The following is a 72089-nucleotide window of genomic DNA, read 5'->3' as shown; positions in this document are numbered from 1 at the left end:
ACTTCACTTTCATATTTACAAATTTATTTTCTATACTATGAATAAATTATTAATTGAGAATATAATTATTTTTTATTTTTTTCATTATTCTTATAAGTCTAAGAAATTAGAATGCCAGGAACAAATATTTTTTTAAAAATTATTAAACTAAGAGAACAAGAAGTGATATTAAATATTGATGATGATGAAGACAATTTTAATGAATAGACAAGCTTGCAAAATGATAAACATGATGATAACATTGACTTGAGATGGAGTTGATTAGACAAGATGATGAATATGATAAAAAGAAATTATTATTGTGGGTGGTTTGTAATGTATTACCACTTTTTTTTTTTTTTTTTTGAGAAACAAACACACACACACATAAGGGAGAGAGAAAGAGAGTAATGAGTTTTAACACAAAGACACACCACTTTTGAGTTTAATTAATTTGAATATGTATGTCATAAACACATGCTAGTTTGATTTATTTAGTTAGCTTATTAAATATTATTACATATGTGATTAATAAATTAGTTATTAGTTGAATATATTCAAAATTTCTAATGAATATACCTTTATATATGTGTTTATATATACATATATAATTTTTTTTTATAAATTTTATAAAATATTTGTGTATCTTACAATATAAGATAATATACGTTACGATACACTATACGATTCACAATTTAACAACAAGTTTATTGCATAAAATAATTTCGGAATGATAATTGTGCTAAAATTACACTCATAAATTCAATAGCCCCAATTAAGGTTAAAAAAAATAATTGTGGTCAGTATTCTCATCATTTATATATGGGGATAACTTTTGCCTCACTCCTGTGTACTTGTGTTATTCGTGCTGCCCAAGAAAACTTTCATGCCTTGTCTTTAAAACCCTTTGCAAGAGCACCATACGTTTCTCTTTCTTTCTCATGCTCTAAAACCCGATTCTTAAACCCCACATTCTAGTCAACCATTTCTTCAGTTATGGCCACTTCTGTCCTTCTTCGGTCTCTAAGGCATCAGAAGCTTCGAACTTCTTCTTTAGCAGCTTGCAGATCCGTAAGTTGTATTCCTTTATTCTTTTTTCCCCCTTTTGTCTTTGTTACAGAATGGAAATCCTCTGTTTTTATTTTTTTTTATTGGCTGGGAAAACGAAGAAAACTAAAAAGTTCCTACCTTGAAATCTATTCGATGATAGATTGTAATCGGATTAGTCATTGTAGTTGATTTCTTGTTGTTGATGATTTTTTAATTTTGGAATCTGTTATTTATTTTCTTTTTTAGTTAACAGATGCATTCTTCATTGTTTCATTATTCAACTGAGTTATATTTTTTCTCAAATATGTGGAAGGTTTTACATATCCTAATGTTATTTTTATTAATCCATGTTTTGCGAAGTCTCATGCATGTGACTATTTTGATCATAAAAATCTTCTTGCGCCTTGTTACTCCCACAGTTCATAGGTGGCAGTGCCAAGACATCATTTGCTACCTCTCCTTTTGTTAACAAATGGGCATCCTTGGCAAGACCCTTTAGGTATATCTCTTCTTTCTGCAGTTTATTGCATGTTTCCAATGCAAGCCTCTTTGATGATTTTATTTTAAACCATACACAGTTCTAGGCCCATTGGCAGCGATGTTGTTGGAATTGACTTGGGTACCACCAATTCATGTGTTTCAGTTATGGAGGGAAAGGTTTGTTCATCCTCATTTTAACTTTTTTGAGTATGTAAAAAAAATTAATTTCCTTCCTTATTGTTAATTTTCCATGATAATTTTCTTTGGCTATTTCACTGATATTTTCTGCAGAATCCCAAAGTTATTGAGAATGCTGAAGGTGCTCGAACCACACCGTCAGTGGTTGCCTTTGACAAGAAAGGGGAGCTGATTGTGGGAACCCCAGCCAAACGTCAGGGTGTGACCAACCCATCTAACACATTTTCTGGTACCAAACGTCTCATAGGGAGACGATTTGATGACCCTCAAATACAAAAAGAAATGAAGATGGTGCCTTATAAGATTGTTAGAGGCCCTGCTGGAGATGCTTGGCTTGAAGCCAATGGAAAGCAGTACTCTCCAGAACAGATTGGGGCATTTGTTCTTACCAAGATGAAAGAAACTGCTGAGGCATACCTTGGTAAAACAGTTTCTAAAGCTGTGATCACTGTTCCAGCTTATTTTAATGATGCACAGAGGCAAGCAACAAAGGATGCTGGAAGAATTGCTGGTCTAGATGTCCAAAGAATCATTAATGAACCAACTGCTGCTGCACTGTCTTATGGGCTAAACAGCGAAGAAGGCCTTGTAGCTGTTTTTGATCTTGGAGGTGGAACTTTTGATGTTTCAATCCTGGAAATATCAAATGGTGTCTTTGAGGTATGCATCACTCAATTTTTGCTATGTTGTTTCTTCATCGTAAATGAGTCAGCTAATAGTCTTTTTAACAGGTCAAAGCTACAAATGGAGATACTTTTTTGGGAGGGGAGGACTTTGACAATGCACTTCTAGAATTCTTGGTGAATGAGTTTAAGAGAACTGATGAGATTGATCTTTCAAAGGACAAGATGGCACTGCAGAGGCTTCGGGAAGCAGCTGAAAAGGCTAAGATAGAACTCTCATCTACAAGTCAGACTGATATCAACCTTCCATTTATAACTGCCGATGCTTCTGGTGCTAAACATTTTAATATCACACTGACCAGATCAAAGTTTGAGACTTTGGTGGATCACTTGATTGAGAGGACCAAAAATCCATGCAACAACTGTGTAAAGGATGCTGGGATATCAGTCAAGGATGTGAATGAAGTTCTTCTTGTGGGAGGGATGACCCGTGTTCCCAAGGTACAAGAGATAGTTACACAAATCTTTGGGAAGCCCCCAAGCAAAGGAGTAAATCCTGATGAGGCAGTTGCTATGGGAGCTGCAATTCAAGGTGGTATCCTTCGTGGAGATGTTAAGGAGTTGCTTCTGTTGGATGTGACTCCTTTATCACTTGGCATTGAAACTCTTGGAGGCATCTTTACGAGGTTGATCAACAGGAACACAACCATCCCTACCAAGAAGTCACAGGTCAGTTTATCTACTAAAATGCAAATTCCAGAAAACTAGGATCAGGGTGAGAACTGAGAAGTAGTAGACTTAAATTAAAAAGTTAATACTATAACATAATTATTTGACCTGTCTGCTTGATGAGAAGACTATATCTATACTCATATATGTTGTAAAATCAGTAGATAGACAGTTGTATTTAGAATGCATAGATTAACCCAACCCTTGGCAGGGCATGCCAATGCCATTTGTAGGAGACTGGATTCTAACAAAAGGAGGTTATCTTATCAACGTTTTGCTTTTAATTCTTATTTTCTTTTAGTGTTTGTTTTTGCTAGTGTACTTGAACACTGTGTTGCACCTAGCTGTAAGAATATAAGGTTTAAATTTTGATTTTCATGCATTTGTGTCTCAGGTCTTCTCTACTGCTGCAGACAATCAAACTCAGGTAGGAATCAAAGTTCTCCAAGGTGAGCGTGAAATGGCAGCTGACAACAAGCTTTTGGGTGAGTTTGAGCTAGTTGGTCTTCCTCCTGCACCTAGAGGCATGCCACAAATTGAGGTGATGTTTGATATTGATGCAAATGGAATTGTTACGGTTTCTGCTAAGGATAAGTCAACAGGTAAAGAACAGCAGATTACAATCCGATCCTCTGGAGGGCTCTCTGAGGTTGAGATTGAAAAGATGGTCAAGGAGGCTGAGATGCATGCTCAAAGAGATCAGGATAGAAAAACTTTGATTGATATTAAAAATAGCGCTGACACAACCATATACAGCATCGAAAAATGCTTGGGTGAGTACAGGGACAAGATTCCTATTGAGGTTGCATCAGAAATAGAGGCTGCCGTTGTGGATCTGAGGAAAGCAATGTCCAATGAAAATATCGATGAGATCAAGGTGAAGGTTGATGCTGCAAATAAAGCTGTTACAAAGATTGGAGAGCACATGTCTAAAGGCTCAGGAAGATCGTCCTCGGGAGGATATCAGGGTGACGAGCAGCCCCCAGAAGAAGAATATGAAGAGGTCAACAAATAGAAGTTCGTAAATCAGATCACATGATATAAGATAATACAATTATTTTTTTCATGAGTTTCCAAAATCTTTTTTCAGTGGTTCTGTAGTTAATTTAGTGTGGACTTTACATGAGAATTTATTGAGAAGATTGTCATTTGTGAATGCAATCTTAAATTGGCCCCGCATTAAAATTGAATCCATTAGAATCAATTTTGAATTTATTTTTGCTGCATCTTGAAGTGGCTTCTGCTATTATTTTCACAAATACAATAGAAAGTACTCATGCTATCTTGGCGAAACTGGACTAATGGTAACATAGGTTCAGAAGATCTTATACTGTAGTGCCTAAATTTGGCTTGGGATCTGCTGTTACTTTGTTACTGGACCCTGCTTCTTATATTGTTGACAGAATGTTTCATTGGGTCTAATGCATTGGTTTGGTTGCAACAATTATGTTTTGGCGATAATGTTATTAGTGAAGGTTACTAGAATCTTTTTGTATCTCCTAATCTGCATGCTACATTGTTAGATTTAGTGGCCATTTGGCATCTGAAGTAGTGCTTTAAGCCATGGAGTTAAAGAGTGTTATATCAATTTAGTAGCCAAATTGATCAAAAATTTAAATGTTCAAGGTATAGACATGATAATTGAAACTTCGGAGACTAAACTGTACCAGGCCAAACCAAAGAAAATATTACAAAATGAGCATGGACATTTTGGCCGCTTCACAGTTTTATCAGTGTAGTAAATTATTTTTTGAGGTACAACTATTTCAAACAACTCCATTTTCAAAAAGCTGAAAAATAAGCTATACTAAACAAACCCTGATAGTGTTGGAAACCGTACATTTTTGAAAATTATGTGGAAATCAGGGCAATATATTATGCTGGAAATTTGTTATGTTGAACTTACACTGTTTGTGTGCATGTCTAGTTTGTCCTTTTAGTGCAGTCAATGTTCCAATGTTTTGCAAAAGTAAATTCTAGAGACACACCCAACTCTACACCTAAATTCGCAACATGTTTATGTATTGCCTTGTGAATTCTAATTGGTGTACCTAATTTTTTTTATCATCAAGTACCCACACTGGTCCTATGTAAGTACTAAAATTTAACACCTAAGCAAGTTGTGAAATTAATTGTGGATTTGGGTGTGGTTGTAGGCACCTTGATTAGAAAATGAGCATGGACATTTTGACTTATGCAATTCATGGGAAAATTTAATATAATTATTTTATAAAAATATAATGTAAAATTTGTAGGTTAAATACTACATGTGTTACTTAAAAGTATTTTCTATTTTTATAAGTTTTATGTAATAGAATATATAATGAACTTTGCATTCAACAACAATACATAGTTATATATATATATATATATTTATTTATTTATATATGAAAAACATAATTTAATAAAAAAGATTTAAATCACATAATTATACTATTGTTTATATAAATGGAAAAAATCAATTATTGTTTTTGTTTTGTTTTTAGAATTGTTATTTAAATTAATCATACTCACAACTTTTTTAATAAACCTAGAAATTGATCACTGTTCCAATTTGAGTAGAGGATAGACCTTAACAGAAAATTGAAGAGAAATGGCAGGAAGTGATTGAGTGTAGAAGTTTCTCGTATAAAATCATTGACTCTAGAGATATAGTAATATGGAGAAGACAAAATTGTTTCAAGCACCAACAAAAATGGAATTGTGATGTTGGGGTCTTGGGTTGAAACAAGCGATATTTTAGTAGGCAAATTAATGCCTCAGGTGGCAAAAGAATTGTCGTTTGTTTCGGCACGTGTCAACCTTCCGCTCATGATTCAACCACTTGAATCCCATTTCTAATATATATATTACTTTTAAACTATTTCTATCTATATATTACTTTTATACTGTTTCTATTTCACTTCACTTTTCAGATTTGAATTTTATATAAATAAATTAGAAAGAACTGAAGGATATAAAGAGCTAGAGAAAAGGAATTTTAATTTAAATAGCACTCTAATTGTTTTGTTTTGAATACTATTATTATTAAAAATAAAAATTCTAATTAAAAAAGAAAAGAAAAATCTAACCGACTCTCACATTTTAGCGCCAAGCCTAATTGTTTTGTTTCGAATACTATTATTATTAAAAATAAAATTTCTAATTGAAAAAAAAAGAAAAAGAAAAAGAAAAATCTAACCGACTCTCACATTTTAGCGCCAGGACAAAAGATTTAAATTTGAAAAATTGAGGACAACCTCAGAACCACTTCGGGGCATCTCAGGCAAGCTCCTCTCTCTGTCTCAGGTTCTCTCTCGGTCTTAGCTCAGTCTCAGGTTGTCTCTCACTTTCATGTTCTCTCTCTCTCTCTCTCTCTCTCTCTCTCTCAGATTCTCTCTTGAATTTTCTTTCTGACTTGTATTAATCATTTTGATAGCTTTGCAATTTTACGAATCACAGAAGAATTCGTCTCAGTCTCAGGTTCTCTCTCTCAGATTCTCTCTTGAATTTTCTTTCTGACTTGTATTAATCGTTTTTATAGCTTTGCAATTTTACCTATTACAGAAGAATTCGTCTCAGTCTCAGGTTCTCCCTCACTCTTCCTCTCAGATTCTCTCTTAAATTTTCTTTTTGACTTGTATTAATATTTTGATATCATTTCAATTTTACCTGAATAATTCTGTATAAATTGAGAACTCTTAAATATTCTTTTTGACTTGTATTAATCAGTTTGATAGCATTTCAATTGTGATAGAATAACTCTGTTTAAATTGAGAACTCTTAAATTTTGATTTCAGTTTTAACAAATAATAATTCTGTTTAAATTGATTACTCTTATAAATTGTCTTTTTGACTTGTATTGATCATTTTATTTTGATAGCATTTCAATTTCTACTAGATGTCTGCTACTGCTCGGTTGTCCGCTCGATTGGCGTGGAGGGCTCTTACTGGCATTTTCAAGCGTAAGAAAACCGGAGGAAATGGCTCAGTTGTTGGTGGAGGCCTCCCGAAAAGTACTCCTCCAATTAGCAACATTCCAAAATCCGGTCTCATTAGGTAATTTCTTTCTATTTCTATTTCTTCTTGCTGGTTTTTGTCATGAAGCTCCATTTCCTTTGGTTAGAGAGCTCGAGGAGAGAGAGGGGGAAGATTCTAATTCCAATTTGACAAGTATTTTAATTTAATTATTTTTGTTGTTGTTTCTATATAGGCCTGCTGCTGGTCTTTTCTTTCAAGCTGCTCGTTTTGCATTGTGGTTCTCCAAATATAAGGGTTACTTTCAGGGTGGAGCCCAGATTTTAGCTCTTGGACTTTCTACCTACTGCTTTTCCAAAATTTCCAAAAGGCTGGGAAGTCTGGAGCAGAAAGTTGAACAGATTGATCGTAACGTGGTCATTGTTAATGAGGGAATCAACATTATCATTGCTGATTTGGCAGAGATAAAGGGAAGGATGGATGCTGTCATTGCGACCAGGGCAACCATTGCAGCAAATCCATGGCTGTTAATGGTCGTCAGGTACAAAGGCTTGGTCATTTCTTGGCTGTATGCAATAAGCAACTAGTGTCATGCATAAATTCCAAATATAGCTTATTTTCATGAATAGTTTCACCTTAATGGGATTGCCTAGGAAATTAACCCCACTTAAACTTTGATTATTATTTTTTTTTTTTTGTGTAATTCCCCCTAAAGAAATTTAGGAATAAGGTTAGGGCTTTATCTTGGAAAGCTTCTGTTTGTTGGGTTTGAGTATAATAGGGTTAAGCATATTGCTCATACTGTAACCCATTAACCCCACTTAAACTTTGATTTAATATGCAATAGTTTTGTTGGGATTTAAATGAAGCATGACTATTGATTTATTTTTTCCTTCTTATCAGTCCTTTAAACATATTCTTTTGATGATACTTTCAGAAATCTTTGTATTTTATTATTCACATGTCAAACAAATTTATTTGGTGTCTCTCTTTTGGGATCCAGGACCTGATGGGCTTTTTGAGGTGAAGCACGAGCACCACTAAGGCATTGAGTCCATGGCTACCAAGTGTTGCACATTCTTTCCATCCTGTCAGATTCTATTGTACTACCTTTGGATGTTGATGATCAGAATTTCTTTTTCGCATTATGGATTCTGAACTAATACTTGCAAGTGGCAAATTCTTTTTTGCATTATGGATTCTGGACTAAGGCATTGAGTCCATAGCTACCAAGTTGTTTTGTGTTGTCTTTTTCCCATACTTTCAGCTAAATAAAATTGATGATAGTCTGGATGATTCACTTTCCAGCTGATTGATTTCAATGATAGCAATTATTATCATTTAGTGTGGAATGTGAGTGAATTGACAAGAGGACCACAGGACTGGCCAGGGGAGTTTGGTCTGGAACAGGACTAATGAAAATTCTGAAAGCAAGACAACTAGGAATGAAGCAAATAATTTTGGTATAAGGATTTGGGAGAATTGTGCATTAAGGAAAATCAAGTGGCTTGTCAATTGGAGGCTCTGAAACAAGAAATCAATAATACATTTGAAAAGACACAGGCTTTTTTTTTTTTTTTTTTTAACAGTTCATGATAGAAGTTTGACTAAAGCCAAACAACCGGCTGCTTTAGCTTTGAATGTGTACATATTCTGGACTCTTATCAGTAGATGCTTCTTTTTCCTATTGATGTTATGAAAAAAGATAAGAGTTCAGGATTCTTATTCATGAGACATGAGACATGAGAAATGAAAATTAAATTTTATTTTACAAACAAAAATGCCGTGGAAAAAGGAAGAAAACAAAATGGGGGAGAATTTATAAGGTGCCTGTATTAGCTAGGCTTAATGTTTAGGAATTGGGATCCAACATCCACAAAGTGCGGTGATATGAATTTATTCTCTGAAGAGAATCTGATATAAAGAATTTTTTCTCGGACTCTTCAGGCTCCCTGTACCATCTTGGACCTTGGAAGAGTGAGAAGTCGAAAACTTAGCTATGAAAAAAGCTTTGCAAAAACTTAATTAATATGATAACTCGTACTTACTAGTGTTTACAAGTCCAAGTTTGAATCACCTCCTCCACTTAAGATGTATATATTAATAATAATAATAATAATAATAAAGTTATTCGCTCTTAATAACACTACGGGTCCGTTTGGATAAGTGGTTTAAAAAAGTGCGTTTTCAGAAATAGCGTTTTTAAAATAAGCGTTTTGAAAACACAATTTTGAAAATCACAATAAAACGTTTGGCAAACTTTGTGAACAATATTAGTCTAAAATTGTTGTTTCAGTACAAATTACCAAAAAGACCTTAGCGTTTGGTTTGTATACTATTTAGTTTGTCTGCTAAATCATGATCCAAATTCCAATATATAAAAAAAAATATAATTAAGTACAACCAATTACATGATGTATTGTTGTATATTTTTATTAGGTATAATAATAGTTTGTTATGTTTATTTAACAAATAAAGATGAAAAAGAAAAGTCATAAAAGTGGCCAAAAGAAAAGAAAAGTCATAAAAGAGTTTATGACCCATACCATTACCTGACCACCTAGGGACTCTAAGTTTTGAGACTTCTAGTTTCAACCATACACGTGGTGGAGGTAGATGGGTAATTGATAAATGTTGCTTTTGTAAAATCAAAAAGTCACTCTCTGTGCTTCCTAAAAATGACGGAAGAACTGAAGAAATAAAGAAAGAAAAACTGGGAGAAAAAAGGTAGAAGAGTTAGAATGCTGGAGATTTAAAGGAGATGAGCTAAGAAAAGTGTGAAGACTGCTTATTTAGCAAGTGCCTACCCTGCATGCATCTGCCGAAAGCTAGTGTCTGCAACTATATGGTGGTGCAGATTAGGTAAGTTGCTAAAATTACATTAAGCTTGAAGTTTTTTTTGGGAGGGGGGGGGGGGGGGTCATGATCCCCACGGCCTAACGTGGCTCGCCATCGGACAAGCAGCAAGCTTGAGGGTGACCAGTGAGGTTATTTGCTAGCTGGTGTTTTTGTCATATAGCAAAAACTTAAGGGTGTTTTAGGTATTCAAACTTTAAAATGTATAATGTGATTTGCGTTTTCAATGAAATTTTTCAAAAAGCTATTCTATACCTCAGTTTCAAAACGTAATATTTGACGTTTTAAATAATGCAATTTCTAGTAAAATCGTTATACCAAACACACGTGAATTGACGATTTTAATAAAAACGTGCGTTTAGGATTCTAGCAAAGGTAAGATTCTTGTAGGCTATAATATTTGAAGCAGCTTCATAGTCAATTTTCAGGTTCATGACAGTGAGTGGAAAAAGAAAAGTAATTTCCCCACCAATGAACAGAAAACTATATAAAGAATGGAAAACAGATCTTTTAGTCAAAATTTGTCCTGAGTGCTCTATCCAGTACGTGGTCTTCCTAAATCTAACTCATAATCATAAAGGTGCATGTCATGTTCAGTCTAAGATGGGGGTTAGGTAGGACTTTTCAAACTCAATTTTAGGTTTGGAGGGGTTGTCAGTGTTCATTGATTGTGCCAATTGCAGTACGCCGCATGCTTCATTGGTCTTTTCATGTTGCAACTGAGTTCCACCATGATAGAGCAAGTGAAGATTTGAGCAAAAAGAAGAGCAGTGACTTGGCACAAATATGGACCAGGCTGAGGTTGACCCAATCTACTGAAGTCTGGCCTAACCCATAATAATAATAATAATAATAATAATAATAATAATTAAAAAAAAAAAAACCGCAGCCCCCAAACTTAATAGAATAAATAGTTGATGTTCAGCACCGCCCACTCCAAAAAATAACACTAACAGTAGGGTTGCATCGTGTTTCAGATTTTTCTTGTACGATCGATCTCTAAAATTACACAATGGAGGATTCTACGGAGGATTTTACTTTTACTGAGCAATTATTGGTGGATTGTTTCTGTATAGGTACGAATTTATGCTAATTGATTAGGGTTTTGTTTTGTTTTTGTTTTTGTTTTTTTTTTGTTATGTAGTAATTGGATTTTGCTTTTTCTTCATTCCCTAACCCAAACACTAATTCCGCTACTCTTTTTTTTTTTTTTTTTTTTTGTAGTTTATTCTCTGGTAATTTGGAATGTGTTTGCCCATTCAGGAGACATAGTGAGCTCGTGGCAAGTTCTGCTTTTGGTTTTACTTTTTAATTTAATTTAAATTAATTGTTGACTTTTACTGAGTTGATACTAATTTGATTGTGTTGCATCTTGGTCTATAGGTTTGAAAGACGAGCAAAAAAATCCGAGTATGTCTGTTTTTCGTTTTTACTATGCTTTCATATAATTCAAAGAAATCTCATCATGTGCTTGCATGTTCTAATTATTTATATACTCATAGTCCTATTTTGAGTTTACGTTGGAGTTTAGTTGGTGCATAATATAGACCTTTCAGTTGGATTTATAACTTACCAGTGGAGAGTAGTTATGGGTTTAGGGTTTGGAGAACTTGTGTATCCAGGGTTTAGGGTTGCTTAAAAAGGATTATGGGATTGTAAAAAAAAAAAAAAAAAGCAGAAAACATAGGTTTTTAATGTATTTAAGAGGTTGTATGAACTCTACTTAGAGAAGGAGAAAAAACTCTTTCTTGTACTGGTAGTATTTGGTTTCTTACTAGTATGGTACTAGTCCAAATAGTAAATAAGTCCTATTAATACAATAAAACCCTTGGAATTTGCATTTTTTTTTTTATGCCTATTGGGTTGTTAATATATTGTATGACTTTTATTATAAAGATTTTGCATTGACATGATGTTCCTTTTAGGCATCTTGGTATTTATTCAAAATCAATTTGATTAAATTTTGTTGTTTCAATTATTATTTTCATTCTAATGATTTTTTTTTTAACAGGTTAGCTAGAATCCATCACATAATTCGCAAGAAAGGATGGACAGCAAAATTTATGACTTTGGGAGAGTTGGCTGAGGATCTTAAGTAAGTCTTACAATTTTAACAAATTCGTATGCATAATAGTAACTTTAGAATTTGTTCACAAGAATCTTTAAACTTGATCCGATTAAACCAAACATAATATACTTGTTCGACTGTAGAATTTTTCCTTTTAAGGTAAAATCAAATGCCTTTTAATTTGGTCTATTGTTTCATGAAGTTTTTAGGATCTGTGAAGATGCAAACTTTTGGACTAGAATGTGATATCTGTGACAATTTTCTTTTTAATTTTTTGCAAGAAAAAAAAAATCTTAATGACTTCCCAATTTACTTATGGGCCTAGGTCTTATGGAGATACGTGGAGCGAACTGGCTGAATCTGAATGAAACTTCAATGTGAAGACAGATTGACATGAATTCAAAATATTCTTGCTTCACAGTTATTAAATATACTAGTTCCTCGCGTGATGTGCTACTCGTATGTTGAATCTTTAGTTGCATTTATGTTATGTTTCATGTATAATACTTATTATGGTTAATATTTTCGGAATGAACTTCAATTATATTAAATATTATAATTAATATTATGAATTAATTGCTTGATTTTTTTTGGTGGTAATTTAGTAGTTGGAGGTGGGGGGATTTGAATTTTGCATATCATTGTTGAAAACACTTGGGAGTGTAAATTGAGTTACAAGGCTTGTGAAAAATGCGTGATTAATTGCATTAAATTTAATTGTTGTCGAACAAGATAAAATTACTTATTCTTAATTGATCAATGCAATTGCAATCATGTGTTGAATTTATGCCAAAATATAGTTCTTGTCTCCAAAGTTTACATGAATTTTTCATTTTTTACATAAATTCTAAAAATTTAATGAATTTATTTGTTTTATATTTTTAATAATTTAAAGATGAAAACGAACTTCTGAAATTGATGTTGTTTATGGATGAAAAAATTGTATTTTTTTTTTAAAAGTTTAGAGATCTAGAACAAAATTCATGCAAATTTTAGGGTTGAAAACAATATTTTGGCATTAAATTTAACCGTGCTTTACACCTAAAGAATAGTATTTAAGTTTGGTCTATTATATTTGATATGTTTTTACGTACTTTGTGTCCTTAATGACAAGAATTTCCTACACACAACCCCTGCAGCAGTTGCTACAAACAGGGAAAAAAGAGACACATATGCAAGGGTCATGTGCAATGCACATGACCCTTTTTAAGAGTTACTTCTCTCTCATGTTCAGAAGGCAGTCATGGCACCCACACAAGCCACACTCTCTCTTTCTCCTTACTCCTCCTCCTCCTCCTTTGTTTTCCTCAAGAACTCCAGACTATCAAAGAGAATCAGCCTGTCATAAATATGATTCTCCAAAACAATGTGACCCCTCAAGGCCAAACAATTGAAAATCAAACTGTCATTACCTCACAATCAAATAATCTGCAAAACAAAAACACTACTTTCCCTACATTTCCCCACAAAATCCCTAAAAAAAGGGACTGCATTCCTTATGAATGAATCATTGCAACCCCTCAATACCAAACAATACTGCAAAATAAATCTTTTATCTTCACCTAAATTTCTATGAATCCAGTCAATAAGAAAAACAAGCTTTCAAAATCTAATTACCTCAAAACAAAACAACATAATGTAATTATCTTCATTCTCTCACAAACCAAACAAAACAAAATCCATAAAAAAGCACTGGTCTCTTCCCATTCCCTCAAAACCCAAACAAAACCAAGCAACAATACCATAATTAAAATTTTTCAAACACTACTCATGCAAAATAAAACTCTCTCAGAAACCATGTAACAACAAAAAATCAACCTGTCATAAATGTGATTCTCTTGCCGGTGTGGGGGTCCTGAGAAAAACAAAGGGGGAAGAGGAGGATGAGAGAGAAAGAGAGAGGTGGGTCTGGAGAGAAAGAGAGGGTGGCTTGTGTGGGAGAAATTACAAGGCCCTCGTGGTATATCACGTCACTTGTCCACTATTCCACTCAAAGACTCACACTTTTTAAAAATTGTTGAGTCAGAAAATTTTTTAAAACAAAAACTAATTATTGACTCAACAATTTTAAACAAGTAGGAGTCTTTTAGTAGAATGGTGGACAAGTGATGTGGTCCACCATAAGAATTGTATAATTTCTCCTTGTGTGGGTGCCGTCTGAACATGAGAGAGAGAAGTTAACTCTTAAAATGGGCCATGTGCATTGCACATGACCCTTGCATGTCTCTCTCTCTCTCTCTCCTTTTTAACACCTGTCTCTATTTGCAGTTAATTATTGCAGGCTTGTATGCAAAAAATCCCTGTCCTTGTTTTAATATGTTGTGAAAATACTCAACTTTGTTGCCATAGAAACTCAATTTGTGTAATATTTCAAATTTCTTATTTAAAAACTTAAAAAAATAATCATTGAAAATTATCTTATATAAATAATCATTGAAAACTAACCTGATGTCGGTGATGGTCGGAGATGGGTCTTCGCCCACAAAAGCCGACTGACGCGGGTTGGATGGCGGGTTTTATTCTTCAAAACCCGATATACCCGATCCAACCGAGGAAACCCATGAAAGAAGGCAGAAGTTATGTAGATCCGTTTAGATTCATTGATTTTTCGGTGAAGGTTTGGTAGTTTTTGGTTAGATCCGGTGAAGATGTAGGTTTTCTTCCTTAAATCCAGTGATGAGATGAAGATTGTGCTTCGATTTTGAGCTTGGATCCGGCGATTTTGAGCTTGGATCCGGCGAAGATTTGGTGCTTGTGCTTCAAAATTCACTTAGATCCGGCGATAGTGATGAATTTTGTCGCACAAATTTGAGCTTCATGTGATGTTTTTCTTCAATTTTTGCTTAGATCCATGATTTTTGCTCAAATCTGGGCTTGATGTGTTGATTTTGAGCTTTAATCCTGCGAAAATTTGGTGATTGTAACTCAGTACGAGGCCGACTGACCCAACCGTTGTCCACTGGTGTCCAATCTGACTTGACCCAAGGTCGTCTGTGGTCGGCGGCGGGTCGTTTAGCCGTCCACCCGATGTAAGCGGGTCGGTTGTAGGTTGGGCATAAACCCGACTTGGATCGACCCATGGACACCCCTACATGACTTAATAAAAAATATTTTGATAATATAATTAAATTTAAGATTAAAAAATAAATTGTACTTGTACACTTAAAAGAAATTTAATTTTGTCTCTCAAAATTTTTTTTTAATTTTAATTTCTTATTTTGATATTTAAATCATTTGTTTTAGTGTTGATTTCATTCAAATGGTTATAAGTTATATCAACCCTAAACCAGCATATGTATACATATGTAACATTCTAAATTAATAATAAATAAAAATATAATACTCTAACTTGAGTCTAAACACTACAAAAAACTGGGCCTATAGTGGCGTTAAGGGAGTCTTATAGTGGCGTTTCTAAGAGCCTATGGCAACGTTTTTAAAACGCCACTATAGGTCCTAGTCTTCCAAGGACCTATAGGCACTTTTTATTTTTATTATGGTTGGATTTTTTAAATAAGGTATAGAGGGAAAAAGACCTATAGTGGCTTTTATCAAACGCTACTATAGGTACTTTTTTTTTGGGCTCTTTTTTTTAATAAGGGCCAAAGAAAAAAGACCTATAGTGGCGTTTGTCAAACGCCATTATAGGCCCTTCTAAGAGAAGGACCTAACTTGAGAAGGACCTATAGAGTCGGACAGGACCATAGGGCGTGTAAAACATCCTTAAAGTGACTTGAGCATAAAGAGCAGATTGGATCGTTGATGATGCATCTCCGGACCAACTCTGAACTTGTGGGCAGTGCATTACAGGCTGCTCTCCATAAGAAGTTTTTTATTTTGTTTGGCAGATTAAGCTTCCAGATCCGATTCCAAGGTGGCTTGGGATGATTAGGTAGAGCTTGAGCTTGTGTGATTGTGGAGTGAGCTTTAGACTTGAGAAAATAGTAACCTGACTTGACTGAGTAAATGCCTGACTACACAAATGGCCAAAATAGAACATCCCTTGATTGTCCACGGCTTAGAATGATTTTCTGAACCAAGTCAGCTTCAAATGGAGTGAGAGCAGTGGATAATACCTCTAAATCCCAGGTGCGAGTCTGATGGTTTATAAGAGATCTTACTGAGGCATTTTGAAATTCTGATGGTAGAGGGTCGCGTACACCAGAAAGGGAAGCAGTAGGCAGCTAGTTGTCTCCATAAATTTTGATTGATTCTCCATCTCCCACCCCTCATTTCGCCCCCTTTTGAATAATACCCCTGGCTTTCAAGATGCTCTTCCGTGCATAAGACCCACCATGACCTTCTTTGGCTTCCATAATTGTGCAATTTGGAAAGAACCTTGATTTAAAAACTCTATAGAACAAAGAATTTTTATTATGCAGCAGCCTCTATACTTGCTTGCCTAGTAGAGCTTCATTGAAAAGCGATAATTCCTTAAAACCCATCCCGCCTTCCGCCTTTGGGTCACACATGTCACCCCATTTAACCCAATGAATTTTCCTTCAGCCTCCCCTTTGTCCCCACCAAAACTTACAGATTAGAACTTCAATTTCATGGCAAAGACTTAGAGGAAGCATAAAACAACTCACCGTGTATGTTGGGATTGCTTGCACCACAGCTTTTATGAGGATTTCTCTACCGGCTTATGACAACAACTTCTCTTCCCACCCTTGTAATTTCCTCCAAATCCTTTCCTTTATGTAATCGAAGCTTGCTTTTTTGTTCTTCCCAATAAGTGATGGTAGCCCCAGGTACCTATCATAGTGCACAATTTTGAGAACTCCAAATGCTTCCTTAATCTCTTTTTTTTCCTCCTCGGATGTTGACTTACTAAAGAATAAAGAGGTTTTGCTTCGGTGGATTTGCTGCCCCGAAACACTTTCATAAGTTGCTAAAATTTCCAACACCTTAAGGGAATCATGTCTGTTTGCCCTACAAAACAACAAACTATCATTTGCAAAAAGCAAATGGGTTAGTCTTGGGCTCCTCCTACAAAGGGAGATCCCCCTTATAGTTTCATTGGAACCTTTGGTAATAAGGCTATGTAGTCCTTCTATGCACAATAGGAACAAAAATGGAGATAGGGGATCGCCTTGACGAATCCCCCTAGAAGGACGAATTAGGCCTTTCGGTTCCCCATTCACTAGTATCGAGTACAATATTGATTTCACACAAACTATCATCAGGTTTATCCACCTCTCTTCAAACCCCAATTTTCTCATAATTTTTTCCAAGAAAGTCCATTCTACCCGATCATAGGCTTCACTCATATCTAATTTGACCGCCGTATAGCCAGTTTTGCCCCTTTTATGTTTTTTCATGCTATGGAGAGTTTCAAAGGCTACAAGAATATTATCATATATCAATCGGTTTTTTGTAAAGGCACTTTGATGTTCCGAAATGATATTAGACAATATTTTTTTCAATCTATCGGCTAACACCTTTGACAAAATTTTATAGAGGACATTACATAGGCTAATGGGACGAAAGTCATTAACAAACAAGGGTTTTCTATTTTTGGGATAACAGTGATGAAAGTATGGTTAAGGGGATGGGGGAAGGGTGGTTCTATTTAAGTAGGACAAAATTGTTTTTGTGACATCACAACCTACCAAATTCCAATAATTTTGATAGAATAGAGGGGGCATACCGCTGGGACCTGGCGCATCGCCGGGACCTGGCGCTTTTAATGGGGCCATCTGCTTCAAGGTTGTTTGGACTTCCCAATCCATGAATTCTTGAGACAACATTGCATTCATCTCATCAGTGATAAGTTTTGGAACCGAATTCAAGGCAGCCTCCTTCATGACCGGATTTGAAGATGTAAACAATCCCTGATAGTAATCTGTGAAGCTGTTTGCATTTGAGTCAGGTTGAGTAACCCACACCCCATTCAAGTTGAAAATGCCTAAAATTTTATTTCGCCTACATCGCTGAGTTGCCCTACTATGAAAGTACTTTGTATTTTTGTCCCCTCCAATCAACCAAAAATTTTTAGCCTGCTGCCTCCACATTTTATGCTCCTTATCCATCAAATCATGTACCTCCTTTGTTAACTCCCTAACCAGAAAATTATTGCCTGATTGCATAGCCACCTGTTTGGCCTTCTCTAGTTGTTTTTTCTTTTCTTTCAATTCTCGCCTAACACTCCCAAAGTGTTGCCGACTCCATTGAGTTAAATCCTTCCCACACTTCTCAATTTTTCTCATCACTTGAACCTCGGCACTGCAATTGAATTCATCTCTCCAAATAGCTTCCACCGTACGGCCACATCCCTTATCCGATAACCACATCTCCTCAAACCTAAATGGTCTAGACAAGGGTGGAAGGACTAGACCTTTTGGAACAATCCATACAGGAATATGATTAGAGGTAGAGCTATTTAAATGAAATACCTTTGTTGCTCCAAACTGCTGCACCTAGTCATTTGTACACAATGCCTTATCCAACCTTTCCCATATTGATTGACCATTAGCAAAATGTTTTCTCCATGTGAACTTCGAACCTGAGTAGCCTAGATCAATGAAACCACATTCATCCAATGCATCCCGGAAAAGCTGTATTTGATTATGACTTCTTCTATTGCCCCCCAATTTCTCATCGGCCCTTCTTAGTTCATTGAAGTCTCCCGCTCATAGCCAAGGGAGTTGGAATTTTCGATCCAAACTTCTAAGTTGTTCCCAAGATTCTAATCTCGTGTGGGTCTCTGGTTTGCCATAAAAGTTGGTAAATCGCCATTCATCCTCCTTATTTCTGTTGATAATTGCATCAATAAAATTCTTACTTGAACCCACCACTGATACACCAATTGATAATCTCCAAACAACACCAATCCACCACCCCTAGTCGGTCTAAGAGCGATGAAAATATTTTCAAACTGTATCTTCTGCAGCACTTGTTTTAGCCTTGCTTCATCTGCCCATGTTTCAGCTAAAAATACGATAAAAGAATCTTTTGCCCGCACCATCTCTGCAAGCTCGTTCTCTGTACATAGGTTTTCAAGCCCACGACAGTTCCACACTAAGCAACTCATTGTGATTGGCGGGGCTGCTATATAGCCTCCACCATTGAAATTGTAGCAACTCCATCATCTTTTGAAACCAATCTACGCTTCGAATGTAACTCCAGATGATTAACCCCCCTCCTCTTCCTGCATCTTAGCCCATTCTCTTCTTTGTTCACCTGTGTTTTCTATGTAGGTTTGCGAACTTGTTCCGTCCATGTTTTTTACTTTTTTTTTTACACTTAGGATTAGGTTTTCCCAAGCTTTGAGAATGATTAGAAGTTTCTGCCACGTCAGGAAAAAACTTTCCTTGGTTATCTGTTGATTTACGTGAACCCTTGCTACTGATTAGAGGAGCCAAATTAGGAACTTCAGAATTACTCATCCCATTAATTACCCTCACCACTTTATCCTTAATACTCGGGTCCTCATCATATCTAGCCAACTCTAGGAAGTAATTGAGTTCGAGATTAATTATGGTTCCTTATTTTTCTCCTCCCCATTACTACGTGTATCCGTCGGTACCTCTGCAACCATTGGGGAATTTGATTCAATCACAACTTCTGGAGGTAATGTAGCATTGATGGTCACCTCATTTGGAACGGGTAAATCTTTGGCATTAATATCTAAATTAATTCCTTCATCGGTTTCCATGCTTGCTTGAGCCATCTCCAGTTGTTTCTCCGCTGAACTGTTCGTCCTCATCTCCAATCTTTCCCTTGCCGCCTGGAATTCTTTTCTCGTGAATGGATGTCTCATCCCTTAGAAACCAGGTACCACTATGACATCTCTTCCACTAGACGTGTATGGTGCGGCCTTCAGATTAGAGTTGTACTATTGTTGATCCACTGTTAATGTGCCTTTGCTTTGCAGCCATAGCTTGCAATTCTTATCTGCGTGATTCAGACTCCCACACCAGAAACAGAGGTTTGGCAAACGCTCGTATCGGAATTGGACCCAATGTTTTAACCCATTATCTAGTGTAATAACCCTACCTCGGCATAAAGGCAGAGTAATATCAATCATCACTTGCACCCGAATGAAATGTCCACCTTCATCGGTTACCACATCTGTTGATTTATGCACTCCCCAATGATGTCACAGATGTTTTCTGCCACTTCCTTTGTCATGTACCGAATTGGGATATCATGGACCTGAACCCAAAATAACGTTTTTGAAAAAACCAGGTTGCAAACCGGATAATCTGTATTGTACCTCTGCAGCATCGCCAGATGTTTATCGAAACTCCAAGGCTGATTTTTGAGAATTCTATCTATATCATTGGGGTTATCAAATACAAACAGAACTCGGTGATCATTTTGGTTTCAGATAGTAAACTCGTTTGTAGATCTCCACAATTGTTTGAAAGTTCGCACCATGGCCTCCATATTTAGAAAACGTGGAGTAAGGAATTGAGTAGCTAGCAAAAATTCACCAGTACATTGTTCTTTTGATAGTGTGAATCCAACAGTTTCCTTTTCTAAAAGGGAAAAGTTGGTCCATTGATTTGCTAACTCCTCCATGGCAAATTTCAAGGTGAAACAAGAAAAAAAGTGTTTCCCAACAACCCCAAAAAAACAAAGAATCCACTAGCTCGGAAGGTACACTTGTTACCTCCTGAGAACAAACTCTCCTTCCAATGAAGGGACCAACACACTTCTACTGCCTTAGAGAAGAGAGAAAACCTCACTTTCTAAGCAACAAAGAGACTGAGCAACTTCTACCACGTTGGAGTTCTAAGAAAATGATAAGATAAAAAATGTCTTTTCTCAAGATGTCTCAATAAAATCTTTTCCAAAAAATGTCCATTTTCAAAATAATAAAATTAAGGTTGCAACTTCTTTATTTCAAACCTTTTTCTAAGAATAATTGTAGGGATTTATGTTCAAGACTCATTCCCTTGAGTCTTTGAACCCCCTTTAAGTAACATAGTTCCTACTATTTCATTTTTTTTTTTGCATGATAAAAAATGAGAAAATTGTGGATAACAACAAGGTGCTACTTGTCCAACTCTCTCTTTTTATTTTTACGTTGTAATTTTTTTTTTTTTTTTGTGTATAGTATTTACTATCCACATGCTAGCTATATAATAAATAAATATTCGCATGCTATTGTATAGTATGCTTGTATGCCTTTTCACATGATACCTATATATATACCTCATATGCCTTGATTGTATATACGTAAATATTTACACACACACACACACACACACACACACACACACACACACACACATATTTGTATGTATATTGTTTGCAAAAACCTTTTCAAAAAATCAAAACACCAAGTATTCTATTTTTTCATAAAAAGTTAATAATTGAAATAAATTAAAATGAGGTACTATTTTCTGATAGGTGTTGTGGGGTGCCTAACATCTTCCCCACACATAACCAAACTTTTAAGTCCAAGAACTTTGGTTCAAAGAATTTTGGTTTACCATAATTAACAAACCCATTAAAATTGGTATAGCTAATTAGGTAACTTAAAATAAATTAGACTCTAAGTGACCAATTACACCTAATACAAAACCAATGATTGGTGGCGACTCTTAAAATAAAAAAGAAAAGAAAAAGGTAGTCACATGCACACATCCCACCCTAGAAATATAAGCACACAAGTGTCACGTCGCCAAGGACCCAATGTGTGACAAAATCTAAGGTAAAAACCCTAGTACGTCCATAAAGTTCATAAAAGCTCTTTTGGGGGTGGAAATTTTAGGTACAATACCTCCTTTATGAGCCTGAGGTGCTACCAGTGTCCCTTACCCACTTGATAGCACACATGGGCTGGGCTCATGCAAAAGGTTTGAAAGAAACAGACTCATACCCTCCAAACCACACTTCCTCAATTTCCCTCAATATGTTACATGGGCTTGGGCTATGCTTAAAATAATAAAATATAATATAGTACGTGAAATGGGCTTGTAAAAAAATATGTCGTGAAAATGGATGTCAACAATGAGCTCATAAGAAGGGACGGAAGATAAATCTTTCAACTTGTCACTCATTATTAGAGCTTGTTAGAAGTCAAAAGTTCAAGCTTGGCTCAAGCTCGACAAGCCTAAAATAATTTTTGAGATTGAGCTTGTGGGAAAACCAAAAAGCTTAAGTTTGGCTTGGTGATAATTTTGATTGCGGTGTTACCTCGAAGGCCACCTTTGGAACCTATGTTTGGAAAGCTTGGGCCATTCCTAAGATCAAGAATTTTCTTTGGTTATGTGCCCATAAAATGTCCTTGTTCGGGAAATTTTAGCCAATAGGGGGATCGATATGTCTCCTTTATGCCCAAGATGTGGTATGGCTTCCGAGTCCATTGCTCACTTGTTGCGTGACCGCCATGAGTCAGTAGTTTTTTGGAATAATTTGGGAAGCCCTAATGCCTGTATGGCCTCCTTTAATATGCCTCTGATGATTGGCTCCACTTTAACTGCTCTAGTCTTGATTCTTCTCCCAAGCATCGACTTCTGTGGAAGATTTCGTTTCCTTTCAGCATATGGTCCTTATGGTTGCATAGGAACGAGGCTGTGTTTGTTGTGGGACCAGCCCACTTTAATGGCCAAGTGAGCCACGTGACTTGGAGTCCCAATTTGCCTAAGAGAAGTATTAGGCGGCTAGGATTATTAATTGATGCATATAAAAGACATATGCTTTGTGATGTGCGTGTGTGCCATATTGTAGAAAATAAGAAAAAGAACAGCAGCAAGTGTGAGGCAGTGAGGAAAGAAAAATTATGTGTGTGAGAGCAAAGAAGACAGGGAGACTTTCTTTAGCGGTGAGACATACACAAGAGAATATTAATTTGGAGTTTTTTCTCTAGGGATATATTTTGGATACTACGACCATGGGTAGTTGTTGGATTTAGAGTGTGACTGAAGATTTTCAGATCTAGGAATTTAGTGTAAATTCCCTACAATTGGTAGTAGGGTCTAAGGTTAAGGTTTGAATGGGAGCAATGGTAGAGAAAATACAAAAGGTGTCTGGAATAGAAAAATTCGATGGCACAGACTTTGGATTATGTAGGATGTAGATCGAGGACTACCTCTATGGGAAGGAGTTACATTTGCCACTTTTGGGGGAGAACCTGCAACTATGAAAGATGAAGAATGGGCTCTTCTTGAAAGATAGGTATTAGGAGTTATTCGACTAACTTTGTCATGATCCGTTTCACACAATGTTGTGAGGGAGAAGACCACAACAGATCTGAAGAAGGCTTTGTCTAATATGTATGAAAAGCCGTCAGCAAACAACAAGGTGCATGATGTCACAGAAGCCTGAAGAAATAATTTGACAAAAATATGTGTTTATTGATAATAGTATATGAAAAATGTTTACAGACTTAGAAGCTTATTTAAAGGCTCTGTAAAACTTGACAACGATGAATTATATTCTAAAATAATTCCTAATTAATACCTAACCATAACAGGAATCAAACTTGACCTAAAAACTTTAAAAGCACTATAAAACAAGGAAATAAATCACCTAAACCTAAAATTACGTTTATTACATAAAAATATTAAAATTAAATAATTACAAAAATTAAATTGTAGATTCTGTCCTACATCAGACCCTCCACTTGAAACAAACTCGTCCTCGAGTTCATCTTTGAAATCTGAAATCTTCTGTACCAAATAAACAAATACTTTGAATGCTTTAATAACTTGATCCGATTTTAAAACTTGAATTCTTCATAAAGTGTAGCATAAGATTTCTTCTCATCTACCTTCAATTTATTTGCAACGTCAATCAACACAGCACTGATAATAAAATTAAAATTTTCTACTCCAAGAAAATCAACATATTGTAGTCATCTTCAACAAATCAACAGAAACTTGAGGATTGTGGGTTGGGGACTTATCCTCATATTTAACCTCTATTGGATGTTCCATAATAGTCTCAACAATTACCATCTTTTGATTTCTGTCATTATTGAAGACACTGTATTTTGTACCCCTTATGACTTAAATCCCCGCTCCCCATGATGCCAAAATTCTTATACCCAAGGTTAGTTTAGGGCCCAATCAGATTACAAATTGATTTGAAAGGTGTTAAATGGAAAATATAACTTTTTAATAAGCAAAAAATCTATTTTTGGAAAGAAACTCCAAAGAAAACCCTCGACCTGCATACGCAAGTATGAACTTGCGTATGCTATCTTAAAGCATGCGTATGCAGGTACGAACCTACGCACGCAAGTAGGGTTTCAAAAACATAAAAGACAAGTTTTCTGCATTAATGTTAAGGTTTGGAACGAATCTCACATCATTTGAAAGTCATTCCAAACCCCCATTTTCACAATATAAATAGTCATACATGGTATATTTTCAAAACACACAAAAATGCACGGGAAATCACTAAAATTCACTAGAAATAGTGAATCAAATAAGGAGTTTTTCACAAAACATTCTCAAATAAATTTTATTTGATTAGGGCATTTTTTGGTCTTGATCTTTGAATTTTAAGATTACTAATCACACGTTTATTGATTTGTGAATAGATTTGACTGAGGGGAACTGTAAAAAATCAGGTCTAGGAGCTTTTTACTTTGAGGTATATATTTCAAACTTTTCTTTCTTTTTTGCCTTTAATTTGTGTTTTAATCTTATTTTTTTTGTGTTGTTTATATTATAACATGTTTGTTTAGCCTAGGTTTAGTCTTGCTTCTGCTTTAAAGCATGTTAGGGTGTTAGATTTATAGTTTTAAGTTTTGCCTTGTTTCTGTGTTTGCTATTTCTAGGTTAGGGTTCTTGAACAACCCTGCGTTGTGCATGCATACGCAGATCAAATCCTGTGCACGCATATATTTAGCCTGCGTATGCAGGCTTCTGTGTGCATATGTAGGCTGTTGTCTAGAAACCTTAATTTATGCTTTGCTTTGTTTGTTTCACATGTTATACTCCTGCTTTAATCCTTTATGTATCTGTATATAGCTTGAGTCTTTGTTTACATGTTATTTGTTTTTTTGCCTTCCACGTGTTTAAATTAGGGTTTGATTTTATTTCTTTGTTAAATGCCATGTCATTCATTCACATGTTCATGCATGATGTCATAGGTGTTGAGTTGTTGCAAGGTAAGTAAAGGTAAGTCATGCATTCACGATATACATGCATGGTATGGTTAAGGTTTGATGATACAATTGTGTTCTTAATGCTTTAGGTGATAACATGACTTGTCTTGTTTCTATCTTGATTTGATGTTCAGATGCTTCTGCCTTGGATGGAATATGATGACATGATGGTAGTGGCATGTAGGGTTTATGTTATGCCATGCTAGATGAATGCTAGGATAATGTGACATATATGTTAGATGAATGTTAGGATATGCCACGATTAGATGTATGCTAGGGTTTGTGACGTGATGATGTGTCATGATTAGATGAATGTTAGGTTGTTTGATATGCATGATTAGATGAATGTTAGGCTTTGGTTGGCATGTATGATAGATGTATGGTTAGGGATAATTGATGTCATGTTGTGTGTTTAGATGTATGCTAGTGTGTGTATGAGTACAGATGCAATGTTGAGTGTACCTTTAAAAGGGTTAAGACATAAGACACAATAAAGAGAAGCCAACCTTAGGGTTGGGTGGTTTTGGGTGCTTGACACTTTCCCAAGACCGGGCCTTAACTCCAAACGCATATCTTTGGTAGTAGGATCAAAAGGTCATTCCTAGAGAGGACGCTATATATATGGTTTCTAGACCATTGTAAAAACTAGGTGGCAACTCCCCATTGTGTCCACAATTATCCACAATTAGCTCACCTTCTTTTCTTTAACCTCTTCATCAAGTTTTTGGCAAGTGGTATCTTCAATCTTCAATTCAATAACTTGTTGCAAGTCTTGATCTTTTTTAACCTCTTTAAAATTTTCTTTAGAAATAGGCTGCTTCTTCTCAACCCTCAAATTCTTTACTTTACTTGACACATGAGCTTGACTATGATAATTTTGGTTTTGTGGTTGACCTTCCTTGTTTTGAACATATAGCCTTTCACATGAATATAAAGATTTATAATCAACACTTGTATAATCTAGTATATCATAATAGTCATTAGGAAAACATAAATCAATTAATACCCTTTTCATTCTTTGCTAAGAGCAGATTGGATGCTTACTTCGCTACTTTCTATCGATTTTAATATCTTCCCACCATTCCTCTGCTTCATCGTCCAATTTATTAGATGCAAGCAGTACTTTTTCTTCATCACAAATCTTCCAAAAATTAAAATACTCTTCCAAATCAAGAAGCCAGTCAATAAAATCCAACTTACACATATCTCTATCAAAGAATGGAATTTTCTTGTAGTTAGGAGTGCGTCGTCCAATATATTGATTATTGTTGTTATGAGATGATTTCCTAGCAAGAAAAGTAGCAATCATTTGCTTGATTTTGCCTATAATTTGCTAACTCTTTTTACAAAATTGTTGATTCTCATCACGGGCCTCTTTATGAAACTCAAGGAACTCACCCCTAGTGAGGACTGGGTTGTTGACGTCGTCATCATGGTCATTGTTGTGGTGGTTATCGTCTCGTCAGTTAGCCATCAAACTAGGGTATGCCAAGACACTAATACTAACTAATGTTGCAGAAGCCTTAAGAAAGCGCACATGATACTTTCTTGAATAGAAACTAAACTATTAGCTTCTGGTAGAAAACCTCAAATCCATGAGGGGTTTTCTTGAATCCACAAGGAAAAGAAAATTGGAATCCACCAGAAAAATAATTTGACAAAAAGTCTCTATTTATTGATATTAGTTTATGAAAAACGTTTACAGACTTAGAGACCTATTTAAGGGCTCCGTAAAACTTGACAGACAAGGAAATATATTCTAAAATAACTCATAATTAATACCTAACCATAACAGGAACCAAATTTGACCTAAAAACCCTTAAAAGCACCAAAAAACAAGGAAATAAATTACCTAAACCTAAAATAGTGTTTTTTTACATAAAAATATTAAAATTAAATTGTAGATTTTGTCCTACATCAGGGCATTTGATGAAGAAATCCTGAGTTGAGTGGATTCAATTCCGCACCAGTAGTTCCCTTGGATTACACTATAGATACTTTTGATGGGTGGGGTCATGCATCCAATGTTTACTCTCTCATTGTGTCTAAATGGTCTTACCTTGGTGAGATTCCTTGTTATTTCAAAAAATGATTCAAGAAAATGCCAATGAGTTGTAGTTCAAATGAAACTTGCTTTCCTTAAAAAAGTAAGACTGAGGTTGAGCTTGTACGTTCAAGACTCATTAGGTGAATATGTAACTTACTAAGTAAAAAAAAAAATGTTACACTAACCTCCATTCAGATTTAATTAAATGAAACCCCCCTTCTCCTTCCTCCCTTGAGGTTTATTATTCTTATTATGCAAACATTTTTTTTACAGGATAGACACAATCCATCGCATAATTGATATGAAGGGAAAAGCAGCAAAACGTATGACTGTGTTGGAGTTGGCTAAGGAACTTAGGTAAGTTTTACAATTTAAACAAATCCATTACACATGTATATATATTGAAAGACACCATGGTAACACTATGATTTGCTCACAAGAATCTCCAAACTGATCCGTTCAAACCAAACATAATGTACTGGTTGGGCTGTAGAATTGTTTTCTTCAAATAAAATGTAAAATTAAATACCAATTAGATGAGGTGGTTCATGAATTTTTATTCGATTTTTGAAGATGTATTACATTCAAGCTTTTGTTTATTTTATTTTTTCATAGTTGGCCTTCGTTGCACAATAAAGGCTAAAAAACACAATTGTGTAAAATGATATCTGTCATATTTTTGAACCAGAAAATGATATCTGTCATATATTTTTTTTTTCTTGTGTAAAATATTCGTAATGATTTCCCTATTTGTTTGTGTCCTAGGTATTATGAAGTTACAGAAGGTATATGGAGCGAATTGCTTTATTCCAGTTAAGTGGACCTAGGAAGGAAGACATTTTGATTTGAAATTGGAATAACCATGTTCCTCACTTGTCCCCTAATTATCAATTACTAGTTGATGCTTTGCATGACGCATGGTGTATTTTGAAATATTTTGTTAAACTTATTTTATGTTGTAGACATATCATTTCTCTTACTTTTTTTTAAGGTTAAACTTTAATAATATTAATTCTTTTTAGAAAGAGAGGATAATCAAGGGTATGAATTAATTGCATTAAATTTTATTTTCTTCAGAAAAATAACATTATTTATACTTCGTTGGTCAATGCAACCAAATGTTTAATTTAATTAAGCAACTTATTATTCTATATATATATAAAAAAAAAGAGCAACCTAATATATTGCACTTAAAGAACCGTACTTAAGTTCTGCTTATTGTCTTTGACATTCTTTGATTACGTGCAATTCAATTTGCTTTTATCTTTTGACTCACTTTGTTTTTAATTCTTGCTAGATAAACTCAATCTGTGCAAGAATGTCAATTTCAAATGGGTTATTTTTTTTAATATAAATCTTATACCTATAATCATTAAAAGTAATTTTGCATAAATAATTAGTGCATCCCTTATAAAGTATTTATATGTGAATTTAGCGGCATTATAGTATTTGTACTTTTTTTCAACTATATATATATATATATATATATATATATATATTTAAAAGTTGTCACTAATTAAGAAATGTCACGGGCTTGGGTGAAACTAACGTTTGATGTGGGCCGGAGCCGAAAGGCATTCAGATTAGGCCTAAATGGAGAGAATTGGCTTGGGACTTTTAATGAAGGGGGCTTATGTAGCTTTAGATAGTATCTCATCCAAATGGGTCTAAACCTGTCCAAACACAAACCCCCCTCAACCAATTAGGACCTAAAGACAGTATCTATGGACCGAAGATAGAAAGCCTATCCACATCATCATCTTATCTTACCCTTTTTTCTTTTAAGGCTCAAAATCCCCAGTAAATGTTATGCCTTATATGTCAAAATCTCACGGTGGTGAGGTGGCTAGACAGTATCGATACTTTAAAAAAATGCTTAAATAACTTCATAAACTAATAGAGTTGGACAAAATAATTAGATTAACTCAAGAGAGAATAGACTGAATGAACTGAAGTGAATTAAAATACTATGCTGATATGACTTAAAGTAGAGTAACAACATTAAATACTACACTTTCAACATTAAATACTCCTTCAGAAAGACCTCAATAATCTCGCATTGCACATGACCCTTGCATGTCTCTCTCTCTCTCCTTTTTAACACCTGTCTCTATTTGCAGTTAATTATTGCTGGCTTGTGTGCAAAAAATCCCTTTCCTTGTTTTAAAATGTTGTGAAAATACTCAACTTTGTTGCCATAGAAACTCAATTTGTGTAATATTTCAAAGTTCTTATTTAAAAACTTAAAAAAATAATCATTGAAAATTATCTTATATAAATAATCATTGAAAACTGACCTGTTGCCAGTGATGGTCGGAGATGGGTCTCCGCCCACAAAAGCCGACTGACGTGGGTTGGATGGCGGGTTTTATTCTTCAAAACCCGATATACTCGATCCGACCGAGGAAACCCATGAAAGAAGGCAGAATTTATGTAGATCCGTTTAGATTCATTGGATTTTTGGTGAAGGTTTGGTAGTTTTTGGTTAGATCCGGTGAAGATGTAGGTTTTCTTCCTTAAATCCAGTGGTGAGATGAAGATTGTGCTTCGATTTTGAGCTTTGATCCGGCGATTTTGAGCTTCGATCCAGCGAAGATTTGGTGCTTGTGCTTCAAAATTCACTTAGATCCGGCGATAGTGATGAATTTTGTCGCACAAATTTGAGCTTCATGTGATGTTTTTCTTCAATTTTTGCTTAGATCCGTGATTTTTTCTCAAATCTGGGCTTGATGTGTTGATTTTGAGCTTCAATCCTGCGAAAATTTGGTGATTGTAACTCAGTACGAGGCCGACTGACCCAACCGTTGTCCACTGGCGTCCAATCTGACTTGACTCGAGGTCATCTGTGGTCGGCGGCGGGTCGTTTAGCCGTCCACCCGACGTAAGCGGGTCGGTTGCGGGTTAGGCATAAACCCGACCTGGATCGACCCATGGACACCCCTACATGACTTAATAAAAAATATTTTGATAATATAATTAAATTTAAGATTAAAAACTAAATTGTACTTGTACACTTAAAAGAAATTTAATTTTGTCTCTCAAATTTTTTTTTTAATTTTAATTTCTTATTTTGATATTTAGATAATTTGTTTTAGTGTTGATTTCATTCAAATGGTTAGAAGTTATATCAACCCTAAACCAGCATATGTATACATATGTAACATTCTAAATTAATAATAAATAAAAATATAATACTCTAACTTGAGTCTAAACACTACAAAAAATTGGGCCTATAGTGGCGTTAAGGGAGTCCTATAGTGGCGTTTCCAAGGGCCTATGGCAACGTTTTTAAAACGCCACTATATGTCCTAGTCTTCCAAGGACCTATAGTGGCGTTTCACAAACGCCACTATAGGCACTTTTTATTTCAGTTTTTATTTTTTATTTTTATTATGGTTGGATTTTTTAAATAAGGGCTGGAGGGAAAAAGACCTATAGTGGCTTTTATCAAACGCCACTATAGGTACTTTTTTTTTTGGGGTCTTTTTTTTTAATAAGGGCCAAAGAAAAAAGACCTATAGTGGCTTTTATCAAACGCCACTATAGGTACTTTTTTTTTTGGGGTCTTTTTTTTTAATAAGGGCCAAATAAAAAAGACCTATAGTGGCGTTTGTCAAACGCCATTATAGGCCCTTGTAAGAGAAGGACCTAACTTTTTAAAGTTTATATGTATATGGGCCAGAGGTAAAAAGACTTATAGTGGTGTTTGAGAAACGCCACTATAGGCCCTTTTATAGTGGCGGTTGTCAAACGCCACTATAGGCACCTTTTTTTTTTTTCAATTTTATTTTTTATTTTTTTTGGGTTGGGGTTTTTAGGTGAGGGCCAGAGAAAATAGACCTATAGTGGCGTTTGACAAATGCCACTATAGGTTCTTAAAGATATTAAAACATATTTATATATATACCTAATCGCAAAACAAGCATATTTTAAGAATATGCTATGACATATTCCAAAAAAAAAAAAAACCAAATCTGAATTCAGTGATTCAGCAAATTGAATATGCCTAGAATATTCTATGGCATATTCCAGAATATTCGAATAATATATATATATATATATATATATATATTTAAATGTATATATTATTATATATTTATATTTAAATGAGAGATGCTACGTCCACAACATTTTTTCAATATTTTCACAACAAATCATAAGTGGTTAATTGTTATTGGTTCAAATTTGAACTTAACACTAGGATTACTTTTTTGCCCCAATAATAACAACTAATAACAATCTACTACTTAAGATTTGTTGTAAAAATGTTATGAAAATATCATTTCTCTATTTAAATATATATATATATATATATATATATATATATATATATATATATATATATATATATGAGAGGTGCTACGTTCACAACATTTTACAACATATTATAAGTGGTGAGAGATGCTACGTCCACAATATTTTTACAGTATTTTCACAACAAATCATAAGTGGTTAATTGTTATTGGTTCAAATTTGAACTTAACACTAAGATTACTTTTTTACCTCAATAATAGGGTGAGTTTATAGTGGCGCCACTATAGGTCTATAATTGCGGTACAATAATGGCGTTTACAAACGCCATTATAGCAAATGCCGCTTGTAAGTGCACAAGTGCACCTGGCCCCAAGAACAGTTACGGGCCCAGGCCTAATGAGCCTTAAACAATATGAATTTGTAGAGTGTGGGCTTGAAACCCAGGTTAGAAATATGTGGGGATTAAATGACAAACTAAGGATTGCGAATACTTGGAAACAATAAGGAATATTGTAAATTGGCCTCCTCGGACGTAAGCCGAGAGCTGTTCTTATATTATATCCCTTTCTTAGTCTTTTCTTTCTTTTTAGGTTACAAAAAGTCCTCCATTTTCTATTCCAGGTTTCTTCTTAAATACTCCTCTTTTGAACACTTTGTACACGTGTTGCCCCACCTCCCCCTTAGCCTAGATATTTCCCTTCTCAGTGCCTTTGAATAGTAACCAGAAGTTTCTCTTCTACTGTTCAGGTGTCACTTCCCCATAAATGCGGCCAGGGTGGTAGGTGCAGGGTCTTTAATGTGGAGGTAGCAGCCTTTATCTTTGACATTTCTTTAACATCGGTACTTCTGGGGCGTTCTAGGGTTCCCCCCTTTTAACCATTGGCCTTAACCATGTCATCCCCTAATCTTTACTATGAAATTCCGAGTTCTTCAATGTTCATCCGAGGATAAGGTCACCCTCGGCTGGATCCTCGAATCCTCGGCTTATGGGTCGACCCATAGTACTAACAATTTCTAAACCCAGGATCAGGTCGGCCTTCCTTAACACGGCCCAAAAGGCCCACGTTCCCATCAGGATCTTTTTGCCCCCCACAATAGCCCCTCAAAACTCTAATTTTCAACGTCCGAGGAGAAAAATAGGGTTTTGATCCGACGAGAACCTACTCCAATCATTTTGTGAGTAATGGCACGTGTGGAAATCGTTTCGCGTCCCAGAAGATGCCATTTGGCGGTTTTATTTTGAACAACGCGCGTATTTAATACTGCCAGTTACATTTTGTCCCTCACGTTCAACGGTGAGATGGGCATCCAACGGCCCTCATTACTCCACGAAATTTTAGGCGGGACAAATATAATTTCGAGGCCGCCTTTTCGCACGTCGTGACGCTTCGGGAACCTGCGCCTTCATTTAATTCCTCTGGGGGTAATCCCATCAAGACATCAGCCATCATTCCTTACTTGCAGAAAACCGTGGAAATTTGAGCTCCTTCAACCTTGTAAGTTCTTGCTCCTATTCTTAACCTTTTTCTCCCTGATATTTGTCCTCGGCTATCACTACAAACACTATCCCTTCTAGAGTTTAGTCTATCGTTCCTCTGTAATGGGAAAATTCAAGTGTCTAGTTGATACCGCCGCTGGGATGGAAGGCTTTAGAGCCAAATACCGTATTCCCAGCGACGTAGGGTTAGAATATTGCCCGGCAACAGCCGTGGCCGGTTCTAGGAAAGAGGGAGAGGTTATCATTCCTATGATAGCCTTTCTAGAGGGTGGGATGACCCTTCCAATGAAACCTGTAACTAGGGAGTACCTTCGCAACCACCGGTTGTGTCCCGATCAATGCCTCCTAAACGTTTTTAGAGTTCTAGGTAGTGTAGATGCTCTAAACGAGCAGATGGGTTTAAACCTCACATGGCACGATGTCGTGTTCCTATATGAGTCCCATAAACTTTCTAAAGTAGGTTATTACATTAAATCTCGGTCCAGCACCGTTAGGCTAATCTCCTGTCTGCCCAAATCAAACAAAGGCATGAAGGACGACTACTTGATCGTGTCTGGGAACTGGCACGACGGCTTCCACTGCCCAGTTGAGTGGGGGGATCCAGGTGCGACGCCGTAGGATTAATCTCCCCACAACACAACTTCTCCTAACACACACACAGAAATGCGTATTCGTACTTACTTAAATTTGTTAAACATCTATGTAAATCTGACCGAGTTTGTTTGTTTTGACGTCTTTTTTGCAGATAAGCAATACGTGCGTCCTCGTCTGAGTCACTGTAACATCGCAGATCTAAACCGGGTACTTCGCTCCGAGGTGTTCGTTAGTGAAGACCTACAACTCCGGGCTGCTCACCTTATTCTTGGGTACACCCCCCTTTCCAAAGACTTCCAGGAGATAGAGAACGCCATAATTGCGGGCGACCGAAGACGAAAGAGGATAAACGTAGCTCGGCCCCACTTTTTGGACGACCGTGACCTCCCGGACGCTCCTAACACCATTTTGTACAACCGGCCGATAGCAGCAGTCCTCCTCGCCGTGCACTCATAAGCAACTGTCGTTCCAGAAGAGCAGGTTTCTTCTTCACACACACTTGACGACGAGATAGACCAATTCCATCTCGAAGACACCGAGAGACCTCGCGGGAACCAGTTTGTGGTACTTTCCGACGAGGAGGAAGAAGCCACCGAGGCCTCTGGAATTGCAGGGTTTGTGGTTGCCCTTCCCGAAGACGAATTAGAAGAAGACATGGGAAGAATGGAGGGTCTCCTCACCAATAGGGCTGCTAAGGTTGCAGAGAAAAAGAAAACGGGGACGTCCCAAGTTCCCCCAACCTTACCTCCTCCTCCTCCTCCAGCTGAGCCAAAACTGCCAGCCGAGGATCTCAAGAAGAAGAGGAAGGGGGATAATGAGGGGACGATTAATAAAGACCCCAAGAAACCACGCCAACAACTCCCACCGGCCCAGCAGCAGAAGCTGGACAAGGGCAAGGGTAGAGCCCGTTCGGTTGAAATCGGGGAATTCAGGGACGAGGCTGAAGTGCGCCGAGCACCGACCACCTGGTCCCCCGATCTAAGGCTGGACGGCGCACCCATCTCCTGCCAGTCCAGTATAAGGGCGGTTCAACAAGGCCACGCCCACCACCTGGCCGAGGTCTTGGAACGCCCTCTTCTGCTGCCCAAGGACATGGAGACCTTGGAAAAGATGGGCCAGCCACAACTATTCCTCTCACTAAAAAGAGACTTAGCGTTGGTAAGTTTTTCTCCTTTTTTAGGGAGATTCCACTTTTAATAATATTTATAGGTAAGTTTGTTTCTTATTATTCCTAACTCCATCATACTTTACTACAGGCTATTCAGGAGGTCTTCGTAGCTGAGAAGTTTATTGAAGACACTCGGAAAATAGCCAGGACTGAGCTCGAAATCAGGATGGAAACTGAGAAGTCCTTGGGCACAGCCCTTGCTGCGAATGAGAAGTTGACCTCGGAGGTGGCTGATCTGAGGAGAGAGAAAAATGGGGTCGAGTCAAACTTGAAGACCATGAAGACCCAGATAGAAGGACAGCGCAAGCTCCTTCATGAAAGAGATGAAGAACTCTCCCAAGCTCAAAGGGAGTGCTCGGATCTGAAGAAGCAACTGGCTCTGATGAAGGAAGAAGCCAGCTCCTTCCAACTCTCTCTTCAAGCTGCCAAGCAGGCAAGTTTCGATGAAGGGGTAGCAGCCACAGAGGAGCAGCTGACAGAGGAGTTCGCGGCTTTATGCCGTGAATACTGTCAAAAAGTATGGGGGGAAGCTTTAAACGTAGCAGGAGTTCCCCAATCTTTGGATTTGAGGAAGTCCGAGAATGTTTGGCTTCCCCTAGAAATACAGGAGATTGAAGAGGCTCCTGCTGCTACTCCTATCCCCGAGACAACTCCTCCTGCTCTACCTCCGGTGGTCCCACAGCAAATTCCTGATCCTACAGAACCTTCTGGTTCCAATAAAGAAAAGGAAGGAGGAGTGGATGCAGAGAAGGACTTGAACCAGACAGTGGAACCCAACGTCCTTCCAACAAAGACAGCGGATAAAGGAAAGCAGGTTATGACTCCTTTTGAGCTGGAGTTGAGAAAGACCAAGGGCACTAGTACCTCTCAGCAAGATCCTCCTCCAACAGCTTAGGACTTAGCTTAGGGCTTCTCTTTTTCCATTTTTTGTTTTGTTTTTGTTTTTGAATTATATATTGTAATGCATACTCAACTGATTAATGAAGAACGATTTCGTTTACTTTTCACTTGGATTGTATCTGTTTTTACTTTATTCTTTTTGTACTTATTACAAAAGTTTCCCATTAAGTCATATCAAAAGTTTCTCAGAGTATAAAAATCTAACTCCAAGGATTGCACAATCATAACTTCCACATAATCATGCGTATATTATTAAAGATTTAATACAAGGTGACATGGTTAATTCATTTGAACAATGCCTCGATTAAGAAGAAGAGAGGGCCTCGTAAGAAGAAGAGAGGGCCTCATATAACGATTAAACCCTTGTAATGCGTAGCTCTGTTTCTAGTAAGATGTAAGATCCGAGGACCATTCCTTACACAATCAGAAGTTAACTTTACGATCCGAGTTAATAAACAGTAACGTATTAACATCCAGACACAATCAGAAGTTAACTTTAATCAAAGTCGTAGTCCGAAGATAAATATTAAGCAATCTTTCGTTTAATTCTTAAAAATTGTAACTGTAAATGTTAATTTTCCCAAAGTAGGAGGTCCGAGGACCCGGCATAACTAAGGTTCTGTTTAACAAATGATAAGACATCAATTTTCACAAGGTTTGTGGTCCGAGGACTGCACTTAACCAAGTTTCTGTTTGATTCTTTAGAACAATAACTTCAAATGTTAATTTTCCCAAAGTAGGAGGTCCGAGGACCCGGCATAACTAAGGTTCTGTTTAACAAATGACAAGACATCAATTTCCACAAGGTTTGTGGTCCGAGGACTGCACTTAACCAATTTTCTATTTGATTCTTAAAATTGTAACTTCAAATGTTAATTTTCCCAAAGTAGGAGGTCCGAAGACCCGACATAACTAAGGTTCTGTTTAACAAATGACAAGACATCAATTTCCACAAGGTTTGTGGTCCGAGGACTGCACTTAACCAAGTTTCTATTTGATTCTTTAGAACAATAACTTCAAATGTTAATTTTCCCAAAGTAGGAGGTCCGAGGACCCGGCATAACTAAGGTTCTGTTTAACAAATGACAAGACATCAATTTCCACAAGGTTTGTGGTCCGAGGACTGCACTTAACCAAGTTTCTATTTGATTCTTAAAATTGTAACTTCAAATGTTAATTTTCCCAAAGTAGGAGGTCCGAAGACCCGACATAACTAAGGTTCTGTTTAACAGATGACAAGACATCAATTTCCACAAGGTTTGTGGTCCGAGGACTGCACTTAACCAAGTTTCTGTTTGATTCTTTAGAACAATAACTTCAAATGTTAATTTTCCCAAAGTAGGAGGTCCGAGGACCCGACATAACTAAGGTTCTGTTTAACAAATGACAAGACATCAATTTCCACAAGGTTTGTGGTCCGAGGACTGCACTTAACCAAGTTTCTGTTTGATTCTTAAAATTGTAACTTCAAATGTTAATTTTCCCAAAGTAGGAGGTCCGAAGACCCGACATAACTAAGGTTCTGTTTAACAGATGACAAGACATCAATTTCCACAAGGCTTGTGGTCCGAGGACTGCACTTAACCAAGTTTCTGTTTGATTCTTAAAATTGATAATTGCGAGCGTCAGAGCTACTCATAACTTTGAAATACAAACTGACAAAAGCTCATTTCATTAATAATAATACCTTCTAAGATTATTTACATTCCATGGACGTGGAACAATTCGTTCGTCTAGATCAGCTAGCCTATATGACCCTATGCCTGCTACTGAAACAATGCGATAGGGGCCTTCCCAGTTAGGTCCCAGCTTACCCCAAGCTGGGTTCTTAGAAGTGCCTACAACTTTCCTTAATACAAGATCACCAGGTGCAAGTGGTCTTAGCTTCACATGGGCATCATATCCTCGTTTTAGCTTCTGCTGATAATAAGCCATTTGGACCATAGCTGCCTCACGTCGTTCCTCAAGTAAATCAAGATCTTTCTCTAGAAGTCCCTTGTTATTCTCTGGGCTAAAAGAACTTGTCTTTAGAGTAGGAAAACCAGATTCCAATGGTATCACCGCCTCGGCACCATACGTCATAGAGAATGGCGTTTCTCCAGTGGACCTGCGCGGTGTGGTCCGATACGTCCACAGGACATGAGGGAGCTCTTCTACCCATCTGCCTTTCGCATCGTCCAACCTCTTCTTGAGCCCGTTAACTATGACCTTGTTAACTGCCTCGGCTTGTCCATTTCCTTGAGGGTAAACTGGGGTGGAATATCTGTTTATGATACCCATGTCACCACAATACTTCCTAAAAGCCCTACTATCGAACTAGACACCATTATCAGAGATGAGTGTGTGCGGTATTCCGAATCTAGTGACAATATTTTTCCATATAAATTTCTTGGAATCAACATCTCGTATATTGGCTAAGGGCTCAGCTTCAACCCATTTAGTGAAGTAGTCTGTTCCCACGAGTAGCCATCTTTTGTTGCCAGCAGCTCTCGAAAATGGCCCTACAATGTCCAAGCCCCATTGTGCGAAAGGCCAAGGGCTGGAGAGAGGGTTAAGAACCCCTCCAGGTTGGTGGATATTAGGGGCGAACCTCTGACATTGATCACATTTTCTGGCATAGTCCTGAGCTTCCCTCTGCATATTGGGCCACCAATAACCCTGAGTCAGGGCTCTATGGGCTAAGGACCTTCCCCCAGTGTGGCTCCCACAAATTCCCTCATGCAATTCCTCCAATAATGCTTCTGTTGATTCAGGGTGTACACACAACAAGTACGGTCCTGAAAATGATCGTTTGTATAGCTTGTGGTCCTCGGACAACCAGAAACGCGGCGCCTTTCGACGTACCTTTTCTGCTTCAGCCTTGGCTTCGGGAAGAATGTCATTTTTAAGAAAAGATATGATCGAATCCATCCAACTAGGACCAGGCCTTATTAGATGGATGCGAGGTGCGTTAGCAATTACAAGAGAAGGTTCTACCAAATCCTGAACGAGGATAACCCTTGGTAAACCTTGAGCCGAGGATGTTGCCAACGTAGCCAAGGAATCTGCATGAGTGTTTCCACTCCTAGAAACGTGAGCTAAGGCAAAGGAGTCAAATTCAGCCTGCTGGCGTTTGACCTGGGCCAAATACTCCTGCATTCTGGGGTCTCTAGCCTCCATGGTTCCCATGACCTGGCCGACCACTAACTGAGAGTCCGAGAACACGTGGATTTCCTTGCCACCCATCTTATGTACCATTTGCATGCCTACCAGGACTGCTTCATACTCGGCCTCGTTATTAGTAGCCGAGAAGGCCAATCTCAAAGATTTTTCGAAGACAATTCCTTCAGGGGACATTAGAACAAGTCCAACACCAGACCCTTTTTGATTAGCAGCCCCATCCACATAAACTCTCCAAACCGAGGGCGATACGTCTGTGATCACACCAACTGATTTTTCACCCATGTGTGCTTCTTTTGAAGTTTCTTCTAACAATGGTTCAGTAAACTCTGCCACCAAATCAGCGAGGACCTGTCCCTTTACCGATGTGCGAGGCCTGTATTTAACATCAAAGGCTCCCAAAATGGTTCCCCATTTTGCCACCCTGCCAGAGTAATCAGCACTACGCAACACAGCCTTAAGAGGCAACTGGGTCAAAACAACCACAGTATGAGATTGGAAATAATGAGGAAGTTTGCGCGTGGCGTGGACTACAGCCAGAAGTGCTTTTTCCAAGGGCAGATAGCGCACCTCGGCCTCATTCAAGGACTTACTAACGTAGTAGATCGGTCTCTGTACTCCGCTTTCATTCCTTATAAGGACTAAGCTCACCGCGTGAATAGCCACGGCCAGATAAGCGAATAAAACCTCGTCCACCTCAGGGCGAGATAAAATAGGTGGCCGAGAAAGATATTGCTTAAGCTGTTGGAAAGCTAATTCGCAGTCCTCGGTCCATTGAAACCCTTTCCACTTGTGCAACAACTGAAAGAAAGGACGACACCGGTCAGCTGACCGAGAAATAAATCTATTCAACGCAGCAATCATTCCAGTCATTTTCTGAATCTCTTTTGGGTTCCTAGGCGGCTGCAAATTCTGAATAGCCTTAACTTGCACTGGGTTTACCTCTATGCCCCTATGAGTAATCATAAATCCCAAGAACTTCCCAGATCCCACGCCAAAAGAACACTTGGAGGCGTTAAGGCGCAATTTATACTTCCTTAGCATCTGGAAGGTGTCGGCCAGATCTGTCATGTGTGAAGGTACTGTCTTACTCTTCACCACCATATCATCCACGTACACTTCGATGGTTTTCCCCAGTTGCTGTTCAAACATTCGGGTCATCATTCTTTGATAAGTAGCCCCAGCATTTTTTAATCCAAATGGCATGACCTTATAATGATAGTTCCCGGTTGGAGTAATGAAAGCAGTCTTCTCCTGATCCTCTAACGCCAAGGGAATTTGGTGGTAACCCTGGAAGGCGTCCAAGAAACTCATCCGAGGATGTCCAACAGTAGCATCTACCAGTTGATCAATCCGTGGCATTGGGAACGAATCTTTAGGACAGGCCTTGTTCAGATCAGTAAAGTCCACACATACTCTCCACTTGCCGTTCTTCTTCTTAACAACAACAGTATGAGCCAACCATTCAGGGTAGAAAACCTCTTTGATAGCCCCCGCCCTTTTGAGTTTAAGAACTTCTTCCTTCACAGCTTCAGAATGTTCTCGGGAAGATCGCCGAGGTGGCTGCCTCCTCGGAACAATGGCAGGATTGATGTTTAAACGATGACAAATAAAGTTCGGATCTACGCCTGGAGCCTCATAGGGGTCTCACGCAAAAACATCTAAATTATCTTTCAGAAATTTCAACAACTCCATCTTCTCTTGGTGTGGCAAAAGTATGCCAACTTGGAAAAACCTCTCTGGATCATCTGTTATTACAAACTTCTCTAACTCCTCACAAATAGCCTCGTCTCCTGTCATCGCTCCAGGTGCCTCCGGAGCTGTTAATTGCTATGACTCCTGGATGGGCAAGGTTGATGACTCAATTTCTGACTGACGAAGCACCGCAGCCGATATGCATTGCCTAGCCACTACCTGGCTGCCGAGGATTTCCTCAACATGCTCCCCCGAGGGGAATTTCACCTTAACATGTAAGGTAGAGGAGACAGCTCCCAAGGCGTGCAACCATGGCCTGGCGAGGATGGCTGTATATGGAGAGTACGCGTCAACCACAATGAAATCTACCTCAACCGTTTCTGTGCCGGATTGAACGGGTAAACGGATCTGTCCCTTCGGCACAATAGCCCTTCCTTCGAAGCTTATAAGTGGGGAGTCGTAAGGGGTTAAATCTTCCAACTCCAATCTTAGCCCTTTAAATAGATCAGGGTACATGATATCTGCACCGCTGCCCTGATCTATCATCACCCTCCTCACATCATAGTTCCCTATCCTGAGGGTAACCACAAGAGCATCGTCATGGGGCTGGATAGTCCCTACTTTATCCTCCTCGGAGAAACCCAAGACAGGTAAAGTACACTTTAATCTCTTCGGCCTGCTACCTACATCCTCGGCCTGCGGATGGGAAACCGCCATCACCCTAGTGGGACCTGAGCCGGTCCTACCAGGTGCAGCAAAGATAACATTAATTATTCCCAATGATGGCCGAGATGAACTGTTCCTCTGGTTGTTTGAAACAACTTGACTGACCTGCCCAGTGGGCTGACACAAGTGCTGCTTTAACTTTCCCTCACCGACGAGCTGCTCTAGATGGTTCCACAGGGTCCGACAGTTCTCGGCAGTGTGACCCACATCCCGATGATACCGACCAAAGGTTTTGATTTCTTCTCGCAGGGTCCCCTGCCATCTTGCCGGGCCATTTGAAGAAGGGCTCCTTACGAACCTTTTCTAATAACTGATGCACTGGTTCTCGGAACACAGTATTTACAGCCTGGGGTGCTGCCGAGCCGGATTGTCCGAAGTAATCCCTCCTCGGCTTATTGTGATATCTGTCCGACCTGAAATCCCTTCTCTCCTGCGGGATAACCTTCTCCTTTCCTTTCCCCTGCTGCTGGTCTTCCTCTACCCTCTTATATTCATCAATACGATCCATAAGACGGCGTACACTGCGGACGGGCTTTTTCGTCAAAGACTTTCTCAGGTCGTGATCAGTAGGGAGGCCCACCTTAAAGGTATTAAGCGCCACCTCATCAAAGTCGCCGTCTATTTCATTAAACATCTCCCAGTATCTGTCGGAGTATGCTTTCAGTGTCTCCCCTTCCTTCATGACCATGGATAGCAACGAGTCCAATGGCCGAGGGACTCTGCTACACGTAATGAACCGCGAAGCAAATGCCCTAGTTAGCTCCCCAAATGACCCTACAGATCCCGATTTGAGACCGTTAAACCATCTCATAGCCACAAGTCCCAAGCTGGAGGGGAAGACTTTACACATCAAAGTCTCGTTGTGAGAGTGCACTGCCATCCTTTGGTTGAAGTGACTCACATGCTCCACCGGATCAGTCCGGCCATTATAGATGTTAAAGGTGGGCTGGGTGAACCTCCTGGGAAGCCTCCCCCTCTCAATCCTCCGTGAAAACGGAGATTTAGAGAGTTGGTGCAACGCCTTACTAATGGTATCGTTGCCTAAGCCCCTAGAACGAAGCTTCTTACGTCTGCGGGTTGGCCGGTCGTCCTCCTCATCGGAGGATGTTGCGCTGGTGGGGGAACATGACCTTGAACTGTACCCAACTCCCCTATCCTTCTCTGAGGAAGAACTAGACGAGGACGGGGAAACCTTACGCTTCGCGCGGCGTAACTTCCCCTTCAAACGATTGATTTCCCTCTGCATGGATTTAGAACCCTCATCATGGGTAGTGCTACCCCCTCCATGAGTATGGCTAGCCCCTGGGTATTCTGTATGGACGCTTCCCTCACGATCCCTACGATGTTCAAGACGTTGGAAATGATCTTCCGGTTGTGATCCTTGTGACTCTGCATGGTGAGAGCCTAAGCCTGCCATAATATCCCTACCTCTTCTAGACTAGATTTCCCACAGACGGCGCCAATTGTAAGTGCACAAGTGCACCTGGCCCCAAGAACAGTTACGGGCCCAGGCCCAATGAGCCTTAAACAATATGAATTTGTAGAGTGTGGGCTTGAAACCCAGGTTAGAAATATGTGGGGATTAAATGACAAACTAAGGATTGCGAATACTTGGAAACAATAAGGAATATTGTAAATTGGCCTCCTCGGACGTAAGCCGAGAGCTGTTCTTATATTATATCCCTTTCTTAGTCTTTTCTTTCTTTTTAGGTTACAAAAAGTCCTCCATTTTCTATTCCAGGTTTCTTCTTAAATACTCCTCTTTTGAACACTTTGTACACGTGTTGCCCCACCTCCCCCTTAGCCTAGATATTTCCCTTCTCAGTGCCTTTGAATAGTAACCAGAAGTTTCTCTTCTACTGTTCAGGTGTCACTTCCCCATAAATGCGGCCAAGGTGGTAGGTGCAGGGTCTTTAATGTGGAGGTAGCAGCCTTTATCTTTGACATTTCTTCAACATCGGTACTTCTGGGGCGTTCTAGGGTTCCCCCCTTTTAACCATTGGCCTTAACCATGTCATCCCCTAATCTTTACTATGAAATTCCGAGTTCTTCAATGTTCATCCGAGGATAAGGTCACCCTCGGCTGGATCCTCGGATCCTCGGCTTATGGGTCGACCCATAGTACTAACAATTTCTAAACCCAGGATCAGGTCGGCCTTCCTTAACACGGCCCAAAAGGCCCACGTTCCCATCAGGATCTTTTTGCCCCCCACACCGCTATAGCCAGAATGGGCCTATAGTGGCGTTTTTTGGACCTGTAGTGGCGTTTCACAAATGCCACTATAGGTCTAGTTTTTTGTAGTGAAATCTTCTATCCCACTCTTCTTGCTTCACTATATACTCCACAAATAAAAACATGTCACATGTATATCTACTTTATTAAATGCTAAATTTATACCTTCTATTGTTTCAATTACTTAAATATGATGGGTTATTTATTTATTTATTTTAGAAAATTGAAATAATAGAATGCATAAATTTAGCATTTAATAAAGTAGATGGACTTGTGGCATGTTTTTATTTGTGGAGTATATAGTGGAGTAGAAAGCATGTGATAGAAGATTTGGACTCCTCTAACTTAATGTAACATTCTAACTTACTAATAAATAAATATAACACCCTAACTTTTTTTTTGAGAGTGTTGAGGACTCTTTTTTCGGCCCACGTGGCATTACTTCATTGGCAACCCATGCCACATCAACATATTATTGATTTTTTGGGTAAATCTCTTTAAAGCCCAAAATAAGCTCATCAATTGGAATCATAACCCCGCAGCATCATCAACATCAACATCAACATATGGATTGGGCTCACACAATGAATCAAAACTCACGACCTATATCACCTCTCTTACACTCATGAAAATTGGCTTCTTCAACAAGAGTCCATATTCACACAAAATGACAACAAAACCCGAGGTACGTCATCTCATCTTTGGTTTATGATCCAAGCTCATAAGTCTGTTTGGGGAAACTTTGGGAGTCGTGGTTTGGAGGGCCAAGAGATATGTTCAGTAAAGCTCCAGCGGTTTAAAGTTGATAAAAGAAACATGTTGCTTGGTGTGTCTTCTTCAACTCCCTAAACTCTGACGAGTCCGTGTGTAGCGGGTAACATATGGTAAACATCTCTTATCACATAGTACTTTAGATGATAATATTCCCCATTGCTCTTTTCCTAAAACTTAATGTTCATCATGTGACAAATACTCAATATCCCCAGCCATCTAACTGCTGGGAAAATAACTTTTCATTCAATCACCAGCTGTTGCTATACAGATTTGGAAACTTCATTATATTATTCTACATAAATCTTATTATTGCTTTCAACTAAAATCTAACTCAAACACATGGCCTAATTTGATTGGCTATCTCTTATCTCCAAAATATTCATGATATCTCTCATACCCAGCTGTTGTTTGCCACAATTTGACCATATATTTCTTTGCCAGCTACCAGAGCAGAGCTTTAAATACTCTTCTTACTTACCAAGATTATGTCACAAGACAATGAAGCCTTAACTAAATCTCTAAAGCTTCATTAACTTTCAACTAATCCTTCTATTACTTGCTAGAAATGTGTTGTAATGGAACATTGCATCAAAAAAAAAAAACACCCAAAATGGGAAACATTTTCAGTAAAACCCCAGCAGTGTATTCAGCACTTAATACTTGGCTGGGAGTGATATCATCAGCCATTTAATGTTGAAATCCCAACTACCAGATGCTATACCCAAAATAGCAAGATACCATTGAAAGAGATCTTACCATTTTCAGCCAAATCCATAGAGTAAATGTTGAATGACCTCTTCAACACTCTGAAATCACCATGCTGATCTCTTTTGTTTCTTCCCAAAGCAACAGCTGTCTTATGACAGTTGTCTCATGATAGTTGTCACAACTTTTCCTAACAGCTGGGATAGCTTTTTCAGAACAGATGTAACAGTTGACCCAGCCGCCTGAGCATTACTTTTTTTTTTTTTTTTCACATTTGGCTAAAACCAAAACCAGCTAAACTAACCATCTTTTTCTTGCCAAAATACCTTCCTTTTCTGCTGCTCTTTCCCCAGCAGCTCTTACCCAAAATAACTAGAATACCTTAAAGCTAAATTTACCTTTTTTGCCCAAATCTTAAGATAGATTTTCTGAAGATTCATTACTAGTTGGAACAGATTTTGGCTGAGATTCTTTGCTAAAAGACTCCTTTAAACTCAGTTAAATAGGACCCTTCATCAACACCTCAAGGGGAGGACCAAAGAGGGAGAAGAACAACTCTTTCATAAATACTCTCCATGCTCTCTCCCTAAGCTCTTAATGAAATTTTGAGATTTCAGTTTCTAAATGAGGAACTAAACTCTTCAGCCCTTAGCTCACAAATGCCCTTCATAAACCTTCATACACCCTACAGCAGAAAATTCCAGCAGTACATACAAGCAGAAAAGCCCAGCAGTAAATTCCACCAACCTTGCTAAACACACTGCAGCACTATTACCCCTCTTATACTCATTCTCTCACTCTCCATGTTCAGAAAATACACCTAATTTACTGCTCTATCTCCAAATACTTAAACACATCTCCATACTCTTCTCCTACAAAATGTTTCCTCTTGGAAAGAAATCTCTACAACTTCAATGGTTATAATCTCATATTTTTACGATCTTTAACCACCATATCTCTCATACTTCCATATATCATACATATTACAAATACTACATCTCACAAAACATCTCTTTCTCCACTTCTCTTACATAATCTCATACACATTTACTACACCATTACATATGACTCACTACACTCATCTAAACCTCACTCTCATACTCTCTCACTCTGAAGTTCTACTATTTTGCTGTTTATAAACACATATCAATACTCTTCTCTATCTTTCTTATAAAATCCATTCTCATGGAAGGCGTAAACTTCTATTACTAAAGTCCTTCTCCTAGAAGGCATAAGATCTCATATCAAAACCCCTCTCATGGAAGACACAAATCCATCTTACATAAAGTCCTTCTCTTAGAAGGCACAAATACTCCATACAAAAGCCTTTCTCATGGAAGGCAACACTATTCATAACTTCACAACAACTAAAAGAGTATTGTAAAGGGGAAAACTCATTTAAGTGTATGATAAGAGGGGCAAGCTTAACCAGCCCCTAAACACAGCTGGGCATACTTTCTCTCCCTCCAGTTGCACCCATTTTTCTCCCTCAATCTTGAAGTTATCATGGCAAACTGCCTTCGCTGGGGTCACTCTGCTAGGATATTATTAACTCATAGAAGCTACACAGCTGGGTTACAAATCATACAAAGATAAGTGATTTTGCTTCCATATCTTTAAATATACATCATTTAGTACATGACTACTTCACATTTAAATACATATTACTTTATTCCAACTATTATTACAACTATTAACCAAGACTTAAACTCATTTAAATGCATGATAAGAGGGGCAAGCTTAACTAGCCTTTACCGCTGACATTCTGTTGGAATCTTATCAGCTCATTAAGGCTACATAGTTGGGCTACAAATTATATGAAGATAAGTGACTTTGCTTCCATATCTTTAAATTTACATTATTGAGTACATGATTACTTTACTTCTAAATAAATACTACTTTATTTCAACTACTAATCAAAGCTATCATATCAAACGCATATTGTATATTTATTCGACTATTATCATGATTCTTAGACTTTGGCTTCAATGGTTTGGTAGGCTTAAAAGTATACCGGTAGCCGTTGGACCACGTGGCCTAATGTTGAGTTTTAGGATGCAACTCCCCAAACAAACCCGGGTCTAGCAAGGTCACCCCTCCAAAGGACCACACGTGGCCGAGCAACTGAAAAAGGCCCCCGAACAGAGAGATATATAACACCCTAACTTAAAGTAATGTTTGTAATTGTATTGTATTTTAGCCTTTAAGAACACATATATTATTATTTTTAATCATAAAAAAACACAGATATTAATATTACACGTGAAAAAAATAATAAATTCAATAATTGAAACGGTTGAAAACAAAATTAAGCCAAAACCTCAATTTATTAATGAAAAAATAGCCAAATTTTTGAACTTAAAAAAAAAAAAAATTGGAGTTAAGTAAAGATAGACTTACATAAAAATTTGGACAGATGGATTCTCTCGTATCCAATTTCATGTTTAATTGCAAATTTTGCTTTTAATTAAAGAATATAGATTACATGGAATAAAACATCAAACAAAAGCCATAACAAATTAAATCCATTATAAGATATTGATGTCAACAACAAATAATCATGTAATAAGAAATTAAAAAATACAAATATATTGCTTGTTGTATTGACTTCTGAAAAAAACACTAAAAGGTGTGATCAAACATAGAATTTCAACCTATCTATAAAACTTGTTGATAAAAATCATATTATATATAATAAAAAGGCAACAAATACATAAATCTATTCAATTTGATGAAAGAAAAAAAAAATTACCTGCAAGGTTGTAGGTAGGACAAAGAGGAGAAAGGAAGAATATAGTAAATAATTGTAAAGTACGTTGTAAAAATAATGAAACACTAAAAAACTGTGTGTATATATAGTGGGAATAATTTTAGGTTGTAAAGAAGATGATATGAATAAAAAGAAATAGTTTAGGTGAAACTCAAATACTTTTATTTTTATTTTTTACTTTATTATTAGGAAAAAGATGACATAAGATGCAAAAATTTATCCACAAAAAAAAAAAAATAGTAGGAAAAAAAATGCAAGTTCTATCTTTTTTTCCTTTTACATTTTTTAAAGAAACATAGGAAAAAAAAAAAATGTAAATTCGATCTTTTTTTTCTTTTACGTTTTTTTATCTCTCTTTTTTATTTAAATTCTATCCTTAGGTAAATCAAATACTACTTTATTTCATTACTTGATTTGTCATATTTATCCAAAAAATATGTATACATCTATTCTTAAAATCTAAAAATTTATTAGAATTTCTGCAATTTGGTGAAGTCATATGGGACAACCACGACGTCTAAACCCAACTTTTATTATATACAATATGATAATATGATATGATATGATATGATTTCACTATTTAACTTTTTTATCTACTATTCATGGGTCCTACTGCACTTTTTGGCACTATTAATGGGTCTCACTGTACTATTTCAGTTACTTTTTACCTTTATCTACAATAGTTTTAGCAATAAGTTTTCATTTTCAGCAAAATAAGCAGTATCCAAACAGACTACAAGTCGCTACATTCTTTTACACTTGATTTCGATTTAGTTTTTATACTTTACTTTTTTGTCTATGTTTTACTTTTAAGCTAGATCTCTAGTATATTCCTTTAATTTATCACAAGAAATATAGCATCCGTAAATGGACATGGCACAAATATGGACCGGGCTGAGGTTGACCCAATCTACTAAAGTCTGGCCTAACCCATAATAATAATAATAATTAAAAAAAAAAAACCAAGGCCCCCCAAACTTAATAGAATAAATAGTTGATGTTCAGCACCGCCCACTCCAAAAAATAACACTAACAGTAGGGTTGCATCGTGTTTCAGATTCTTCTTGTACGATCGATCTCTCTAAAATTACACAACGGAGGATTCTACGGAGGATTTTACTTTTACTGAGCAATTATTGGTGGATTGTTTCTGTATAGGTACGAATTTATGCTAATTGATTAGGGTTTTTTTTGTTTTGTTTTTTTTTTTGTCATGTAGTAATTGGATTTTGCTTTTTCTTCTTCCCCTAACCCAAACACTAATTCCGCTACTCTTTATTTTTATTTTTATTTTTATTTTTTTGGTGAGGATCACAACAGCACTAGCAAACTCAACAACCTAGAGCACACCAACCACTAAGCCCAATACTCACCACCAATTACAAGACCCACAATTGAGAGGGGAGGACGCATGATGGATATCAGGGTCGGTCTTGTGGTAGATCTCAAGATTGGTCGTGGTGGTCCATGAGAAAAAGTGAGTGTTTTTTTTTTTGGAACTTTCTTATTTTCCGTACCTTCTTTGCATAGTGTATATCAAAGATATAATTTTAAGTAATTTTTATGCAAAATGTGTTTCAAAAATCTAAAATTTAGTTTATTTTGAAAATGCCAGAAAGCTAGACTAAAAAAACATTAATGAGACAAAAAGTGAAAAACTAAACCTTTTCCAACAATTCCCAATTGCATTATAGAGGGAGAGAGGGGAATAGTAGAGAGAGAGAGAAAGGTTTGAACGAAGAACGAGAAAAAAATATTATCATATTACTCTAGGGATTTTGAGAACAAAAACTGAGAGACGCATCTTCTCGAAAATTGTTTGTAAGATGAAAAATGAGAAAATTATTACATAACAATTTTTTTTAATGTAATTAATTGAACAAGAAATTTTTTGTGGGCCCCAATTTTTTGTTTTTAAATTCAGCTACCAAACATGCTCTTATTTTTCATGTTTTTAAAAATGTTTTGTTAAAATTTTGTATTGAAACACAATTAAGGTGTTAAAAAAAAAAACTACAATTTAAAAGATATACATTTTTTTTTAAAGATGAACCAATGATCAGATACACCTGGTGTAACTCTTTAGAGTTACACATTTTCTAAACCATCATATTTAAGTAGAGAGAGAGAGACGGGTTCAAGTTACACCTGGTACATTTTCTAAACCATCATATTTAAGTAGATCCAATGGTCAAAAAAGACACCCATTAATGGTAATATTCTAATTAAGATTTCATTAATTATCTCTTATTTATTACATTCCACAGCTATCTTTAAACCTTAAAAAAGGTATACATCTCTCTCCTTCTCCTCAACTACACCTTTCTCTCTCTTTCTTTCTCCTCCACTGCTCTTCCACCTCCACGGCCAAGTTGCCGGCAGATGGGAAAAAAAAAAGCCACAGCTGCTGCTTGCATAATGGGATTTCTGATCACCACGATTGACAAACAAGTTCTGAGGGTGGAAGAGATTTTGATCACCACGATTATTCAAGAAAAGAAAAATGTAATGATTTGATATCTTATAATTTATGTGCTAAGTTATTGTCTTTTCCAATAGAAATGGAAATAGTAAAAAATTAGGTTCATTTATGTTTTTATCAAGAAGATCGTAGTATTTCAAAGTCATTGTCTTGTCCCATTGTAAGCAAATATAAGTCACGACTTGATTGGGTTATGGTTCCTAATACAAAGTCGTCATAGGATCAATGTGAAAGTCATAGCATGAGCTTTTAGAAGGCCTAATGTAAAAGTCATTTGCCAATCCTGCACCATTCTAGTAAGTACAGGATACCAAGGCAAAATCCCTTTAGACCACCCTAAATACCTTTATCTAATTTTTTTTGGCTAAACCTGTGCATGCTTGTAGGTGGTCCAAAGTACTGATAATGTTTTATAGTTCTACTAACACAAAATTGACAAGTTCCTTTAAGCTATACAAAATATCGATCACATGCACGCAAGCAGGAATGACAAAAGGCAGGACCATGACTATATGGCATTCAGGTTCCTTAATTAAACTTTATGCATCACCAAAGTCTAAAAGGTTGAATTGCTATCACGATTTTGAACTCCAGAGTTATGTCATAATCCTTTGCAGTAACAAGATTAATTTCTTACAAACTCTAAAAGAAGAAAGAAAAGGGAAATGGTAGCTGAAGGAGCAAGTAAGTTGCATATGAAAGTTGACATAGAACACACTTTTGCGTTCCAACACCCACAACCATCACTAAGCATCTAAGATTGATCTTCAAGGATGGTCTTGTAATAACCAATTGCTTATGATATGGTATGCCAGCAATAGCATCATTGTATACCATTTTGCTTTTTTTTTTTCTTTTCTTTTTGCTTGCAACTTGTGGAGGTGGTACAAGAGAGAGAGAGAGAGAGAGAGAGAGAGAGAGAGAGTCAGAAGTCAAACTTTTTTTGGGTTTAAAAGGTAGTAAATGAGGGTAATTAATTAGATTCTAATCTGAATATTTGTAATAATTATAGTCTTTTTTTTTAATTGTTAGATCAACTTAAATCTAATGGTTTAAAAATTGTGTAACTTTTTAAAATTACACTAGGTGTAACTTGAACCTATCTCATACATATAAGTCTAAAAGTTTAAGTGTAATATTCATTTTTACTACATCCATTTCACTCCATTTCAGAAGCAAAATCTTTAGTAAATAACTAAATAAATAAATTTAATTATTTTGTCCAAATTTATTAGTACATGAAGTTATTTAAGCATTTTTTAAATTAATGTTAATCAAACAACACAATCTTTCAAATAATATAATACATCTTATGAATGTTTTCATTTAAATTTTTAATAGTATAAAAAAAAAATTACAAAATGACATGATTAGTTAGTTTCACATCAACAACATTAATAAAAAAAAATTATTTGGTCCACTTTGGTCCCTTTGGTTTACTTCAGTTTCATTTGGTCCAATCGGTCTCTTTCAGGCCTCATTGGTCCATTCGGTCCATTTTGGATTAAATGGGTCTCAAATTGATTTTTTTGTAGGTTTCCTTTTACTTTCGGGCTCAAAATTTATATATTTATTCTTAATTTATGGGTTGAAAAGTATGAAATTTTATTCTATTTGATCCAAACTCTTTAGTTTTGCGGTAAAAAATACAAACAAAATAAGCATTATAAATTGGAGACATGAGCTCTAAAAGAGCAATAAAAATTATAAATATTCAAAATATTAACTTAATTTTCAAGTTTCTCTAATATAGACATTATACTTATATTTTGAAAGAAAAAAAAATGATACAATTCTAAAGTTATATAATAATTTAAACTTAACATAACATGTTACATGTGTTCCATGGAATGAGGATGTACATTTTTTTTATTAATATTCTTGGATATGTACACATTAATCAACTGATTTTTAATGATAACATTTTTACTGATTTTTACTTTTTACTTTCTCTACTTTGTTTTTAATAATTCTTATTTGTTGGTAATAAGGAGATTAACATTAAAAAAAAAAACCATCCAAAAGACACAAGCGGTAGACATTCCATTACCGTACAAACCATAAACATCAAAGCTTAACAAAAGAGAAGTTTCCATATTTATTGGCATAAAAAACAACAAAATCTTCACCCTAAGGGCATCCTCTTTTGGCTAACATGTCTGCATTTTTATTGGCTTCCCGATAGATTTGCATAAGTCTAACTTGAGGGAGTTTGACTAGTGTTAAACTTGCCTTGTGCGGGATTTAATTTTATCGTGAAAGAAATATTACAAATAATAATTAATCTTGGAAAATTCAAGCATATGTTAAATGCAAATTGTAATTCGTTTAAGATAAATCAACAATCCATGAGTATTGGTAATTACAAAATTATATCGTGCTCCAATAAATTCTACAAGCAAGTCGTGTTTACCATCCTACATGATTTAGGAATTGTGTTGAATGTGTTGTAAGTTAGGAAGTAATAGACATGACATAATTTCTCTAAAATTCTGTTTTAAAATTATTAATTTATTTGTTTATATGTGTGTGTGTGGGGGGGGGGGGGGATGTTTTGGGTTTTAGATTTGCATTAAAGTGGCTATTTAACTTTTTTGTAGGGCATGAATTTCATCTTCTATGTTATTGTATAGTTTTATAATTTGATTAATTGTTAGTATTTTAAGTTGGAATTTATAAATTCTCAAAAAAAAAAAAGTTGGAATTTATAAATAAATAAATAAAACCCAAAAAAAAAAAAACAATTTTTAACACAATCGTAAGCCTGCAAAAGGGCATATTTTTCTTTATTTTTTCTTTTTCTACAAATAACAATACACCAATTTCGAAGTCTAAAAATAAAAAATCTTTACCTCAAGGTTCTCAACAACCACTAAAAAAAGATACTGTGATTTCATATTCTATTACACCTCCAATAGTCCTTCAAAGTACATTTATATTTAAAATACATAAATGTCCACGATACCTAATACTTTTTAGTTTTTTTTTTTTAATTTATGAAAAACTTGTATTTTTATTAAGATGAAGATGAATTCAGTACATCATGAGTAATGGCTAATTCAATCAGTGGCGGATTTTCCTCTATTCACATTACTTAATTATCACTATTATCTATATCATTCACATACAAAATATAAGCTGGTATTTTGCCTTGACGCTTTACATGAGAGACTTTTATTGATTGGAAGTCTAGGAGCTTCGGAGCTACCCTAGCTAGAATGTTTGAGACAACCACAGGTGGTGTGTATTATCCCAAAAGAGTATCAGCTACTATCTTAGAATCACATTCAAAGACCACATCTTTTAGACCAACATCCCAAGCAAAAGACACTCATACCTCCATGGCTTTCACTTCAATCTCCAACAGCCCCAACGGTTGATGAAATCTTTTACTTAAAGTAGCCATAACTCTTCCCTCATGATCTCAAATTTCCACACCTACACTCGCCTGTCGAGACTAAGCAAAAACCACCCCATCCACGTTCACCTTGTAACTTTATTAAGACAAAGATAAATTTAGTACATCATGAGTAATAGCTGACTCAATTAGTGGCAGATTTTCCTTTATTCACATTACATAATTATCACTATTATCTATATCATGAAGGAAAAATTTTGGTTTTGTATCTCATACAAAACACATAGCGGAAGCAACAAATAAGGATCTATTTCATTCATGATCGATAACGTGCACTATGTAAATTTCAGAATTTAAGAACAAGATGGCGTACCTTGGTGTGGAGAAATTCAAAACAAAGATTAGAAACACTTGGGAACACTTTTAATCTTCACTCCAATTCCACTTTACCCCCAAGATGTGTGGTCTCTCAATCAGTTTTCAAGGGAGAATGAAAGTGTGTCTCACACTTTCTCACACACCGTTTCTTATTTTCTTTTTCTTCTCATAAAAAATTCTGTATGTTTCTCCCTTTATAACTAACTGATTATCTAATTGGGTTGGCCTATTGGGCCTTTCCAATTGGACTTTAGTGTGTGGCTTGAAGTGGGACCAAAAGGGACCAATAAGACATTAGCTCCAATGGGCCTTGGGCTTTTCTGTCAACTCTTGACAAGTTCAAAGTTACCATTAATTATATTTAATACCATTATATAAATATAATTGCACTCTAGGCCTTATTAATAAATTATATCCCAAGACTTTATTATACATGCAACCCCTTCATAAAATATTCGTAGTAACACAAAGTCATAAATGTAGACTGTCACTTTGTAAATTACTACATCTTATCCTTGAGTACCCGGTTTAATTCTTTAAAGTTATTCATTATATATTTATGAAATCCAATTTCATAAATATACACTTTAGCAATTTCTTACTAAAGTGGTTAAGCCTAACTCTCTGAATAACTGAACCCATTAAACTTATCTCAAGGGAATATTTTATATCTCCATCAAGAGACTATGAATTCCATCTTGAGAATATATGTTCCATCAACACTAAATGTGGCTGCCCAACATACTGAGGTTTTGACTGTCACTTTAGATCTCACTCCTGATATATCAAAGCAACCCACACCTCATGATTAGGTCCATTATTCTCTCAGGATTAAGAGTTCATGCAAATAAAAGTTGTGAGATTTATTATTCATTTGACAGTCGTTAGGAGAATAATAAATCTCACAGCAGTCCTGTTCAATATGTCTTAACTCTTAAAACATATCAACATATTAACTAGAAGTCTCCACTTCCATGATCAAGACAAACCATCTTAGTTGATACGTTATAGTCTTCGCAGATGAAATGATCAATTTCATCACCGACTACGAACTATAAATTCTGAGTTTACAAAGAACTTGTGATTTACATCTTCTGTGACTTTTCACATAAATCACATACAATACATCTCATGGACTATATGATAATGTCCTATATTCATGTTACCATTATTTTAGATAATAATAAAATAACTTTATCAATCACAATATTAAGTTATACATCATGTCATACATAATGTCATGCATAATATCATACATAGCATCATACAATAGGATTTAATGGCACAAATCCTAACAATCTCCCACTTGCCCTAAAGACTATTGTGCATTAATCTAACTTCCATTGCTTCCAAATGTGACTCGAAAGTCCTTTGAGGCAAACTTTGGTAAAGGGATCTGCTAGATTATTTGCACTTTTAATCTTTGCTACCACAACATCTCCACGAGTAACAATGTCTCGAATGATGTGGTACTTCCTCTCAATGTGCTTTCCTTTCTTGTGATTTCTTGGATCTTTGGATTGTGCAACCGCTCCACTATTGTCGCAAAACAATGTGATGGGAACTTGCTCCATTCTCATAACACCAAGATCAGAAAGGAATTTCTTGAGCCAAACAGCTTCCTTTACTGCTTCACAAGCAGCAACGTACTCGGCTTCCATGGTGGAGTCCGCAATACAAGATTGCTTAACACTCCTCCAACTTATGGCTCCACCTCCCAAGGTGAAAACACATCCTGAAGTGGATTTTTTGAAATCTAGATTTGACTGAAAGTCTAAATCTGTATAGCCAATAGGAATTAAATCCTCACACCGGTAAACAAGCATATAATCTCTCGTTCTCCTAAGATACTTGAGAATATGCTTTACAGCTTGCCAATGTTTTGGTCCTGGATTTGATTGATATCGGCTGACCATGCCAACTGAATAACAAATATCTGGTCTAGTACAAAGCATGGCATACATGAGACTTCCCACTGCAGAAGCATAAGGAACTTGTCTCATCATATTTTCTTCCTCTTAAGTCTTAGGCCTTTGGTCATCAGACAGAGGAACTCCATGTCTAAAAGGAAGCAATCATTTCTTGGAGTTTTGCATGCTAAACCGTTCTAGGACCTTATCTATATATCTAGCTTGTGATAAGCCTAACATCTTATTCTTGTGATCTCACCAAAGCTTGATTCCTAGAATAAAGTTAGCCTCACCTAAGTCCTTCATATCAAATTGGCTTGACAACCAAACTTTAACCGATGACATTACCCCTACATGATTCCCAATGAGTAGAATATCATCAACATAAAGCACTAGGAACATTACTACTTTGTCTCGATGTCTTTTGTACACACATGGTTCATCAAGTTTTTGTTCAAAACCAAATGACTTGATTGCTTGATCAAATCTGATGTTCCATGACCTAGATGCTTGTTTAAGTCCATAGATGGACTTATTCAACTTGCATACCATATGCTCTTGGTTCTTTGCTATGAAACCTTCCGGTTGCAACATGTATATTTCTTCTTCAAGATTGCCATTAAGAAATGCAGTCTTGACATCCATTTGCCAAATCTCATAATCATAATGAGCAGCAATGGATAAGAGAATTCTGATAGATTTAAGCATGGCTACTGGCGAAAAAATTTCATCATAATCAATACCTTCTTTTTGTGTATACTCTTTCGCCACTAATCTTGCTTTAAAGGTTTCAACCTTTCCATCTATCCCTCTCTTTCTCTTGTAAACTCATTTGTAACCAACAGGTTTAATGCCGTTAGGCACCTTTACAAGATCCCATACATAATTGGAATACATAGAATCCAATTCAGATTTCATAGTTTGGACCCAATGATGTGCATCTATATCATTTATTGCTTCGTCATAAGTGTAAGGATTCGATTCAGCCTCTTCTGAGATAGCCTCATAAGTTTCTCCCAAACCTATGAATCTTATAGGAGGCCGAATAATTCTCCCACTACGACGAGGCACCTGTGTATTAGACATCTCATGAGTAGTATCTTGTGGTGTATCTAATATAGTCACATCATCCCTAGTTTCATCCATTGGTTGTTCAAGTACAGGTTCATTCATTTCAGCCAAGACAGCTCTACTTCTCGGAGTAAAATTATTCATATAGTCATTTTCCAAGAATTTGGCATTTGTGCTAGCAAACACTTTATTATCCTTATGACCATAGAATAAACCTCCAACTGTCCCTTTTGGATACCCTACAAAAAATACTACTTCTGTTTTAGACTGTAACTTGTCAGGCTTTCCTTTCAACACATGTGCTGGACAACCCCAAATGTGGAGATGTCTCATACTAGGCTTATGCCCATTCCACAACTCTACAGGTGTTTTAGGAATAGATTTCGAAGGTACTAAATTCAGAAGATACATTGCAGTATTTAAGGCATATCTCCAAAAAGAAATTGGTAGAGTCGAATAACTCAACATGGACCTAACCATATCTAAAAGAGTCCTATTCCTTCTTTCTGCTACACCATTTTGTTGTGGAGTTCCAGGTGCAGTCAACTTCAGCCCTAAACTCTTTGAACTTTTCAAAGGTTTCGGACTTCCGTTTCATTAGGTACACATAACCAAATTTAGAGTAATCATCAGTGAAAGTAATGAAATACTCATAGCCATCTCTTGCTTGGATTGACATAGGGCCACATACATCTAAATGTACTAATTCTAGCAAATCTTGGACTCTTCTACCCTTTGCATTAAAAGGTCGTTTGGTCATCTTACCTTCCAAACAAGATTCGCAAATTGGAAAACCATCAAAGTCCATGGGCTGTAAAAGTCCATCTTTGATTAGTCTTTGAATCCTACTTGAATCAATATGACCTAAACGCAAGTGCCATAGATATGCACACTAGTAGAAGGAAACTTTTTCTTTAATGATTTCACATGAGAGTTACTATCTAATTTAGAATTGTATAATTCATGCTTATCAGAAGTTAAAATATAAAGACCATCTACAATATTGCCAGAACAAATAAACACTTTATCCTTCTTTATTACAACATTGTCTTTCAGGATAATACAATATCTATGTTTACCTAAGTAAGTTGCAGAAATTAAATTCCTACGAACATTAGGTACATACAAACAGTCTTCCAATATTAAAACTCTAGACTTAAAACACAAATTAAACACTTCAACAGTTTCAACCGGAATCTTGCTCCCATCAGCCAAAGTAAGAAATAGTTCTCCTTCATTCAACTTTCTGGTCTCCTGGAACCCCTGCAAAGAATTGCAGATATGATTAGTACAACCTGAATCCACACACTAGAAATCCGTTGGATTCTGTACCAAACATATTTCAAGAAGAAATGAACTTTTCATACCCTTATTCTTGGCAGCCTTGAATATTGGACAATTCCTCTTCCAATGTCCTTTCTCACCACAATGGAAACACTTTCCTTTGGTTTTCTTTCCTTTGTTGGCAACTCCTAAGGCAATTTGTTTACCATCTTTCTTAGTGAAGTCCTTCTTCTTCTTCTTCTTACCCTTGCCTTTCGACTTAGGTTGAGAAGTAGAAGCTTCACCCACATTGGCTTCAACACTAGAAGTACCAAGGATGCCTTCCGCCGCCACTAACTTATTCATTAATTCAGACAAAGAATAAATCTTTTTGTTCATATTATAATTGAGTCTGAATTCTTTGAATGATTCTGGTAGTGACTGGAGTATCATATCCACTTGGGATTCTCCATCAATGTCGGCACCTAAAACTTCTAATTTGTTCAGATTAGCAATCATCCTAAGACAATGCTCCCTCACTGAACTTCCTGCAGCCATTTTGGTATTATAAATTTGCCTCATGGTTTCTTGCCTTGCAGAACGGCCTTGCTCACCAAACATCTCCTTTAGACTATGCATTATGTTCGAAGCAAGTTCTACATCCTGCATTTGATGCTGTAGAACATTTGAGATAGATACTAGGATATAGCACTTGACCATCTCATTAGATTTTTGCCAACGATCATATTGCTGTTTTTCCTCAAGAGGAGCATCTAATGAAGGAAAGGTAGGACATGGTTGAGTAAGCACACATTTGTGCTCTTCAGCAGTAAGAACAATGTCCAAATTTCTTTTCCTATCAACATAGTTGGATCCAGTCAGTTTGTTTTGGTTAAGAATAGAAACAAGTGGGATAAATGATGCCATGATAAAATCTGAAAATAATAAACATGAATATAATAAGTAAACTAGACATTATCAATTTAGCATATAAGCATATAATATGGAACCTTAACAAAAATCATAAAATAATATATGCAATGACAACTTAATCTCATATTCAATATCCTTCAGCATAGAGTGAACATAAAATACTATGATTGATTGAGAACTATTCTCATTATTATTGCTATCATGATAACTCTTATCAAACACTAATAATATGCCGTTTTACATTTAGCCTCTAAGTAATAATAGTAAGAACTCAGCCTAGAGGATACTATAATACTTAGTCTAGTGTATACCATTGTCTAGAATCATGTGTAACTACATTTCATCCCTTTAACAGGCTTATTTTGAAGTACCATGATAAAACATCCTCCGCATGGAATGCAAAGCTTGAAGCTAAGACAAGGTGTTTATCAAACCACTATAAACCAGGAAATTCAATCTTGTAGGACCATGAAATAAATACTTTCCGCATGGAATGCTAAGCTCGAGGCAAAGACAAAGTATATATTTCACATTACTATGAACCAACAATGGAGGCCATGAGATCCAACCCTTGTATCTCTCTCCCACTAGATATTTTAAAATAAAGGTTTTTAAGGTCAAAAACCATAATAATGCTAGACACGTGAAAAAAATATAATCCTAATCTCATTAGGAATAAATTTCATTAAACTAGCATTAACATATATATATATATATATATATATATATATGTATGTATATATATATATATATATAACGTAATAAAAACCCTTATTACATATAAAAATTCATATTATATTATATATAATATAATATACAAATTAATATATGTAATATATAGTTATTACTTTTTATATATATATATATATATATATATATATGTACGTAACCTTCAAAGGCTTAGATTGCTTTATACGGATTCAATCTCTTAAAAACACAAGACAGCCAAGCATTAAAGTCAAGCCATGGAAGCCATGCAATTACATTAAATCCATGCCATGAAAACAATAGGCCAAGCGGTGCAAACAAAGAACAGTTATAAAACAGTTGCTTCAACATATACTGAGCATGTTTCATTTGGTTTTGGTGTATCACAAAGATACCGTAGGCCACAAAACAATGCCTTTCAATCCGAAACTGTTTGATAACTAAAATCTCCATTGACAAAACTAAGAACACGGTACTTGATCAACAATAATATATATCCTTGTGAAGACACGGATATATATATATATATATATACACACACACAAGTGATGCAATTCTCTTCATTATATCCAAATGATGCAGAAAATTGAAAGACAAAGATAACAGTTTTCTTAAATTCTAAAATTCAATCACACGCTATACAATCATGATATGAAAACCTGGCTCTGATACCAATTGAAAGAAAAATTTTGATTTTGTATCTCATACAAAACACATAGCGGAAGCAACAAACAAGGATCTATTTCATTCATGATTGATAACGTGCACTATGTAAATTTCAGAATTTAAGAACAAGATGGCGTACCTTGGTGTGGAGAAATTCAAAACAAAGATTAGAAGCACTTGGGAACACTTTTAATCTTCACTCCAATTCCACTTTACACCCAAGATGTGTGGTCTCTCAATTAGTTTTCAAGAGAGAATGAAAGTGTGTCTCACACTCTCTCACACACCGTTTCTTATTTTCTCTTTCTTCTCATAAAAAATTCTGTATATTTCTCCCTTTATAACTAACTAATTATCTAATTGGGCTGGCCTATTGGGCCTTTCCAATTGGGCTTTAGTGTGTGGCTTGAAGTGGGACCAAAAGGGACCAATAAGACACTAGCTCCAATGGGCCTTGGGCTTTTCTGTCAACTCTTGACAAGTCCAAAGTTACCATTAATTATATTTAATACCACTATATAAATATAATTGCACTCTAGGTCTTATTAATAAATTATATCCCAAGACTTTATTATACATGCAACCCCTTCATAAAATATTCGTAGTAACACAAAGTCATAAATGTAGACTGCCACTTTGTAAATTACTACATCTTATCCTTGAGTACCCGGTTTAATCCTTTAAAGTTATTCATTATATATTTATGAAATCCAATTTCATAAATATATACTTTAGCAATTTCTTACTTAAGTGGTTAGGCCTAACTCTCTGAATAACTGAACCCATTAAACTTATCTCAAGGGAATATTTTATATCTCCATCAAGAGACTATGAATTCCATCTTGAGAATATATGTTCCATCAACACTAAATGTGGCTGCCCAACATACTGAGGTTTTGACCGTCACTTTAGATCTTACTCCTGATATATCAAAGCAACCCACACCTCATGTTCAGGTCCATTATTCTCTCAGGATTAAGAGTTCATGCAAATAGAAGTCGTGAGATTTATTATTCATTTGACAGTCGTTAGGAGAATAATAAATCTCACAGCAGTCCTGTTCAATATGTCTTAACTCTTAAAACATATCAACATATCAACTAGAAGTCTGCACTTCCATGATCAAGACAAACCATCTTAGTTGATACGTTATAGTCTTCGCAGATGAAATGCCCAATTTCATCACCGACTACGAACTATAAATTCTGAGTTTACAAAGAACTTGTGATTTACATCTTCTGTGACTTTTCACATAAATCACATACAATACATCTCATGGACTATATGATAATGTCCCATATTCATGTTACCATTATTTTAGATAATAATAAAATAACTTTATTAATCACAATATTAAGTCATACATCATGTCATACATAATGTCATACATAATATCATACATAGCATTATACAATAAGATTTAAGGGCACAAATCCTAACATATCACTCACATATTTCACCAAAATATGAGTTGGTATGTTGCCTTGAGGCTTTACATGGGAGACTTTTATTGATAGGAAATCTAGGAGCTTTAGAGCTACCCTAGCTAGAAGTTTGAGACAACCACAGGTGGTGTGTATTATCCCAAAAGAGTATCAACTAGTATCTTAGAATCACATTCAAAGACCACATCTTTTAGACCAACATCCCAAGCAAAAGACACTCATACCTCCATGGCTTTCGCTTCAATCTCCAGGGGCCCAATGGTTGATGAAAACTTCTACTTGAAGTAGCCATAACTCTACCCTCATGATCTCAAATTACCACACCTACACTCGCCTGTCGAGACTAAGCAAAAACCGCCCCATCCACATTCACCTGTTAGCTCAATATAATAATATATCCACTGGCAAGCAAGCACTAAAGGGTAATTTAAGAATAGCTTAAGCATTGATTGAAATAAAAATTTGCTTCACTAGCTTAGCCTGCCATTCGCATGTTAGAGGATCAATGAGAGCACTAACCTTTGCTTGTGTTGGTAGTGTATTTGGTTGAGATAAGACTTTGAAAGTGTTCGGTTCATTAAGCCACTTATCGGTCCAAATTTCAATTGATACCTAAATAGTTGTCAATATCGTATGATACACGATACGTATTGTATTTTTTGTAAAAAGTTACGTATCGTGAGGGTGTATCAGAAATGCTCATGAATTGTACGATATATTGTCCATATTGTGTAAAATCGTATGCATCGTACGATTCACAGATATATGCTTTAAATGAATCTTTTTTAAAAAATTTGTACTTTTATTTGAATGGAACAAGTTATTAGACTTGTTTTTAACAAAAAATTACTAGGTTATTTAATTTAGTTATTAGTTGAATATATTCAAAATTTCTAATGAATATACCATTATATATGTGTTTATATATATATATATAATTTTTTTTTATAAATTTTATAAAATATTTGTGTATCTTACAATATAAGATAATATACGATACGATACACTATACGATTCACAATTTAACAACTAGTTTATTACATAAAATAATTTCCAAATGATAATTGTGCTAAAATTACACTCATAAATTCAATACCCCCAATTAAGGTTTAAAAAAAAAAAATTTGTGGTCAGTATTCTCATCATTTTTATATGGTAATAACTTTTGCCTCACTCCTGTGTACTTGTGTTATTCGTGTTGCCCAAGAAAACTTTCATGCCTTGTCTTTAAAACCCTTTGCAAGAGCACCATACGTTTCTCTTTCTTTCTCATGCTCTAAAACCCGATTCTTAAACCCCACATTCTAGTCAACCATTTCTTCAGTTATGGCCACTTCTGTGCTTCTTCGGTCTCTAAGGCATCAGAAGCTTCGAACTTCTTCTTTAGCAGCTTGGAGATCCGTAAGTTCTATTCCTTTATTCTTTTTTCCCCCTTTTGTCTTTGTTACAGAATGGAAATCCTCTGTTTTTATTTTTTTTTATTGGCTGGGAAAACGAAGAAAACTAAAAAGTTCCTACCTTGAAATCTATTCGATGATAGATTGTAATCGGATTAGTCATTGTAGTTGATTTCTTGTTGTTGATGATTTTTTAATTTTGGAATCTGTTATTTATTTTCTTTTTTAGTTAACAGATGCATTCTTCATTGTTTCATTATTCAACTGAGTTATATTTTTTCTCAAATATGTGGAAGGTTTTACATATCCTAATGTTATTTTTATTAATCCATGTTTTGCGAAGTCTCATGCATGTGACTATTTTGATCATAAAAATCTTTTTGCGCCTTGTTACTCCCACAGTTCATAGGTGGCAGTGCCAAGACATCATTTGCTACCTCTCCTTTTGTTAACAAATGGGCATCCTTGGCAAGACCCTTTAGGTATATCTCTTCTTTCTGCAGTTTATTGTATGTTTCCAATGCAAGCCTCTTTGATGATTTTATTTTAAACCATACACAGTTCTAGGCCCATTGGCAGCGATGTTGTTGGAATTGACTTGGGTACCACCAATTCATGTGTTTCAGTTATGGAGGGAAAGGTTTGTTCATCCTCATTTTAACTTTTTTGATTATGTAAAAAAAATTAATTTCCTTCCTTATTGTTAATTTTCCATGATAATTTTCTTTGGCTATTTCACTGATATTTTCTGCAGAATCCCAAAGTTATTGAGAATGCTGAAGGTGCTCGAACCACACCGTCAGTGGTTGCCTTTGACAAGAAAGGGGAGCTGATTGTGGGAACCCCAGCCAAACGTCAGGGTGTGACCAACCCATCTAACACATTTTCTGGTACCAAACGTCTCATAGGGAGACAATTTGATGACCCTCAAATACAAAAAGAAATGAAGATGGTGCCTTATAAGATTGTTAGAGGCCCTGCTGGAGATGCTTGGCTTGAGGCCAATGGAAAGCAGTACTCTCCAGAACAGAATGGGGCATTTGTTCTTACCAAGATGAAAGAAACTGCTGAGGCATACGTTGGTAAAACAGTTTTTAAAGCTGTGATCACTGTTCCAGCTTATTTTAATGACGCACAGAGGCAAGCAACAAAGGATGCTGGAAGAATTGCTGGTCTAGATGTCCAAAGAATCATTAATGAACCAACTGCTGCTGCACTGTCTTATGGGCTAAACAGCGAAGAAGGCCTTGTAGCTGTTTTGATCTTGGAGGTGGAACTTTTGATGTTTCAATCCTGGAAATATCAAATGGTGTCTTCGAGGTATGCATCACTCAATTTTTGCTGTGTTGTTTCTTCATCGTAAATGAGTCAGCTAATAGTCTTTTTAACAGGTCAAAGCTACAAATGGAGATACTTTTTTGGGAGGGGAGGACTTTGACAATGCACTTCTAGAATTCTTGGTGAATGAGTTTAAGAGAACTGACGAGATTGATCTTTCAAAGGACAAGATGGCACTGCAGAGGCTTCGGGAAGCAGCTGAAAAGGCTAAGATAGAACTCTCATCTACAAGTCAGACTGATATCAACCTTCCATTTATAACTGCCGATGCTTCTGGTGCTAAACATTTTAATATCACACTGACCAGATCAAAGTTTGAGACTTTGGTGGATCACTAGATTGAGAGGACCAAAAATCCATGCAACAACTGTGTAAAGGATGCTGGGATATCAGTCAAGGATGTGAATGAAGTTCTTCTTGTGGGAGGGATGACCCGTGTTCCCAAGGTACAAGAGATAGTTACACAAATCTTTGGGAAGCCCCCAAGCAAAGGAGTAAATCCTGATGAGGCAGTTGCTATGGGAGCTGCAATTCAAGGTGGTATCCTTCGTGGAGATGTTAAGGAGTTGCTTCTGTTGGATGTGACTCCTTTATCACTTGGCATTGAAACTCTTGGAGGCATCTTTACGAGGTTGATCAACAGGAACACAACCATCCCTACCAAGAAGTCACAGGTCAGTTTATCTACTAAAATGCAAATTCCAGAAAACTAGGATCAGAGTGAGAACTGAGAAGTAGTAGACTTAAATTAAAAAGTTAATACTATAACATAATTATTTGACCTGTCTGCTTGATGAGAAGACTATATATATACTCATATATGTTGTAAAATCAGTAGATAGACAGTTGTATTTAGAATGAATAGATTAACCCAACCTTTGGCAGGGCATGCCAATGCCATTTTTAGGAGACTGGATTCTAAGAAAAGGAGGTTATCTTATCAACGTTTTGCTTTTAATTCTTATTTTCTTTTAGTGTTTGTTTTTGCTAGTGTACTTGAACACTGTGTTGCACCTAACTGTAAGAATATAAGGTTTAAATTTTGATTTTCATGCATTTGTGTCTCAGGTCTTCTCTACTGCTGCAGACAATCAAACTCAGGTAGGAATCAAAGTTCTCCAAGGTGAGCGTGAAATGGCAGCTGACAACAAGCTTTTGGGTGAGTTTGAGCTAGTTGGTCTTCCTCCTGCACCTAGAGGCATGCCACAAATTGAGGTGATGTTCGATATTGATGCAAATGGAATTGTTACGGTTTCTGCTAAGGATAAGTCAACAGGTAAAGAACAGCAGATTACAGTCCGATCCTCTGGAGGGCTCTCTGAGGTTGAGATTGAAAAGATGGTCAGGGAGGCTGAGATGCATGCTCAAAGAGATCAGGATAGAAAAACTTTGATTGATATTAAAAATAGCGCTGACACAACCATATACAGCATCGAAAAAAGCTTGGGTGAGTACAGGGACAAGATTCCTACTGAGGTTGCATCAGAAATAGAGGCTGCCGTTGTGGATCTGAGGAAAGCAATGTCCAATGAAAATATCGATGAGATCAAGGTGAAGGTTGATGCTGCAAATAAAGCTGTTACAAAGATTGGAGAGCACATGTCTAAAGGCTCAGGAAGATCGTCCTCGGGAGGATATCAGGGTGACGAGCAGCCCCCAGAAGAAGAATATGAAGAGGTCAACAAATAGAAGTTCTTAAATCAGATCACATGATATAAGATAATACAATTATTTTTTTCATGAGTTTCCAAAATCTTTTTTCAGTGGTTCTGTAGTTAATTTAGTGTGGACTTTACATGAGAATTTATTGAGAAGATTGTCATTTGTGAATGCAATCTTAAATTGGCCCCGCATTAAAATTGAATCCATTAGAATCAATTTTGAATTTATTTTTGCTGCATCTTGAAGTGGCTTCTGCTATTATTTTCACAAATACAATAGAAAGTACTCATGCTATCTTGGCGAAACTGGACTAATGGTAACATAGGTTCAGAAGATCTTATACTGTAGTGCCTAAATTTGGCTTGGGATCTGCTGTTACTTTGTTACTGGACCCTGCTTCTTATATTGTTGACAGAATGTTTCATTGGGTCTAATGCATTGGTTTGGTTGCAACAATTATGTTTTGGCGATAATGTTATTAGTGAAGGTTACTAGAATCTTTTTGTATCTCCTAATCTGCATGCTACATTGTTAGATTTAGTGGCCATTTGGCATCTGAAGTAGTGCTTTAAGCCATGGAGTTAAAGAGTGTTATATCAATTTCGTAACCAAATTGATAAAAAATTTAAATGTTCAGGGTATAAACATGATAATTGAAACTTCGGAGACTAAACTGTACCAGGCCAAACCAAAGGAAATATTACAAAATGAGCATGGACATTTTGGCCGCTTCACAGTTTTATCAGTGTAGTAAATTATTTTTTGAGGTACAACTATTTCAAACAACTCCATTTTCAAAAAGCTGAAAAATAAGCTATACTAAACAAACCCTGATAGTGTTGGAAACCGTACATTTTTTAAAATTATGTGGAAATCAAGGCAATATATTAAACTGGAAATTTGTTATGTTGAACTTACACTGTTTGTGTGCATGTCTGGTTTGTTTTTTTAGTGCATTCAATGTTCCAATGTTTTGCAGGAAAATTACCCTTTCCCTTTGGAGTTCTAATGTTTATATCTTAAAATTTTCTTTGTCAATGCATTTACAATTTTCGCTAGATGTATACGTTTGTGATAAACATTGAGTCTAAGTTACTGACCGAACTTAATAATGCATGAAAATCAATAATTGACTACTACTGCTAAATATTGCTTTCCATTTTCCAAGGTTTTATGGACAACTGAAGAAAGGTTAAGAGTTTGTTAGTGTTTTTGGTATATTGGGTTTTATGGGTGGTTCTTAGTTGCTATTTGTAGCTATGCTTTGGCGATAATTTTATTAGTGAAGGTTGCTATAAACTTCTTGCGTCTGCTGAATCTGCATGCTACACTGTAAGATGTAATGCCCTTTGGCATGGTTTTATGAAGTAGAGCTATAAGCCCTAGAGTTAAGTGCTATATCAATTTAGTAACCAAATTGATCAAAAATACATTTTTTGGGGCAAAAATGTAATAATTGAAACTTCGGAGACTAAAGGAAATATTGCAAAAGTAAATTCTAGAGACACACCCAACTCTACACCTAAATCCGCAACATGCTTATGTATGGCCTTGTGAATTCTAATTGGTGTACCTAATTTTTTTTTATCATCAAGTACCCACACTGGTCCTATGTAAGTACTAAAATCTAACACCTAAGCAAGTTGTGAAATTAATTGTGGATTTGGGTGTGGTTGTAGGCACCTTGATTAGAAAATGAGCATGGACATTTTGACTTATGCAATTCATGGGAAAATTTAATATAATTATTTTATAAAAATATAATGTAAAATATTGTGGATATAGCATTTCTCCAAAAATAATTCTAGTCCCCATTGAACTCCCCAAACATAATCCTTAATTAACCCTTTAAACAAAAAAGTTTAAATAAAAACAATTCAAAAAAAAAAAATTCCAATTATTCCAATTTGGAACTCATTCAACCCATTACTTAAAAATAATTTTTAATTTCATTTTTTCTTTAAGAAATGGTACCAAGAGAAATACTGTGGTCATAATTTCTCATTGGAGGTGCCGGCAGTTATACTTTTTTTGGCTTTGTAGTTGCATTAATTTTTCTTTCCTTTGTAACTCTGCCATAGTTTTAGCAAATGTCATTCATCTCTCTCTGTCTATTATCATTTCAAACTTTCTCTTACTATATTACTCTCATCTTATTGGTCCTTTTTTTATTCTTTGTTAATAGAAAGATATTGTAATTAATATTTCATGTATTTGAGTGTGTGTGTGTGTTTTTTTTTAATATTGATATATTCAAATTATTTTTTTAGTAAATTTTATATAACTTAAGTTTCTTAATGACTATCCTAAAAAAATTCCTAAAGTAGCCACTATTCTGTATGCTATTGCTATGTATATATGCTATAGATTATTGCAACTTCCATGCATCAGTACGTATTATCAGTAAAGCTTTTTGATTAGGATTTATCAGTAAAGCTTTTATGATTAGGATTGTGCTTTAGCCTTTCATCTTCAAATGGAAAGAACGATTTTGTTTGTTCAAACTTAAAATCATAAAAGGTGAAAATTGCTACACACTATATTACTAGCTAGGTAAACTAAGTGATTATGGTTTTAACCAACATAAGGCCATTAAAAAAAAAAATAGCCGTTTTTTTCCTTGATTTTCTTAGGCCAGTAATATTTGCGTTCCATAATAAATAAATAAATAAATAAGCCAAAATTATTTTATTTTTAAAAATTTTAAATAAATAAAAGCTAGAAAGATTTTGTGTTGGTTTGAGCTGGGACGGTTGGAGATTTTGACCGCTACCATATATCAGAGGTCCTGTCCAGAAACTTGAATGTAGTTAATCATATTTTTGGTGGACCGGTCCTGCTCTCCCAAAGTCAATTTTAGGTTTGGAGGGGTTGTCAGTGTTCATTGATTGTGCCAATTGCAATACGCCGCATGCTTCATTGGTCTTTTCATGTTGCAACTGAGTTCCACCATGATAGAGCAAGTGAAGATTTGAGCAAAAAGAAGAGCAGTGACTTGGCACAAATATGGACCGGGCTGAGGTTGACCCAATCTACTAAAGTCTGGCCTAACCCATAATAATAATAATAATTTAAAAAAAAAAAAACCGCAGCCCCCAAACTTAATAGAATAAATAGTTGATGTTCAGCACCGCCCATTCCAAAAAATAACACTAACAGTAGGGTTGCATCGTGTTTCAGATTCTTCTTGTACGATCGATCTCTCTAAAATTATACAATGGAGGATTCTACGGAGGATTTTACTTTTACTGAGCAATTATTGGTGGATTGTTTCTGTATAGGTACGAATTTATGCTAATTGATTATAGGGTTTCGTTTTGTTTTTTGTTTTTTTTTTTTTTTGTCATGTAGTAATTGGATTTTGCTTTTTCTTCTTCCCCTAACCCAAACACTAATTCCGCTACTCTTTTTTTTTTTTTTTTTTTTGTAGTTTATTCTCTGGTAATTTGGAATGTGTTTGCCCATTCAGGAGACATAGTGAGCTCGTGGCAAGTTCTGCTTTTGGTTTTACTTTTTAATTTAATTCAAATTAATTGTTGACTTTTACTGAGTTGATACTAATTTGATCGTGTTGCATCTTGGTCTATAGGTTTGAAAGACGAGCAAAAAAATCCGAGTATGTCTGTTTTTCGTTTTTACTATGCTTTCATATAATTCAAAGAAATCTCATCATGTGCTTGCATGTTCTAATTATTTATATACCCATGGTCCTATTTTGAGTTTACGTTGGAGTTTAGTTGGTGCATAATATAGACCTTTCAGTTGGATTTATAACTTACCAGTGGAGAGTAGTTATGGGTTTAGCGTTTGGAGAACTTGTGTATCCAGGGTTTAGGGTTGCTTAAAAAGGATTATGGGATTGTAAAAAAAAAAAGAAAAAAGCAGAAAACATAGGTTTTTAATGTAATTAAGAGGTTGTATGAACTCTACTTAGAGAAGGAGAAAAAACTCTTTCTTGTACTGGTAGTATTTGGTTTCTTACTAGAATAGTACTAGTCCAAATACTAAATAAGTCCTATTAATACAATAAAACCCTTGGAATTTGCATTTTTTTTTTTATGCCTATTGGGTTGTTAATATATTGTATGACTTTTATTATAAAGATTTTGCATTGACATGATGTTCCTTTTTGGCATCTTGGTATTTATTCAGAATCAATTTGATTAAATTTTGTTGTTTCAATTATTATTTTCATTCTAATGATTTTTTTTTTAACAGGTTAGCTAGAATCCATCACATAATTCGCAAGAAAGGATGGACAGCAAAATTTATGACTTTGGGAGAGTTGGCTGAGGATCTTAAGTAAGTCTTACAATTTTAACAAATTCGTATGCATAATAGTAACTTTAGAATTTGTTCACAAGAATCTTTAAACTTGATCCGATTAAACCAAATATAATATACTTGTTCGACTGTAGAATTTTTCCTTTTAAGGTAAAATCAAATGCCTTTTAATTTGGTCTATTGTTTCATGAAGTTTTTAGGATCTGTGAAGATGCAAACTTTTGGACTAGAATGTGATATCTGTGACAATTTTCTTTTTAATTTTTTGTAAGGAAAAAAAATCTTAATGATTTCCCAATTTACTTATGGCCTAGGACTTATGGAGATACGTGGAGCGAACTGGCTGAATCTGAATGAAACTTCTATGTGAAGACAGATTGACGTGAATTCAAAATATTCTTGCTTCACAATTATTAAATATACTAGTTCCTCCCGTGCTGTGCTACTCGCATGTTGAATCTTTTGTTACTTTTATGTTATGTTTCATGTATAATACTTATTATGGTTAATATTTTGGGAATGAACTTCAATTATATTAAATGTTATAATACCACCATACACCATTAGTGCGATGGTCACTCTACAAGTATAAGCACTTGTGAGGTGTGAGGGGTAAGGGTCGGGGTTCAAGTCTTCAGAAGGGAGCTTCACACACATATACACTTAGATTAGGCTTGAGTAGAATTCAATCTTGTATTAAAAAAATGTTATAATAAATATTATGAATTAATTGCTTGATTTGTTTTTTTTTTTTTTTTGTGGTAATTTAGTAGTTGGAGGTGGGGGGATTTGAATTTTGCATATCATCTTTGGAAACACTTGGGACTGTAAATTGAGTTACAAGGCTAGTGAAAAATGCGTGATTAATTGCATTAAATATAATTGTTGTCGAACAAGATAAAATTACTTATTCTTAATTGATCAATGCAATTGCAATCGTGTGTTGAGTTTATGCCAAAATATTGTTCTTGTCGCCAAAGTTTACATGAATTTTCATTTTTTAAATAAATTCTAAAAATTTAATGAATTTATTTTTTTTATATTTTCAATAATTTAAAGATGAAAACGAACTTCTGAAATTGATGTTGTTTATGGATGAAAAAATTGTATTTTTTATTATTATTAAAGTTTAGAGATCTAGAACAAAATTCATGCAAATTTTAGGGTTGAAAACAATATTTTGGCATTGAATTTAAACGTGCTTTACACCTATAGAATAGTATTTAAGTTTGGTCTATTATATTTGATATGTTTTTACGTACTTTGTATCCTTAATGACAAGCATTTCCTACACACAACCCCTGCAGCAGTTGCTACAAACAGGGAAAAAAGAGACACATATGCAAGGGTCATATGCATTGCACATGACCCATTTTAAGAGTTAACTTCTCTCTCATGTTCAGAAGGCAATCATGGCACCCACACAAGCCACCCTCTCTCTTTCTCCTTAATCCTCCTCAGCCTCCTTTGTTTTCCTCAAGAACTCCAGACTATCAAAGAGAATCAACCTGTCATAAACATGATTCTCCAAAACAATGTAACCCCTCAAACCCAAACAATAGAAAATCAAACTGTCATTACCTCACAATCAAATAATCTGCAAAACAAAAACACTACTCTCCCTACATTTCCCCACAAAATCCCTAAGAAAAGGGACTGCAT

The 72089-nt window shown here is 36.0% G+C and overlaps 3 protein-coding genes, 2 long non-coding RNA genes and 1 pseudogene across 5 annotated transcripts; all 6 read left to right on the top strand.

Moving 5' to 3' along the window:
- The first annotated feature begins 923 nt into the window (after positions 1–923).
- LOC142625983 (heat shock 70 kDa protein, mitochondrial-like) lies at positions 924–4235 on the top strand. Its single transcript, XM_075799739.1, has 6 exons — positions 924–1050; positions 1449–1528; positions 1608–1686; positions 1801–2367; positions 2439–3059; positions 3454–4235. The coding sequence occupies exons 1-6, from the start codon at positions 976–978 to the stop codon at positions 4072–4074; spliced, it is 2043 nt and encodes a 680-aa protein (XP_075655854.1). The 5' UTR covers positions 924–975; the 3' UTR covers positions 4075–4235.
- A 2042-nt stretch (positions 4236–6277) lies between these two features.
- Positions 6278–8338, top strand: LOC142623444 (uncharacterized). Its single transcript, XM_075796862.1, has 5 exons — positions 6278–6376; positions 6478–6626; positions 6922–7097; positions 7252–7557; positions 8020–8338. The coding sequence occupies exons 3-5, from the start codon at positions 6940–6942 to the stop codon at positions 8024–8026; spliced, it is 471 nt and encodes a 156-aa protein (XP_075652977.1). The 5' UTR covers positions 6278–6376; positions 6478–6626; positions 6922–6939; the 3' UTR covers positions 8027–8338.
- Positions 8339–11082: 2744 nt separating this feature from the next.
- On the top strand, positions 11083–12400 carry LOC142623516 (uncharacterized). The gene is made up of 4 exons (XR_012842160.1): positions 11083–11154; positions 11256–11282; positions 11884–11967; positions 12266–12400. It is a non-coding gene; the product is annotated as an uncharacterized LOC142623516 (long non-coding RNA).
- Positions 12401–34199: 21799 nt separating this feature from the next.
- Positions 34200–45008, top strand: LOC142625309 (uncharacterized). Its single transcript, XM_075798987.1, has 3 exons — positions 34200–34560; positions 34659–35153; positions 44904–45008. The coding sequence occupies exons 1-3, from the start codon at positions 34495–34497 to the stop codon at positions 45006–45008; spliced, it is 666 nt and encodes a 221-aa protein (XP_075655102.1). The 5' UTR covers positions 34200–34494.
- An 18012-nt stretch (positions 45009–63020) lies between these two features.
- LOC142626063 (heat shock 70 kDa protein, mitochondrial-like) lies at positions 63021–66334 on the top strand (annotated as a pseudogene).
- Positions 66335–69559: 3225 nt separating this feature from the next.
- Positions 69560–70466, top strand: LOC142623274 (uncharacterized). The gene is made up of 3 exons (XR_012842090.1): positions 69560–69631; positions 69733–69759; positions 70362–70466. It is a non-coding gene; the product is annotated as an uncharacterized LOC142623274 (long non-coding RNA).
- The last annotated feature ends 1623 nt before the right edge of the window (positions 70467–72089 follow it).

Source organism: Castanea sativa, chromosome 2 (genome assembly GCF_040712315.1).
Source record: "Castanea sativa cultivar Marrone di Chiusa Pesio chromosome 2, ASM4071231v1".
Lineage (NCBI taxonomy): Eukaryota > Viridiplantae > Streptophyta > Magnoliopsida > Fagales > Fagaceae > Castanea > Castanea sativa.
The sequence above is the reverse complement of the archived record's forward strand: the minus strand, read 5'-3'. Positions and strand labels throughout refer to the sequence as shown.

What these genes read in the sequence shown, in the direction of transcription:
- LOC142625983 (XM_075799739.1), top strand. Translation starts at nt 976, where the DNA reads ATGGCCACTTCTGTCCTTCTTCGGTCTCTAAGGCATCAGAAGCTTCGA. An exon ending in CTTTAGCAGCTTGCAGATCC is followed by an intron (nt 1,051 to 1,448) that starts GTAAGTTGTATT and finishes TTACTCCCACAG; the next exon opens with TTCATAGGTGGCAGTGCCAA. An exon ending in TTTCAGTTATGGAGGGAAAG is followed by an intron (nt 1,687 to 1,800) that starts GTTTGTTCATCC and finishes TATTTTCTGCAG; the next exon opens with AATCCCAAAGTTATTGAGAA.
- LOC142623444 (XM_075796862.1), top strand. Translation starts at nt 6,940, where the DNA reads ATGTCTGCTACTGCTCGGTTGTCCGCTCGATTGGCGTGGAGGGCTCTT. An exon ending in CCAAAATCCGGTCTCATTAG is followed by an intron (nt 7,098 to 7,251) that starts GTAATTTCTTTC and finishes GTTTCTATATAG; the next exon opens with GCCTGCTGCTGGTCTTTTCT.
- LOC142625309 (XM_075798987.1), top strand. Translation starts at nt 34,495, where the DNA reads ATGGAGACCTTGGAAAAGATGGGCCAGCCACAACTATTCCTCTCACTA. An exon ending in TAAAAAGAGACTTAGCGTTG is followed by an intron (nt 34,561 to 34,658) that starts GTAAGTTTTTCT and finishes ACTTTACTACAG; the next exon opens with GCTATTCAGGAGGTCTTCGT. An exon ending in ATTTGAGGAAGTCCGAGAAT is followed by an intron (nt 35,154 to 44,903) that starts GTTTGGCTTCCC and finishes TTCTTCCCAAAG; the next exon opens with CAACAGCTGTCTTATGACAG.